The sequence below is a fragment of the Chrysemys picta genome, chromosome 13 (assembly GCF_011386835.1).
Source record: "Chrysemys picta bellii isolate R12L10 chromosome 13, ASM1138683v2, whole genome shotgun sequence".
Classification (NCBI taxonomy): domain Eukaryota; kingdom Metazoa; phylum Chordata; order Testudines; family Emydidae; genus Chrysemys; species Chrysemys picta.
The window spans coordinates 37,842,165-37,914,253 of record NC_088803.1 but is presented as its reverse complement, the minus strand read 5'-3'; the positions used below and the strand labels follow the sequence as shown (position 1 = coordinate 37,914,253).

At 41.9% G+C, this 72,089-nt stretch overlaps 1 long non-coding RNA gene across 1 annotated transcript; it reads right to left on the bottom strand.

Moving 5' to 3' along the window:
- Positions 1-48,526: 48,526 nt before the first annotated feature.
- On the bottom strand, positions 48,527-56,318 carry LOC135975340 (uncharacterized). The gene is made up of 2 exons (XR_010592271.1): positions 55,726-56,318; positions 48,527-49,204 (listed from the first exon to the last, which is right to left on the bottom strand). It is a non-coding gene; the product is annotated as an uncharacterized LOC135975340 (long non-coding RNA).
- Positions 56,319-72,089: the final 15,771 nt, after the last annotated feature.

The following is a 72,089-nucleotide window of genomic DNA, read 5'->3' as shown; positions in this document are numbered from 1 at the left end:
ATGATTCATTACTTTTGCGATAGTCTACAGGCTGGTAAAATAAAGGCAAATGGTGTTTTGGTAGAAAAATACCAACTCCAGGTGGGAGCAAGGCAACAAAATAAAACATCATTTAAGAATCTGAAATCAATGAAAGTTAAAATGACCAATTCCCGTCATATAAAAATAAGCTTTTCTATGTACAGTATGTATTATAACATACTGTACCCGGAGATAGAGAGAGAGCAATAGAGGGCCTGAGTCTGTTTGCTGTCAAAACTCCTATTGACTGAATTGGAAACAAAATCAGGACCAGATGAAGGGCTAATGGAGGTTCTCCCCTAGTTCAACTGATAGGGGCTTGTGCTCTTGGTGCAGAAGAATAAGAATTCGGTCCCTTCTGCCAATGTGAAGGTCAGTCTGTCCCAGGTGACTACAGATTTATTACAACGTGGTTGATAAGATATTTCAATCTGGTTTCCATCTCATAGAAGCACTAGACTGCACCAAACACTAGAAAACACATTGTAGGTAAGAGACTGGGTAATACAATAGGTCTTTGTTAAGGCTCTTTCCCCACTCTTTTTATATTTCTAACATCTATAGGGGTTATCCGTGATCAGAACGGTTCTGTCTCTACTGCACATGGATAAACTATGGCAATGGCAGGTTTCAATGTACATGTAACACTCTGGGTGATAAAGCTGCACTGCTAGGAATCTGCTGCTGCTGAAGAAATTGAGAGGAAAGAACCTGCAAGAGGTTATTTTCTGGTAACCTAGAGTTTAATAGTTCTGACTAGGTCTAGTCGTTTGGGGATGAAACACATTCCAGATGTTGCCAACAAAACAGTTCTTCCAATTCAGCCACTTACCCAGAGCTCATTTCATGAAGGCTGGAGGGGACCATCATGTGCCAAGAGGAAAAGGCACAATGAAATTTCATTTTCTATTTTTCATAGATTCATAGATTCATAGATTCTAGGACTGGAAGGGACCTCGAGAGGTCATCGAGTCCAGTCCCCTGCCCGCATGGCAGGACCAAATACTGTCTAGACCATCCCTGATAGACATTTATCTAACCTACTCTTAAATATCTCTAGAGATGGAGATTCCACAACCTCCCTAGGCAATTTATTCCAGTGTTTAACCACCCTGACAGTTAGGAACTTTTTCCTAATGTCCAGCCTAGACCTCCCTTGCTGCAGTTTAAACCCATTGCTTCTTGTTCTATCCTTAGAGGCTAAGGTGAACAAGTTTTCTCCCTCCTCCTTATGACACCCTTTTAAATACCTGAAAACTGCTATCATGTCCCCTCACAGTCTTCTCTTTTCCAAACTAAACAAACCCAATTCTTTCAGCCTTCCTTCATAGGTCATGTTCTCAAGACCTTTAATCATTCTTGTTGCTCTTCTCTGGACCCTTTCCAATTTCTCCACATCTTTTTTAAAATGCAGTGCCCAGAACTGGACACAATACTCCAGCTGAGGCCTAACCAGAGCAGAGTAGAGCAGAAGAATGACTTCTCGTGTCTTGCTCACAACACACCTGTTAATACATCCCAGAATCATGTTTGCTTTTTTTGCAACAGCATCACACTGTTGACTCATATTTAGCTTGTGGTCCACTATAACCCCTAGATCCCTTTCTGCCGTACTCCTTCCTAGACAGTCTCTTCCCATTCTGTATGTGTGAAACTGATTTTTTCTTCCTAAGTGGAGCACTTTGCATTTGTCTTTGTTAAACTTCATCCTGTTTACCTCAGACCATTTCTCCAATTTGTCCAGATCATTTTGAATTATGACCCTGTCCTCCAAAGCAGTTGCAATCCCTCCCAGTTTGGTATCATCCGCAAACTTAATAAGCGTATTTTCTATGCCAATATCTAAGTCGTTGATGAAGATATTGAACAGAGCTGGTCTCAAAACAGACCCCTGCGGTACCCCACTCGTTATGCCTTTCCAGCAGGATTGGGAACCATTAATAACAACTCTCTGAGTACGGTTATCCAGCCAGTTATGCACCCACCTTATAGTAGCCCCATCTAAATTGTATTTGCCTAGTTTATCGATAAGAATATCATGCAAGACCGTATCAAATGCCTTACTAAAGTCTAGGTATACCACATCCACAGCTTCACCCTTATCCACAAGGCTCGTTATCCTATCAAAGAAAGCTATCAGATTGGTTTGACATGATTTGTTCTTCACAAAGCCATGCTGGCTGTTCCCTATCACCTTACCACCTTCCAAGTGTTTGCAGATGATTTCCTTAATTACTTGCTCCATTATCTTCCCTGGCACAGAAGTTAAACTAACTGGTCTGTAGTTTCCTGGGTTGTTTTTATTTCCCTTTTTATAGATGGGCACTATATTTGCCCTTTTCCAGTCTTCTGGAATCTCTCCCGTCTCCCATGATTTTCCAAAGATTATAGCTATTTGCTGCACTGTTCACAGCCACAGAAGATGGCAGCAAGTGATTAATGATGTAAAGTTTGCTTCAGAAAGAGTTCTTGCTAATGCAAAAATGCAATGGGGCAAGGTAGGAAAAGATTAGTATGGGTTTTTTTTCAGTTCACTTCATAAAGTTGTCCATCTTCTGACATTGCAACCCCAAAAAGGAAGCTGCTGTCCTTAGATCTTTGATAACACTTTAATAAAAAAATAAACTTGCAAAATAACATTTCTTACAGAACAAATCTGGAGATATTGTCAGTACTCCATAAAGTTTCATGGACAACTTTTTTAAAGTTAGGTACACCGAATAAATGCATCCCCATCAAACTCACCTTTCTTGTGCTAAACACAGTCATTCTGATTGGCTGAATCCCCTCCTACCTGACTCTCTATGGAGGTCAGAGATAGAAAAGACTTACTGGATCATCTACTTAAGTGGGCACATCTGCACACATATTTAACATACTTATGTGGTGCAACTTCCCACCTCACCCTTTTGTTTTTCAAATGTGACTTCTACATACTTCTCAATATCAAGGTACTACAAAAATTTAAACACTCCTGCGTGGGAGACCAGACTGTGTAGGTGTCCCTTGTCTCTCCAATTCTACTGCCCCATTACTTGAAATTTCTTAAATCACAAACATATAGGCATTAAGTTCTTTTACGAGTCATGAGTAGCCTTCCCGCAGACTGAAATAAGCAGGAGAGTTGTCTGTTTCAAGGCTGCTATTAATCAGTAATATCAGTGTAGTAGGTGAACCTAGTGACTGGTAGAGGAGTGTAGTGCCTAGATGCATGGTAAAGGTAATAATATTTACATTTATTAGCCCAAACATTTTCCACAGCCTGCAATATATACCTATAATTTCCCAAGATAGACCTGCCATCACACACACTAGCACAGTGGGTGCAGTTATCAGAGAGATTTAGCGGCACATCCATAAAAGACTTGATGAAGAACAAACAAATGCTGCCTTTAGAGAAATTAAAATTTATGTCATTGGCATAGCTGCCATATTTTCACCAAGTCAGTTTGGATTGAGACCAAATGTAAGACATTTTAAAATCAAGTAAAGGCTCACCAAAAGGTCAAAATGGGGAAGGGGACCTAAAGAACTTGTAGGTAGCTTGGTGGCTGAGTAAGATGGGTACATGGTAAGGGACGGAAAGGCAGAAAAATATACTTAAAGATTACCAGCATTATTAAGGCCCCATGTGTTTTGCAAAATATCTTAGGGCATCAGTAGTGCGTATCCCTGACCACAATGATCATTCATAACATCAGCCCTAGAGTAACCCTAAGCAGAGTCAATCTGTCTTGGCATGCAAGATCCTCAAATATTATTTCCCGCCAACCATGCAGGTTTCCACTGTTGATGTATAAATGGCTCACAAAGGACAGGCTGACTTGGTGGCACCGAGTTTGGCCTTTAATTCAGCTGTCTGACAAGCATAGGAGCAAGAACATTATTTTTAGTGGGCTTTCAGGTTGGTCTTTGCAAGCTCATTCTCCAACCAAATGATAAAATAAAATAATATACAGGATACTGCTCCCAATAGGAGCCCATCTACCCAAAAGGAAAGGAGGCGCATCCAGGTGTTCTAATGAACCCATCTACAATACACTCAGAACAATACAACCCTTCAGATTCCGGATCAATGCATTGTGTCCTTCAGTTTTAAATTTCTAATGCCCCTCAAGTTATTTGTGTGCGAAAACACAGACATAGTTTCTACAGCTGGAAAATTGACTTTCATCGGAGCATTTTGTGAAGCAAAACTGGTTGCTTCCCACAGTAGCAGCATAGAATGGGTGCAATTCAACTTAAAAAAATCCCAACTCTCTTCATGGGTATCTGTAAATCCATGTCCTTTAGATCAAAACCTTTGTGTGTCCCAGCTTGCTAAGCCCTACTGATTTAATGCCACACATTTATTTTGAAATACTGTAGCAGAACAGCTTCAAAAGAATTACTGTGGAGTGAATACACACTAAGAAACTATGGTGGTTTGGGGGTCTTCTGGCCTAATTAAATTCCATTTTGTTCAGTCATCCTCAAACGAAACTTCCATTTTCAAAGGGTTTTGTGAGCAGTGCACTAATGAAAGAGAATTTATAGTATTTATGGGGCAACAGTATAAATGGAATTTAATAGCCAAGTGTCAGCAGGGAACTGTCTAATCTTTATCAAGTACTGATTAGTGATCACGGATTTCTGGTGGGATAATGAGCCCCAGACTGGCTCCTTTCCAGTTTTTGACACTGGCACTGATGTACATCTGTTAATTGCTAGAGGAATACATACATTAACTGAACTTCAGTTAATTAGTGGAGATTTAAATGAGTCACTGAAGTTTATGTTTTTGAAATTTACAAAAATATCAAAAGTCAGACGATCTCTGCAGGCACTTAAGGTGCACTGTAGCTTTCCCCATGCAAATAAATGAAGAGCTGTATTGCTGAACCAGATTCAAGAGCAACCCTCAAGAGACTTAGCATAGAAATGTACAGACATTGCACTGACTTTTATGGAGCCAGGCCTAGGAAGGAGAAATGGACCCAAGCAAGAACCTCAGATCTGATCTACCCCAATGTGAATGTCACATCTGAAATTTACAACCACACCCTGCCACTACAGTGTTTCAAGCCAACCACCCCTGAACTATGGAGATTTTAAATCCAGATCCACATTTTTGCCATCTTAGTTAAACACTTTACATGCATAGTTAGGCACCTAAATAAAAGCCCTATTTTCAGAGGCAATGAAAACCCACAGTTCCCAATGAATTCATTTTTGGGTGACCTCCATTTTCAAGCCCTGAAGTGAGTGGAAACTGCTAACATTCAGCACCCCTAAAAAAATTCCACTTAAATATAGGTGCCTACATATGTTTTAGGTCCCTAACTCTAGTTACTCAGGTGTGAAAGTGATCACCCTACAGTCACTGTTTGGGTTTGCCCAAAGCTCTTGAATGAATCCGGCACCCCATATTACATAGCTTTACCATGAAACAGACTGAGATAACCAAAACCCTCTGTGTAAGCTAGTATAGCCCTTCAGAAGTTTCAGGAATTCCTACACCGTTTATGTCTAGGTGTTATTGTAGGAGACATGATTCCTGTAGGGCAACATCCTTATAGTGTCTTTCAAACTCTGTCCCCCTGCAGCACTTTTCATAAAAAGATAAAAGACTTTGAATTTTTTCCTTTATGAAAAAAAAAAGGTACCATATATTTCTGCTGGGAATCGCAGTATTAAAGACTCTCCCAGCTGGTCCTTAATCCGCAAGGAAGGTCCTTGCCTTAATTGTTATTGTTCCCATAACTACTTATCTGTTCCACCCCAGACAGGTCTTCAGTATGAAAGTAGGAAGTGTGTCAGACAGAGACATAGCATGACTTGCAGTAAGTACTTATGTTTATTAAAAGGAGCAGGAAACCTTAGCTGAGAGGAGAGAAATCATTTACAGCTGTCGCTGGTACGAGCATTCACCTGTGTGCAAAAATCAGATGGGATTTTATTTCAGGGATGGTCACAGTTTGGCCCAGAAACTATTTTTCTTGGGGAGCTATACAGTGCAGCCTGCAGCTACTTTCATCCCTCAAATCAGTTTGTGTCCCCTGAAGACTTCAGTGACCAGCATGCAATTCTCCATCTTGTTCCAGTAGCCAGGTCAAATTGCATGATGAGACCTATAGTCTTGATGGACCTCAATGACAAGCCAGACACCATAAAGGAATTAAGTTACTTAGGAGAACTGGGATCTCTTAACTTTAGAGTGGATTGTGGTTTTTTCCTCCGGGGAAAATGGTATTTGAAAATTATTATATCCTTCTATCAACTCCTGGCTGTTCGCAAGATTTCCCCCCATTCTCTTCCTACTTAGATAATAAGGAAAGGCTATAGAAATTAGGAAGGATGTTCCTCTCTGGAAGAATCCTTGGAATTTGGAAGAAGTGAAAACAGGTAGAATAAATGTGTTCAAAGTAACGTGTGTTTAGCATCCTATAATCTGGGCAAAGTAGGAAGATACACATTATGGATCCCTGGTATGCCTATCCTAATATTCTTTGTTTCTAAGACTCTTTTTCTTCAGGTAACCAGGCGCGGTGGCCCATACCATTGTGGAATTGTTAATGGATTAAAGTGGTTTCTATTACTACTTTGTTGCCAAATGGTTTCTTGCTCCCCTGCCCTCCCCCTTCTACTAATTTCAATCCGCTGCTTCCCTTTACAGTCCATGTACATATGCAACAATCTGTCTGTTTTCTCTTTGAAATGCAACAGTCACATCTGTGCTATTGTAGAGACCGCTGGGAGATCCAAAACCATCCTGGGAAGGAGAGATTGACAGACAGCACCTTTTTAGTTTCAGCAGGCATGTCACTCATTGAGAGGAAAAACGTATCTATTATGTTCTTCTACTCCAAGCACATACACAATTGCAGTATCCTGCATGTCAGCTGCTCTGCAGAGGATTGCTTTGGGAATCATTTGATGTTAGCTAGAAATGGCCAATTATTTATGATGTCCAGAAATAATTTATTTCCCTGGCTCACACTGGAATTTCTCTCATAAATGCAGATTCCTGAAACCTAGTTCATGCCTGGAGAGTTCAGAAGATGTCCACATAAGTCTTTTCCTTTTTATAATTCAGTAATGTACAATACAAATTCTATGCTTGTGTGAATATTCATTGGTAGCACTGTGCATCTCTTGCAAACTGTTTTTAATTAATCAAGCCATGTATAGGTATGGCTAGGAACAGAAGGTAACAATAACAGGTTGCTTCATTGGGTTTGGAGTTTGTTTTTGATTATCTGATCATTGTGTCTCTAGTGAGAAAGCATTTCTGGGGAGAAAGCATGAAAAGGGACATACATGTGAGACACTCTGCTGTGCAACCTTTGATCCTTGCATGAAAGCAGAAAGCTGGAATAGATCTTGATTGCACAAAGAACTGGAAAGTCCCTATTACCATCATACTGCTCCTGTTCAGACCCTGAGTGGTATTTTCTTTCAGATTCTGTTTGGCAGATTCAAACATTAACATAATGCCACTGCTATGTTCAATCTGTAATCCCAGGCATGTTAAACATGACTGGAAAAGCATTACATTTAAAAAAGTTTTCTAATAAAATAAATTTAATTTAGCATAATATAAGGGCTAGAATCTGACTCAGAACACCCTTACACCTTTGTGTGATCTACCCTGACCATGGGTCCAGCCGTTCGGTAGTAAATCAGCAATCCAGGGCCGCTAGTCTGCACCTTGCCCAGAACAGCGGGAGTGGTCAGGCAGGACAGGGAGTGGGTAGAGCTTTTTCTTCTGCAACTTGCAAGCCAGCACAGCTGAGTCAGCATGGGTGGTGTCACATATGATATAGGCCAGCTACATCTTACGGCCACCAGAGCAAAAGGGAAACAGGGAGGGAACTGTGACTCAGTTTTCCCAGCAGCTCGGCCACCACCTCTTGCTCACAGTTGTGCTTCAATGCACATTTGAGCCTGAACAGAATATGGACCTGATTTTACTCTCACTTACATCAGAGTAAATTAGAATTAAATTTACTAAAATTAATGAAATTGCAATAGAGTAAAGCTGGTATTTTGGGAAGAAGAGTCAGGAGATGTCTTGACTGTAAGGCCTAGATTTTTACATTGCAAACAAAATTACGATTATTGCATATACAACTTATATATGAAAATGCATGGAGTTTTGTGCCCAAATTCCTTAAAATCATGGTTTAGAATTAAAATAGTAATAATTGTATTTTCATTAGACACACACATTTAATTAATTGCACAAAATTAGAGGTGGGTCCCAACAAGTTCTGAACTTTTCTCTACTTTGGGGCCATTTGGAACTGGGATTCTGGTTTAACCTACTTTGGAGATAGAGATCTTCCAAAGTTTAATATAGAAACTTTCTCAAAGTCCATGGATGTATGGATCCACAGTTTTGAGTTAGACCCCTGCCTTTTCTGAACAGGACATTTGAAAACCATTTCCTCCTACAGTTAGCTGTTACAGTTACAGAATTGAGTTAAGGGACTGTGGTTTCCGCTGCAAAAAACTGATATTGTAAACACATCACACAAGTTGAAGAAGTGCAGGAAAGGGCTCTTTTTCATGTGCTTCGGGGCCTTCTTATTATTAATAAGCTAGCTGATAAATCAGAGCTTTTGCCTGATTGTTAGAAACCTATGGAAAACATATACCAATACCAATGAGGAAAGCACAGATGATCATATAATACTATCTGCTGCCAATAGACATTTTTTGTAAAATACTCCCAGAGACTGAAAGCAACAGAGCCCATAACTGATGAAAAGCATAACACACCACGGCCATCTCAGCATGCAAAACGATTCAAGACAAGGAGACCCCAAACATACAATCACTGGAGCCTAATTTTGACTTTGCTTAGCTTAATAAATAACTTGATTATACTTCTAAACTGCAGAGTGTGCAGACCCATTAGGTGCCTGAAACAGTTGGCCTGCAATGAAATACACCCTTTGGCACCTAACATTGGCACCAACAGTTGTTGGTCACAAGCCACAGCCTGCCTATGCTTTACTCTGAAAGCAGATGAAGGCTATTCCTGGCTTGAATCACACATTGGGGTATATTGCATTGCACCTAATTAAGACAACCTGAAACCTCATGACTAGATTGCTTTTCATCAGTGCTGTGTGACATACATGTGCCAGAGATGTGGGAAAATGTGCAGGGTCATTTTAAGGTGAACTTGGGGGTAATGAACCTGGGGGACGTAGCTGTGTCCTTAAGAGCCACTCAGTGCCACCTGACAGAGGGCCCAACATATTGTAACTCATATTAGGCTTGACACACTCATTAGCCTCAACACACTGTTGTCATAATACGTATCTTAAAGGTGTCCTGTAAGGTATCATATGTCAACTGGCAATACACTGGTCCCAAAAAATCATTAATGTATGTATAGGTTGAGTACAACAAGTTATATATGTGGGCTGGAAATATGTTAAATGTGCTTGCAAGGCCATGCATAAACCCAGCCTGCCCTAGGCAAAGGAATATGTATTTACCTGTCTAACCAGCTTGATTATTGGCAGAGGACAAGGAAAGTACATTTACACATATGGTAAATAAAGCTATCAAGTTAAGAAGCAGCAGTTTAGCAAGCACACTGGGGGTCAGAGTCTGGAGGTCAGGAATCCTTCCAGGGTCTTGAGACAGACACAATGGACTTCGAGTAATATAAGGGGAGCAGAGAGAGATTATTTTTATCCATCACTTAGCAAACAAAGGGCCCAGCACCCTTTAATTCTGTAAACATTGGGTCTCCTGGATTAGAGATGCTGGTAACGATGTACAAAAACTGCTTGGGCAAAGACTGTAACTTGCTAAGATTAAGTTTTAGAAAGCATGTTTTATTTTGTTTGTAACCATAACACTCTCTTTTTCTCTTGCTTAGTATCACTTAACTCTCTGTTCTTTGTTAATAAACTTATTCGTCCATTACAAAACCATTTCAGTACTGTGTAGTTTTCAGTATGAGTTTTCAGCTAACCTAACAGGCTTATGTGCCTTTTGTGAATTTGGAGGCAGCAAACCTCATAATTTCTCTTGGTGTCCAGTAAGAGGGACTGGACACTGCAAGAAGATATCTCTGGGGAACTCAGGAACTGGGGTTCACTGGTTGTTATCTGCAAGGCAAAGTTTAGACTGGCAGAGTCTTAGCAAGGCAGACAGGCTGGAGTGTCAGAGAACATTCGCTCTCACTCTTGTTAAGGCAGAGCGGTAACAGAGCGTCTCCTGGTTCTGAGCGGGATGTCACACCATCGGTGGGGGAAATGCATTATCTTCAGAATTAGGACTTTTAGACTTTTGCTCTGGCACCTCATTTTCCAAACTAGTTGGAGACTGCCACAAAGTCAGGTGTGATATGAAAGAAAGAAAAACGATTGCAGTATTGAGAATGTACAGGGTGGACATAATAGGGTCTGTAGGCTTTGCTGGAGCTCTAGGCATGGCTAAAGAGTATGAACCAAAGGCTGTGTATTAGGGTAGGCCTTGTTAGAAAAGTAATGCTGGATGTCAGCTAACCAAGTAAGCACATTCCTGACCTGAGAGGATGGTGCAGAGATACACAGAGCTCTCAGATAACTACGTAAACACATTCTCAAGAGATGATATAAGAACACACTGACCCCTCGTAATGATAAAGAGAGGAATGACAGGATAATGGATGAGGATGTTTTGTTCAAACTACCAGGCACAAGGATAAGGGTGGTAACTAACAACATCTGGAATGTAATACATAATTTGTTTGTATTCATATAAAAGGAGAAATCATGGGCCGGGCACCTTTGTACTAGTCTGGGTGCAGCATCCTAGTATGCTGAACTAACTGGTACCTTGTTGCAGGAATACATGTGTTAGTGTACCTGCAGCTCCTATGGGGCAATACTACAGTGCTATGTCAACAATAAACCTGGCCGAGCGCCTTTGCCACTGAATCAAGCCTGGGGCCTTTCTTTATGATTAACATTGAGGTCTGTTGAATCAACATGCTGCACTCACTGCTAGTGCAGCTAACACTGGAGCGCCAAGAAAAACTGCACTAGCAACATAAACAACTATGAAGCACTAGCAACACCCTGCAGGGTCTGCTATAGTCAGATCAGTGTATAGAAGCTTCTTAAAATATAATTTGGGGGATTTGGAATGTGTGCACCATACACAAGCTAAAACTCTTCTTAGATTACTGGGTTTTGAAAGCTGTGTTATATGGCATTAAATGAGTGTCTCCCACTTAATTGCAACAGCGTTTCAGATTTTGCATATAGGAACCCAGTGTCATAATCAATTGACCATTCTGAGGTCATCCTGCAATGTTCCCAAACTATTAGAAGCTGATTGGTATATATGCTAAAAAGATGATTTCCTTAAGATTTGCCATATAGTCTCAGCTTCAGCCTCTCAGCTCAATGACACAACAATCTGGATAGTCTAAACATACCCTCTTATGTAATGGATCCACCTATATCAGAGTATAAATCTTATAGCTGAGATCATAGTTAATCAGTGTGGAATGAATGGGCCAGCCTTGCACACCAAATTTATTTCTTACTGTGAGTTTGGGTCAGCAATCCTCAGATGCTCATCTGGGTCACACTTAAAAAGTTGGTTCTGTCTTTAGAGATATTTCTGGTTTCAACACATTCCCTGTGTTAAGTATAGGACATGTTACTCAAATGTGTAGAATCTTTCTAAACTTTTTCAGTGTGATGTTTGTAAATAGATTTGGTTCCCTTCTGACAAATTAGTTTTATAAGATGCAGAGTATGTAATTTTGAAAAGATGACATTTATATATACAAATACTCAAATGTGTGATATCATGTACGCTGACAGGAATTCTTGAAAATGACCCAGGTGCCTCTTTGGAGACCCTTTGGAAATGTATTCCTTTATAGTAAGAAGGCCATCTTGCCCAGATAGTTGTTGAGAAAACAAACAACAAATGTAATCCAGAAGTATAGAATTCACTATAAAAACAGAACAAATGAATATAACTCTATTCTATTCTCCTTCTTATACCATGCCCATCTCCATGGTATCTAAGCACTTTCCAAAAATGCATTAAGCAATGTGACTAGCATTTCTCACATCTGATTCTCTCTTTCTATCTTCTTTTCTCTAGAGGGAAAATTATGTGAGAATTTTTGTAATGTTTATTTATTTTAGGAAAGGTGGAAGAAATTAATCTGGCACTTCGATGGACAGAAAAAGGGGTATCCAATGAAAATGAGAGGTGACAAATTCAGTGATGAGAGCAACTACCTTTTTACATTATGTGTAATTAGACAGTGGAACTCATTGGCACAGGATATTGCTGAGGCCAAGAACTTAGCAAGATTCAAGATTCTATATACATATGGAAAACTAGAATATGCAGCATTATAAATAGTTAATGCTAAAATTTTTAGAAGGGATATAAAACCTCATGTTTCTAAGTTTATGCTAATTTCTAATTATTAGGGATCCGGATGACCTTTCGGGGCAGATTATCCCACATCTGATTGTTCCACAGTTTCTTGCACTGTCCCCTGTAGCTGGCAACCGTTGGAGACAGGATACTGGACTAAACGGACTATGAGTCTGATCCAGTCTGGTAATTGCTATGGTTTCATGTTCCTATGTTTGAGGTTGTAATAAGATGGTAATGAGGACTTGAAACGTTAACTGCAAGACATAAAAACATAGAAACACATCAAAACACATCAAAAAAATGAAAACTGGGATTCAGATGATATTAAAGAAACAGGTAGTTTTTGGAGATTGGGTTGTGACTTTTGTTTATTCCATTATTTTAACTCCATGTTACTCGTTAGTCAAAAATCACCTCCTGTTTTCATTGCAAAAATACGAGGAAGGCACAGTTTAAGATGATGTATACTGGCCCAGTTTAGCTTTGAAGAACTGTGTTGTTGTCTCTATGGTTTTCTTTGTAGTGTATGTTCATCAATTGCTTTCCCCCAGTCCTTTCTGCAGCCTCTATTGAGAGCAATGACATTACGAGCTCTACTCTCACAACATCAATATTCTTTTTATACCCTTTCCTATTCTTGTTAAATCTTTGCCATCAAAATGGAGAAACTGTCAAAACAATGGATTTCTCTGCAGTGTTTTTTGTTTTTGTTATAATGCATTTTTATAACACTGATTATTTCATGAGTGCGTAATCACAGGTATCGTCTTGTTCCCAAAGTATATTATTATGACAACAGCAGAAAAATAGCATCAATAACATTCTGTTTCACTGGCATACTGAAAACTATACAGGAACAGAAAATGGAACAAACTGAACACAGACTGTTTTAAAAGTTGGCTGTCACAACCCTCCAGAGATGGCGTAGCCTTTTATCCTTTGCCATAAGTTCCAACTTTCACGGCTGGTTGGACAAATGCTTTTTTAAAAGTGGAAAATAAATTTGCTCTTAGTGGTGCTGTTCAGTCTTTCAGAGGCTCTCCATTTATTCACCTCCTGCTCTTTCTTTCATTTCTTTTTCATGGTGGGGTGTAATATGTATCAACTGGGCCAAGTTGACACAGGATGGAATGTCCAAACTGCTCCTAAATCACGTAGGTGCTTTGAAAATCCCACCCAGACCCCTTCAAATTATGATTTTATTAATTGATTATGACTTGGGTCTCCTACATATTCATCTTAATTCCACACTTGAAATTTACCAATATCTTCTGAATTCAGTGGTTAAAAAGTTACTAGGTTTTTGGACCTTAACTACACTGTTTTATTTTTAAGCAGCAGGCTTGTATTGCTCCAGTCCAAACTATTTTGGTTACCTGTAGTTCAGGCACCTCATTCAAAGTTATTTATAGCTGACAATTTCCCGCATCATTAAATGTCGTCATCTGAAAGAAGACTGACAAGGCTCAGTTGGTCTCTCACATGTACATGCAGCACATATATAAACAATGAAATCTCATAATTGGGCCAGGGTATACATGCTTTAGAGTTGTAATTTTGTTACCTCTATCAACGTTTATCTCACAATACATTTTGTATTTTGTTTTAGTGGCTTGCTTGGCTTCCTTACATTTGCCTGGAAGCCCTGGGCAAAATCCATAATAGCTACTAGTGGGCAAACCTCAAATGTTTGACTATGCCCCTTAAAAATGAGGATGTTTATTGGACCTCTTCTTTTCTGGACTTCTCATTCTTTCAATTCCCCTCTCCAGTTACAGGGATCTGATTTTGAAAATGTTACAAACGCAGGGCTGCACACAATTACGGCAATGGCATACCCAAATAGGGTGTTGATTTGTGCGCACTAAGTGGCCAATTGAATGTCCAGTTGCATGTGTAACTGCCCAGTTTGCTCATATGGGTGCAGTAACTGTGTTTGCAAATTAAGCACACAATTGCATGCAGCCATTGGCATGTGATGTGATGAAAATCAAGGCCTTTGATTTTAAATTCAAGTTTCTATCTGAGCTCTTTGCTGTGGTTTATTCCCTCTGACAAAGTATCTTTGGCCAGAAAAGCATATTATGTATTATATTTTTAGTAGGTCTAGAATGTAATACAGGGAACCCATTTTTCTTGTGTTGTTAATTTAAAAACTAATAAGTCATTGCTCTTTCAAATAAGCCACTGGTTTCTCATAGTCTGTACCCATATATCATTTGTTCAGCAGTAATTTATTATTTCTATAGAGCCATCCATGTTCATAGCAACTTACTATCACCAATTATATGACAGAAGAAAGATTTCAGTCAATCACAGCCCAGAACAAAAATGCCATTGCGCCAACAAAAGTGGATATATTTATTAGCATTGGGCTGAATTTGTTCCTGGCATAACTACTGTCACACTATCTAGAGTGGTTCATGACCGTGAGTGCCAACCTCAGAACAGACTGTCAAAAAGCAGGGCAGACACACCAAACTGGTTGTACGTTCTATCATTAGATTTCACCAACCCAGTAACAAAGTACTACAATAGTCTTATAATGGCATCACAAACAGTCCTCTTGGACATTCTAGTCTATCTTGCTACCCAGGCAAGCTGGACTTAGTCATAAATGGTCATTTACACCAAAAATCACAAAATATTGAGATTGCTCCCAGTCCCAAGAGACTAGTTGCTTACCCCAGATCAATTCGTACCTTAGATCTCGCACCAAAGACAACACTGGTAGCCAACCCTACAGTAAACTAATTAAGAATTTAATAACTAGGTAATATAAATGAAAGAGGTATTTACAGGTTAAAGCAGGCAACATATATACCACACAATACCTCATTTGCCTTCAGTGGGCCAGCTTGAGTACTTTACCTTAACTAATGCTTCTTTTTCTATTTGGTGAGTTACACAATTACAGAGGTTTACGATGCAAACACTCAATATAACTTTATATTTTGGGCTAGAGAGATTATAAGTGAGATCAATACCTATAGCATTCTACAAGCATTTTGTCCAGACTAAACACATTCTTATTAACTTAGCATTATCAAAGTAGATATTGGATGTTAACACACAGGCAAGCAAGACTAATTTCCAGCTATACATCTGTAAGTGTTCAGTGAGGCCTGCGGCCTTGGTGTGGGCTGGCACCTGGTCTACCAGCATCATAACTACATTGATTTCAATGGCTTTACAACAGGGATGAATTATGTGCCCAAATACCACCATTCCTTTTTCCACACAGACCACTTTCTCAAAGAATTATTCACTGTTCATTTCTGCCCTTTCACAATTAGCCATCAAAACTTCATGGCCAATGCCATGAGAAGAAGGATGGTACAGCACTTAGGATAGACTCAGAGACTTCAAGGCCAGAAGGAACCATCATGATTATCTGCTAGTCTGACCTCCTGCACATTGCAGGCCCCCGAACTTCACCACCCCCTCTTGTAATAGACCCCTGACCTTTGGCTGAGTTACCGAAATCCTCAAATCATGATTTAAATACTTCAAGTTCCACGGAATCCACCATTTATACTAGTTTAAACCTGCAAGTGACCCGTGCCCCATGCTGAAGAGGAAAGCAACAAAAACAAACAAACAAACAACAACCCCAGGGTCTCTGCCAATCTGACCCAGGGGAAAATTCCTTCTCAACCCAAAACATGGACCCTGAGCATTTTGGCAAGACCCAACAACCAGACACTGGGAAAGAATTCTTACTAGTAACTCAGAGCCTCCCTCTCCTCCATCTAGTGCCCAAGCACTGGGGATATTTGCTACTAGCAGTCGCAGATTGGCTACATGCCATTGTAGGCAGTCTCATCATACCAACCCCTACATAAACTTATTAAGCTCAGCCTTGAAGCCAGTTAGGTTTTAGCCCCCACTACTTCCCTTGGAAACTGTTCCAGAACTTCTCTCCTCTGATGGTTAGAAACTTTCATCTAATTTCAAGCCTAAATGCTAGCCTGGTAATTGGAAGACATTGGTTCAATTCTATGATCTGGCACAGACTTCCTATGTGAGTTTAGGCAAATCACTTAGAATATGTCTTTACTGCACAGACTCTGTTGCAAACTAGCAGCCCAAGTTCCCTAGTGAGCTTGTACTGGGACAGTGAGCCCGCACTGAAGCCTGTGTCTCTCAGCCTTCACTACTATTATTACCCCTGTAACTAGATTAAAGTTAGCTTGGATATGCCTACCTGCACTACAATTACACCTTAATTTGTGGTATAGATGTACCATTAGTCTCACTGTGCCTCATCCCATCTTAGAATGGGGATAATAGCACAGTATGACAGCTATTGTGGAGTAGAGCTATAGTTTTATTTTGGTGTTTAACCAAGTACAAAAGCTATTAATTTCCCATTATACTCCCCTACTATAATTACTATCTATTAAGTAAGTGAACCCCAAAATCAGTACAGCGCACAGAAATCTACTGGACAATGCTGTTCCTTTGGACTGGTCATCTAATGGGTTGTCCTTATATTAAATCTAGCACTGTGGAAAAAAATGATTTCTTTTCAATACTATTTTCCTGCTAATTGCTATTTATATTTGGAATTCCTTCCCTATTAAACTTTGCTTTGCTGATAAATTGTTTATAGAATCACTCTGGGTCAGTGAAAGGAAGCGTCAGCACTCCTATATTCTGCTTTTGAAACAAAGGAGCATTACAGTATATTCCAGCTGGAGGTTTTCGTCCATCTAAAGAGGTCTACAATGCATAAAAGGGCATGCTTGTCCAGCCTGCTTCTTTAGCAATGAGATATCCAGCATCTTGTCTTGTACAGTGAAGTTCATCACTATCTGTCTTACTTTGATTAATGTAAATGATTTACCTGCAGCAATCAGACTGTTTGCCAGGGTAGTCATTATACAGTGACAGAGATTAGTCTAGTACTTAATCAAAAAGAGCAGTGATTGATACTCTGTCAAGTTTGGTCTTTAATCAGTGAAGCTTTCCTCCAATCATCAGCCATTAAAGACTCTCATTCATCTGATTACTTTAGGGGCATTGGACTTTTTAAAAAAAGAAAAATAAGCTACAGAATTTTTGTCACCATATACAAAAATATGACTGCTGTTGTTTTTCAGCTTTTTGTGACTCCACAAGAATTTATATGGGAATGGATGACTCTGGAGTTGGGAATGGGACACAGAGCCTTTTACTTCTACTGTAGACCACTGATTGAACTTAGCCTCAGGTTAATAGTGACCAAAAGTCAGAATCATCTGATGGTTCTTTGGAGACGTATTTGAAATGAGATGGTGGTCTCAGCCCAGTTCCCAGAGGACAGCAGTGTTTCCAATAATTTTGTCACCTTTTTACTCATGTTCCCAACATCTTTATGGACGCAAAAACCAACACACCAGCAGAATAACCCCAGGGATGAGCTTGACGCAAAGACTATACGTCATGTAAAATGGCAAGGTTAAAAAAACCCTTAATGAAAGGAAGTACCTGTAATAAATTAAGTATATAAATGTATGTGGCAGTGTACACATTCACTGCTTGCTGAGTCCTCCTGCCTTTGATCCTCTGGGTCTCCTTCCCTTGCAACAACAGAAGGACTCTCTAGTTTCTTCTTCTTCTGAACTTCTAATACTGTTGAACTTTGGCTACATAGTCACCCCAATCCAAATCTCCTCCATGTCTAATTCCTCTGTCAGGAATTGGAAGATCCAGCTCCACCCTTCTTTGACCTCCAATATCACATAAACCTATCACTATAAATCTACCTACTATCACCTCATGACCATCATCCATCTCAGTCAACCTCCTTCTGAAATGTTTGCTTGGGCTTTCATTTCCTCTCATACGGGCTATTGTAAGTTTAGGCATGGGTGAACCAGCTGGGTAAGATAACTTTTCTATTTCTTTAAGAAGGAGATTTATAATTTAATGCGTGGCACGTAGCAAGTAAGCCAGCACACAAGTTATTTCCAATGTCAGCTTGCTCTGCTTACCATGAGTTTTCCTATTCAACAGGAAAATGGTGGCGGTCTCCCATACTATATGCCATGAAACCATACAAATTCCCAGCAAATCTTCAAGAGCTTCAAGTGTCCCCAGCACTGATGAATTACAGTATCAGTTGAGCCTAAATTGGACTGTCAAGTAGTGTAGAATAATTACAGAGAAGCGCCCACAAAGGGGGAATACAAGTGCAGTTGCCATGAACAGTGACATATAGTTCAGTAAAGCTAGACTTCTATTCAGAACCAATATTGTATCAGTAGCATACATTTTAATTAGTTCTTTGCTCTTGGAAGCATTTACATGAAACAGAAAAATGTTATAGGCCTGAATTGTGCTTTTGTGCACGGAATCATGCTGGGGATGGGTGAACACCCAATGGTCCCCAGCAGCATGGAGAATGGCACTATGACTATGGAGGTCCCACTTTAAATGGGAAATGCCTCTAAGGATCCCAGGGGGAGCACAGTGTTCAGTGGTACCTTCTATTTCTCTCGGGGCTGAGTCTCCTTTCACTTACATCAGTGCAAATCAGGAGTAACTCCACCACAGTCAATGGAGTTGCATTGGTGCAAAACCAGAGTGAGTGTGAAGAGAGCTTGTATTCATCACCAGCTCAAATTCCACTAGACTTACATTGTGAGGGCACTCGGGACTGGATTAGCAGGGGATGCTGCTGGCTAAGTGTGAGGTACATTAACATTGGTGCAGGGTTCGACCCCCAAGAATGGAACAGCATTGTGTGCTCTAGCTTGGGTTTGAATGCAATGATGGAGCTAAGCAGGATTGCCACACTGGAAGAGGTGGGGCTCCCGCAGATCAGGAGTGTGGTGGAGTTGACTGAAATGTTTGGACAAGTGTAGACTGTCCTCACCCCTGGTGCTTGGCAGTGTGTTGGGGGGAGGGCGGCAAGGCCATGGCCATACGCATTGCAGATACACCCTCTTTCTAATGCTGCCAGCTATGTTAGCCTGCCTTATAGACCTTCAGTGCAGCCAGCGAAAGTATTACGGCTGCTTTCCCCTGCCCCCTCCACAGGTGTATTGGGAGGAAGGGTGCCTTGTACTCTCCCTATTCTAGGACACTCATGCAAGTCCATCAATAATTTGGCTCAGAGAGTACACTGATATATATAGCAAACAGGCATTTCCCTAGCAGATCCAGCTGTAAGATTGGAGCTGATCATTTTGAGAGTTGATATATGGCAGATAGAATTTATTCACAACAACCGTATTCCCACTGCTGGGATAAAAAGGTGATTATGTTTAGAAAGGAAAGCATGATTTTTCTATCATTGTAATTGCCCAAAACAATGAATATAAATTGATTTGAAGGAACCTGCAATATTTCTGTAGCCCAGAAAATAATATAAGAGATGTGCAGGTCCCCTAGGTGCTGTCATTTGGAATTAAGAATGGGCAGGATGAAAACTGAGTAAGTAGCTCTGCTGAATGGTTAAGGGATAGCAAACTCATTCAGTGCTAGCTGGCTGGTTGAACCCAGACCTAGATAGCAGTAACGGAACATCATTTCCTCGTGATACTTGCTTGAGGACCTCTGTGAAATGAATCTGGTGAGACTCAGTCCAGCTGCTAGTGAGCAGGGGTCTGATTCTATGCTCCCTTACATAGGTGTGGATCAGAAGCAACTCCACTGAAGTTAGTGGACTTATGCTGCAATAAAACTGGTACGGAATCAGAATCATCAGCTGGAAAATGCTGAAGTCAATGGAGCTAGGCTGATTTATACCAGCTGATGATCTGCCCCCCACTCCTACCTATAAAAATTAAAACCCACTACAAACTATTATTATTATTTATTTGTATTGCAGTAACATCTAGAAACCGCAAGCAAGGACCAGGGCCCTTGCGCTAGGTGCTGTACAAACAGAGCAAAAAGACAGTCCCTGCCCCAAAGTGTTCATACTTTAAATACAAGACAAGAGGCAACAGATGGATACAAACTAGTGGGTGATAGTAAAGTCCTAGTATTTTTCTGTCTCTAACATCCCTAGAAGTATTGCATCCATGTGAAGATAAGAAGCAGATATTCAGGTAATGCATGGGGCACTTACGTTATGGTTGCCAGCACTGTATTACTGTGTAGATGTATAGAAGACTTTAGTCTCTAGGTTTGTCAGGCTAGTCCAGACATAGCACCATGCATACAGTCCATGTTCCAGTTCTACAAACTCGGTGAGGTATTTTTCTCCAAGGTTCTCTACTACCTATTAGCCATCAAATTGTTACTGCTTCCCACTTCTCATTCAGCCAAGGCCAAAACATAGGATGTATGACAATATTCAAAATGAGGGACACAAAATAATTATGCAGGAAACCTAAAATGCTGTGGGAATCCTCTCTTTCTTGTAAATAAACACTTTCTATAATCTCAGTCTTATGATTCTTTATTATTAATAATACCTTTGCTCTTTGATAGCACTTTACAAAGGAGGTTAGCATCATTATATAGCTGGTTGAAAATTTTCCAACTGAAAGTTTTTCTTTCAGGGTGGGGTTGCAAGTGCTTTGGAGGATAGGATTAAAATTCAAAATGATCTGGACAAACTGGAGAAATGGCCTGAAGTAAATAGCATGAAATTCAATAAGGACAAGTGCAAAGTACTCCACTTAGGAAGGGCCAATCAGTTGCACACACACAAAATAGGAAATGACTGACTAGGAAGGAGTACTGCGGAAAGTGGTCTGGGGGTCATAGTGGATCACAAGCTACATATGAATCAACAGTGTAATACTATTGCAAAAAAAGCGAACATCATTCTGGGATGTATTAGCAGGAGTGCTGTAAGCAGGCAGGAGCGCCGCCAGCTTTTTTGCCGCCTAGGCGGCGGAAGGGCCCGCCCCCGAAATGCCGCCCCCGACAGAGGCGACGGAAGGTCCCACCCCTGAAATATGGACGACGATGACGACTAGGGCGGCCGAAGAGCCGGCCGCCGCAGTCGCTGCCCCCCAAATGTTAGCGCCCTAGGCGACCGCCTAGGTCGCCTAATGGGTTGCGCCGGCCCTGTAAGCAGGACATGAGAAGTAATACTTCCATTTTATTCCACGGTGATTAGGCCTGAACTGGAGTATTATGTCCAGTTCTGGGCACCACATGAGTGCAGGGGACTGGACTAGATGACCTCTCAAGGTTCTTTTCAGCCCTATGATTCTCTGATTTATTGAAATTTCATGTGGGAAGTGTTGATTTTGTGCAAAAAAAAATTTTTTTTTAACTAAAATTGATAAAAACATTTCACTAATTGTGACAAAGTTCCTTCTCTATCTTGGTGGGTCCTGCGCTTATTGGAGGATTTTCTTGCCTCAGAGATTCACCATGTGGGTTGGGGAACAGTCCAGAGACCTTCCCCTCTGGAAGAACCCACAGTCCAGCTCAATTGGGAGGTTTGAGGGGAATCCGGGCCCGCCCTCTACTCCAGGTTCCAGCCCAGGGCCCTGTGGACTACAGCTGTCTAGAGTGCCTCCTGTAACAGCCACATGACAGCTACAATTCCCTGGGCTACTTCCCCATGGCCTCCTCCAAACACCTTCCCTATTCTCACCACAGGACCTTCCTCCTGGTGTCTGATAACGCTTGTGCTCCTCAGTCCTCCAGGAGCACACCCTCTCACTCTCAGCTCCTTGCACCTCTTGCTCCCAGGTCCTCACACTCACACCACAAACTGAAGTGAGCTCCTTCTTTAAAAACCAGGTGCCCTGATTAGCCTGCCTTAATTGATTCTAGCAGCTTCTTCTTAATTGGCTCCAGGTGTCCTAATTAGCCTGCCTGCCTTAACTGGTTCTAGCAGGTTCCTGTTTACTCTAGTGCAGCCCCTGCTCTGGTCACTCAGGGAACAGAAAACTACTCATCCAGTAACCAGTATATTTGCCCTCTACCAGACTCCTGTACTGTTCCGGACCGCGCCAAGGAAATATCTATATGCGCTCGTGCTCCATGTTCTTCATGTCCTCACCCTCGCGTCCCGCTCCAATACGAAGTGGCGGGACCTCCTGCCACCTCTGGAGGGTGAGGAGCCCCGGTGGGCCAGCCTTTATTCTACTCTGATCCCGAAGCCCACCGGGGACATCAGTTGGCGGCTCCTTCACGGAGCCGTGAGCACGGGCGTGTACTTGGCACGGTTTACCCCAACCCCAGACACCTGCCCCTTTTGTGGCGTGAGGGAAACCCTGGCGCATATTTATCTAGAGTGCGCCAGGCTGCAGCCCCTATTCCGGCTCCTCAAGGATATTTTGTTACGATTTTGGTTGCACTTTTCCCCTCAACTTTTTATTTATGCACTCCCTATCCGTCGCCCCACAAAGTCATGGGACCTCCTGGTCAACCTCCTCCTGGCCCTAGTAAAACTGGCCATCTATAAAACCAGGGAGAGGAGGTTGGCCGATGGAGTCTCCTGTGACTGTGGGGCCTATTTCCGGTCCTCCGTTCGTTCACGTATCCGGGCAGAGTTCCTCTGGGCGGCGTCCACTGGCTCCCTTGATGCCTTCGAGGAGCAGTCGGCACTGTCCGGGGTTCTCTGCTCGGTGTCCCCGTCTGGTTCCCTTCTTTTGACCCTTTGACCTCACTCCTGTCCCTGTTCTTTTATTAGTTGTCCCCCGTAATTTTTTGGTCTCCAGGCCCTGTGGACCCCCCTTAAGCTGGGGGGGGATTCCAATAGGACCAGACTCCTGTACCCCACTGGTCGGGTCTGTCACATGATGTTGAAATGTTCTGTTTTTATATTTTTGGAATGGAATATTTTGATTTTTTTGTTTTGTTTAGAATTTTCTTTTATATTATTAAAAAGATTTAAAATACCAAAACTGAAACATGATATTTCAGTGTTATTGAAACAACACATTTCAATTGACTCAAAACTTGGGTTTTTTTTTTCCAGATATTTCATTTGGTAGGAAATTTTGAAATTCTTCATTTTCCTTCTGTTTCAGGACAAAACACATTCTGAAATAATGGAATTTCCAGTTAAATGGAACACACAGCTCTAATTTCTAAAGTAAATAATTGTAGAAGTCAAGTGAGGGGACATCAAGTTTGTGTGGAAGGTAAATATCTTTGGCACTAAAATGAGCACAGTCTTAATGTGAGGGACAACTGAGAGATATAGATTACTTGAGAAACATGAATGATAGCAAAACATTTAGGCACAGATTTTTCATATGTGTGCACCTGAGTGCACAGTACTTTAGAGTATGATATCCCTGATACACATGTGTAAGCCCAGGGCTGCATGCACACGTACTTGCATTGCATGTCATGATACAAGCCCAATTTGCATGTGCACAGTAGCCCAATTTGCATGTCTAAACTCATAATCTGTTACGGTGACCAGATGCCCCGATTTTATAGGGACAGTCCCGATTTTTGGATCTTTTTCTTTTATAGGCTCCTATTACCCCCCACCTCCGTCCCCATTTTTCACACTTGCTCTCTGGTCACCCTATAATCTGTAAAAGTGCACACACACTTACGGTGCACTAACAAGGCCTTGTGCCTTAGGGGCACATGCATGTGTGCATCACAGTGTACCCTTAAAACGGAGAGCTTTAGTCACAGGGCACATGACTAGGAGCACGCATGTGACCTACAGTAAGCCAAATCTCTCTCAGACAGGGGGAGCAGATTGAAGAGACCCAGTGTGAGGGAAACTCCGTAGTAGCCAGGAAGGCAATAGTAATCCATTCTACCCTATGTGATGGCAGGATTCATTTTGTTATCCCTCTCTAGATCTAATCCTTAAAAATATCCCCAGTGATGGTGGTGTCACAACTGTCCCTTTCATCTTATTCCATTGCCACAATTTAGTTATAACGTTTTCCATACTATTTAAACTTAATTTATCCCTGGTGCGTCTCAAGCCCATTATTTCTCATATCATTGTCTGTATCAGCCTATCTCCCATGTTATACTTAATATGCAGATAAAGAAATGGAATAAATTCAGAGTTGTGTTCTCCAGTATTACACTAATTTTGACACCAAACACTTTATGAAGAAAAGCAATTTTAAATAGGTTGCTAGAGCCGGTAAGAAGAGAGTTTATTTTCCTTTAGGAGCTGTTGTAATATGCATGGTTAAAAATAGCATTAGCAAATTTTTCCTTCAACCCTCCAAACATTTTGGCATTTATTGCTATTGGCACCAAATCTGGGCTTATTTTCTTTATGGCTGTCACTTACATTTATGAAGTTTTAGTAAAATGCCCCTGAAAAAGTAAAGGCTTCATAGCATTCCAACACACTTGTTAGTAACTAGTTGAGCAGGGTGAACAATTTGCAGTGGGGCCCTGATCTCAGCTAGGCCCTCTTGGCACTAATCTAATAAAAATAAACAACAATAATAAATGGGCCCAGTTCAGCAAAGCACTTAAGCATGTGCTTAAATCCCTGCCTATTAAGCAAAGCCACCAGGGTGAGATATTCAATAATATTCAGCACTGGCTTAACTGCTTCCATCAAAATCAATGGTAAAACTCCCATCGACTTCCATGGATGAGAGTTAGGTCAGTGCTGAGTGCTTCTGAAAAGCACATAACTTTAAGTGCTTTTCTGAATCTGGGACAATACTAGTACTGCAGGCTACAATTAACTCAGTGTTGGGTGGTTGTATCAGGAAATACCAAATCGGTAATTTGTCTTGCTGCAAATAGAATATGCTGAAATTTGAAAGGAATGGGAGGGACAAACTTCATAAATGTCAAAGCCACCTAGACTTCCTGGTATAAAAAAAATCACAAAAGAAACCAACTTTTTGAAATTTCTCTCCTGTTTTGTGGTCCTTCAAATGCCACCTTTGTACATGAACAAGCTGATAAACATCTTTGTAAGCAGACATGCATTATGTATGACTGCATCAGTGACACTCCTACCATAGTCAAGGGTAATATAATTAACTAGTTTGCTAACCTGATGGAAAGGAATGTTTGTGGCTTTTAGATAAGAGTGTCACTGAAAAGAGAAACTGAGTGATTTCAGCACTTGATTTGCAAATGAGATAGTACTCCAATTTTATTACTTCTTCCTACCAAGCAGTGAGTTACAAAACTACGCAGAAGAGTTATGGAAATCATTTCAGTTTAAAATATGGGGCCAAATTTCAACCCGGGGTAAAGTGATATAGCTCTCTGATGTCAGTGGAATTTCACCCACTTACAACCAGGTCTGAATTCAGTTCAATAAGATTTTTGCTCTTTAAAAAAAAAAAAAATCAAAAAATAAGGTGGGGAGATTAAAAGAAGTCTTCACACCTCAGTATAAAGACTAGTCTGAGCATATTTTATCAGACAAATGTAAGGAACCTTAGGACAAGCTAAGTTTCTTGGAATTGCTGAGAAGATGATAGATTATGATACAGTGGAGCATCTACGAATATACAATCACAAATGTTCTTTTAAACTGAATAGATAAATATGGTATCTACTGTGCATCCTGGGACTGGTTTTCTAACTTACGTGGTTCTAGCAGAGAAGGAGTAAAATGCATTAACAATTTCCCCTAAAAACCAGTAACTCATGGGCATCATAGAAATTGCATTATTAAATCCTGTCATTCTAGACAGAGGCGCCTGTTCTTCGTACCCTGATGGATTCCCAATAAAACGGAGGTGAGAGACTTTTCCACAGCTCCATCCTAAAGCACAGCAGGTTAGTAAATTATTGCTTTTAAGTGCAATGCTATGTGACATAGTTTGGACTGGAATTGTTGGATCCTGCACAGTAGCAGGCATACCAATGATGCAGACAATCTTCTGAGTTTGAGTGGAGCTTTTCAGGGCAAACTCAGGATTTTCATTGTGGCCTGAGGAAAAAAAAGTACAAACTGAAATCTCTGAGCACCACAAAATATCGTTGCATGTCACTGACACCATAAAGCACTAGTTCCACCGAGGAAATAACCGAGGTTACTGCACAGTTGGACCGTTAGTTTTATTGATTGGTTTTCTGCATGCATTCTAAATGCAAAGGAGATTTTTTTTGTTGAAAAATTACGGGGGAAAAATTCAGGATAACATGTTTACAACTTTTAAAATATATACATAAAAGAAAAATGACCCTTTATTGTTATTACTACTCATCATTTTTTAAATGTAGTAGTCATTAAGATGCACACAAGAACAAAAAAACATGAGCGGTATATAAAGGAAATGTTTCAGCTTGATTTCAGATCAGTGAAACTTGGGGAACAATTGTGTTAGTACAAATAAAGAGTCAGAGGAGCAGGCTGCTCATTGCGGAGATGCGGGGAGGTGGCGGGCATGCTGTGGAGTAAAATCTTATGCATTCTAACAAGTCAAGCATTTTTGTGAGTGACACTGTCATTGTTTTTCTAAAAGATATTGCCAGCATAAATAAGCTATAAGCTAGATACCCAGACACCACAGACACAGGAAGAGTGTCCACAGACAGAGCCCAAACTACTAGCACAGTTTAATAAAATGAGTCAGCACCAAATAAAAGAGAGAACACCAAGGACATTTAAAAGCAGAGTTTCAAACACATACAAAAGATTGACGAGGCCATATTTCCATAGTCAACTTCAAACATGTTTTATGAATGTATGTTTTATTAATGTTATTTCTAGGGTTACCATATTTCAATACTGAAAAAAGAGGACACTTCACGAGGCCCTGCCCCAACTCCGCCCCTTCCCAGCCCCCGCCCCAACTCCCCCCCTCTCCTGAGCACTCCACATCCCCCCTCCTCCCTCCCGCCCCCCAGGCTCCGGCTGCTGCTGCGCTGGGGAAGTTGCTTCGGCCTCGGCGCGCGGTGGAGAGCGGCGGGAGCCAGGAAAGTTGGAGCCCAGGGAGGAGGCGGCCCCCTTACCATGCCTCCCTATTTTCCTGGACATGTTCGGCTTTTTGGAAATTCCTCCCGGATGGGGATTTGAGGACCAAAAAGCCAGACATGTCCAGGAAAATCCGGACGTATGGTAACCCTGGTTATTTCAGTTCTGGATGAGATCCTTACTCCCCCCTCTTTATGCCAAGTGAAAAGGACCGGGCGGTGAACACAGGATCTAAAATCTCTGGATCCAGCTGGAGAAGGATTTCCCCAGTGCAAGAACTGAGGAAGAGAGCCAGAAGGCTGTTTTTTGAGGATCCCCTCATAAGCCCTGGCATATGAAGCAGGGGGGAGAATTGGGAGCAGATCCACAGTGCATAGCACTCAAGAGATTCCAGGCATTGGTGGAGTCCATAGGCAACCAAGGACAGGCTGCTGTAATTATCACAGCCACCTTCCCCCCACGGCAGTCTAAATTACATTAGGGGCCACAAAGCAGTACAGAATCATAAAGGGACAAAGATGGCTTAAAGCCACCTTAGCCTCCTCCTCTCCACCTGGACTGCTACTTCTGTGCTTCACCTCTTAGAGAATCTCACCCTAAGAATTTAGCCCGCTAACACAACTGAGATGAATGCACAAATGCAGTCTTTGTATGCACAACTACTTGTGAACTTAACGCTTGAAAGCACAATTTTGGAAGTTCTGTGCCCTTAAATTTTGACAATTTTAAAGGAAATGGATGGTGTGTATTTTGGTAAATCATGAAGATGCGTTTTTCTGTGAACTGAGCTCCAGCTGATGCTAATTTTGCCGTTTTCTGCACTTTGACACATTTGTATTACTAGTGTAGAACATTTGAGGATTGAACCTGCTAATACTGAAGTCAGTGGGAGTTTGGCCATTGCCTTTACTAGAGCAAACTCAGGCATTTAAGATACAAAAGGGTTTGGAGAGTCAAGAGAAATCTGCTTTCATGGTAGCACCTAAACTGGGACTAGAGTTCAACTGGACTATAATTGATGTTGGTTTCATGAGCACAATACACATGTATGTATGTCAGGTGTGATGAAGGAGGGATAGCTCAGTGGTTTGAACATTAGCCTGCTAAATCCAGGGTTGTGAATTCAGTCCTTGAGGGGGCCCCTTAGGGATCTGGGGCAAAATCAAAATTGGTCCCGCTAGTGAAGGCACGGGGCTGGACTCGATAACCTTTCAAGGTCCCTTCCAGTTCTAGGAGATGGGATATCTCAATTAATTTATGAAGTCATTGTCTTTGGACAGGTTGAGTATATAAATTAGATGAGGATACTGATTTGTCAGACAGGATGGTTCTTAGGAAGTTGCATCAGAAAGGGTGCCTATGCTTCTTTAGCAGTGTGAAAGATTCAAATGCCTACAGCACTTAACATCCAGGTCAATGGAAGTTTCAGAGTTTATACATTTAGAGAAGTGATTGTATTACCAAGAGCAGGAGGCTCTGGAGTGTATGACTTGGAACTTGGAAACTAAGTTACAACTGACAGAGGAAAGAAGACAAAGAAAGATATAGTAATGCTGGAAGAATGGAAAAGAGGTTCTGAGTTTTCATTGGCTAGTGACATTATGACTATCATTGCCTTCTTCTGGATCATGACTAAAAATATATGTATTCATTTACCCTGATTCTAATTAGTATCTAGATACTTACAGTAAATGGTCCCCATAACAATAGTATCTGAGCACCTCCCAAACATCAATGATTTTAATGTTTTGTGGGAAGTGCCATTATCTCTGTTTTACAGATAGGGAACTGAGAATTTCAGTGATTGTCCAAGGTCACACAAGAAGCCTGAGGCAAAGCCAAGGATAGAACCCAGATCTCCTAAAGCCCACCCCAGTCTCAAACCACAAGACCATCCTTTCAGTTACACCACTTAAACTAGTGGAAATGGAGCAGCAGTCAAGGAGACTGTAAAGAAACCAGAAAAAAAATCCAGGAAGAAACATACAGAACAAGAAGAAATGGCTAGACAGGGAGGACCTAATTAATGAACAACTAGCCAAAAAGTAAACATTAAAGAAAATTCAGAAATAGCTGAGATTAGAGATCCTGGAAGACCTAAGCAATTGATATAATTATAGCTCAAACCTACAGGGATATGAAGAGAGTAAATAGACAGCAGAATTTCGTACATACCATCTGAGCAGAAGGATTTTAACACTGAGATGGTAAACTGAATCCCAAAAGGTTTAAAAACTTATCAGTGCAAATAGGAAGATTTCAGCTAGCTAGATACAACCTGAGATTGACTGGGCCAGATTCTCATCTATGGATAAATTTACATTGCAGCTAGGAATGTGCTTCTTAGCTTGGGTAGGCAGACTCACATTAGCTCTGCTGGAGTTAGCACATGGAAAACAGCAGTGTGGCAGGGGTAGCACAGGCAGAAGCTCAGCTACAAACCCACCTGGACCCCGGGTACATACTCGGGTGGTTAGCCTGAGCTGCCACTTGTGTTACTCATGCTGCACTGCTATTTTTAGCACACTAGCTTGAGCACAGCTAGTGCATGTCTGAACTGCAGTGTAGAGAATGTGGTAGGTCTACACTTACCTCCGGGTCCGGCGGTAAGCAATCGATCTTCTGGGATCGATTGATCGTGTCTTGTCTAGATGCGATAAATCGATCCCGGATCGATCCCGGAAGTGCTCGCCATCGACGCCGGTATTCCAGCTCGGCGAGAGGAGTACGCGGCATCGACGGGGGAGCCTGCCTGCCGCATCTGGACCCGCGGTAAGTTCGAACTAGGTACTTCGAATTCAGCTACGTTATTAACGTAGCTGAATTTGCGTACCTTAGTTTGAAATGGGGGGTTAGTGTGGACCAGGTCTGAGTCCTCATTACAACGCTCTGGCAATACAAAGAGACTACAAAGTGATTGGAAATATAAGGCTTCTGTACAATGCCAGAAAATGATAAAGGGGATTTAGTGTAACTGAAAATCATGTCCATTAAGCGGTAAGAACCTCATGCTGCAAAATAAGTATGTGGCTGTACCATAGGATTCATTACTTAGGATGTACCCAAATACAGGGGTTGAAGAGTTCATTTTGAATATAAGAGATTCTGACTGAGCAGCTAAAGAATTAACTGGGTAGAAATTAAACCTAGAGAGAGAAACCAACACAAATCCCAAAGAGCAAATTTTTCTAAAGAGCAAATTTTGGTAAGATGTGGGAAATGGTGAAATGAAATGAACAAAGCAGTAGAAGTGAAAAGAAAGTGTGTGAAGATAAATTAAGGACTGCCGTAGCCTTATGTATCCCACAACCAATATTTCTGAACAACAATGTGCAAAGAGTAATCAAGATTATGAAAAAGGCTTTAGGGAGGTATAAAACATAAGATAGCAAGAACTGGAGAGGTGACAGAGTATAAATGGAACCCAGAGTATAAATATGATAAGAAAGGCTCAGGTGGAGAAAGAAAGGAAGATTGCACATGCATTTAAGATAAATAGTAGGCCATTTGTCAAGCACATGAAGAATGAGATGTCAGTGAAAAGGGGAATAAAATCCTTGAGACATCTAGTGTAATTTATCAACAGCACAAGATAATACTGTTAAAATATAATTACTTAATTATTTGGGTCCATGTTCACAAAGGAGGATTTGTGGAGAATTATCAGACAGACATATCACCATGGGAATAAAACAAAACTCTGAAGGAGGTCATCTGTAAAACCAAAACATATGGGCCTCAATCCTCAGCTCTGGCTGCACTGCCGACAGCACAGGAGCTTATGCAGGGGGCAAAGGTAGCTATAACCATGTTTGCCCTCCTCCAAAGTCCCGGGCTGTTGGGAGCTGATTTGGCCTCCAGTGTAAATTAGAGCTATCTCAGGGCTGCTGTAACTTAAGGCAGACTGCAGCAGATCTCAAGGGGATGTTGAGAGAACCAGGTATCAGAGTGCACATCCCGTCCCACCTCCTATTCCATTAAGAATAGGATAGAGTGGTAGAGAATCTGAGTCAGATATACCATCTTTACCTCATCCAGGATTCCCTTATGCCAGGGGAATCCCCAGCTAGCCAGACACTTAGGCCAGTTGAAGCAGTGCAATGCAGCCTCATTGAATCCCCAAATCTGGTCCATTAAGAGACAAAATTCCATGTTCAAGACAGAATTCTAGAGGAAGTCACCAAAAAGCAACAAGAACCTTTAAGAATCTACATGCTATTCCTCTTTGGGATCAGAAAAAGTACCAAATAGTGTGGTGAAGTCTGGTGTTAACATCTTAATTTCACACACATCTGGAAGGAGACTGAACTGTGATAACATGAATTTCCAGTGTTACCAATGGAGTCAACACTTCCTCACTGCAAAATAACATGTTATTTTGTTGTGAGTGTATAAGTTACAGACACAAGTAAATAATTTGCAAAAAAATAATTTATCAAATTATGATTACAGAATGTCCACAAACAGATTGTTTTAGTTGCATTCTTATTTGACAGAATTGTGTATAATTTTCATTCCCTCTATGGCAGTGGTGGGCAACGTGTGGCCTGCATGCGGCTCATCGGGGTAATCTGCTGGCTGGCCGCAAGACAGTTTGTTTACATTGCTCGTCTGCAGGCACGGCCGCCTGCAGCTCCCAGTGCCTGCAGTTTGTCGTTCCCGGCCAAGGGGAGCTAGGGTGACCAGATGTCCAGATTTTATAGGGACAGTCCCGATTTTGGGGTCTTTTTCTTATATAGGCTCCTATTACCCCTCCCGTCCCGATTATTCACACTTGTTGTCTGGTCACCCTAAGGGGAACTGTGGAAAGCGGCGGCCAGCACATCCCTGTGGCCCGCACGACTTCCTGCAGCTCCCCTTGGCCAGGAACGGCGAACCGCAGCCACTGGGAACTGCGGGCGGTTGTGCCTGCAGACGGTCAATATAAACAAACTGTCTCGCAGCCCGCCAGTGGATTACCCTGATGGGCCGTGTGCTGCCTGCAGGCAGCAGGTTGCCCACCACTGGCTTAAGTGCTTTGCTGAATAGAGATGGACTGCTGTAGTGGGGCCTTCAGCTCTTAAGGACTCCAAAGATATTATGCCAAATAAAGGGGGGACAGGGATTGGGGAAGGAGGCAGGAGATTCAAAATGTTTTCACAAATGAAGCAAATAACATTTAAAAATAGACATTTAAAATAAATGAGTCTATTCAGATGTTTATATTAACAATAAAATGTATTAATCATTCAAAATGTCACCGTAAGAAGATAAAAATTACAAAAGAAGAAGAAACAAGTAAGTAAAATTATACCACTCTAGGTATTTCAAAGAGTAATTGGATATATATTTTTATAATATTTGAAGAGGGCGCAGGTAAAGCATTCTATCATGAATCAGAATGACAGGCTTTTATATTTAGCTGAGGGTCCGCCCCCCCACCCCCGACAGAAACAATCCCTGCCACTTTGAGTTCTTAGGGTACAAAACAGATCACTGTTACTGTGACAGTCACAGTTGCTTAAGGACTTGCTCTCTTCATTATTTTGCAGGATGCTAATAAGCCCCACCATTTCCTGCTGCTTTCTACCCCCCTGTTGACTGCTGATTTTTAAAGCTTCCTTCTTCCCCCCTACCAAAAAATCTACATATGATGCCTGGAAAGTGGGGCACATCTCTGACTTATTAGATAACTGCACATGAGGAGGGTGAATAAGCCAGCAGTGAAGAAGTGTATTGAAAGGAATAAGGGGAAAAACATCCCCTTTGGCAAGAAAAGTGTCTCAAATGCAACACAGCAATAAAGAAGCAACTTTCTCCCTCATCCATCCAGTGCTGATCTTATTGGTGTACTAGGGACAGAGGGTGGTGATTGTTTGAAGAGACCACAATTAAAGTGAGATGTTGCACAGGTTGTCTTTGTATTAATGTATCTTCCTACTTAGTTGGGAGCCCAGTCATATGAACACACTGGTGCCCTGCGCATACAGGAGAGAAACAACAGAATTTGGGTCTTTGGTAATTGCAAAATAGAGTATGCAGGTTTTTAATGCCCAGTCACATTTTTATTTCCTCCTGTGCCTTAGGGAATTTACCTATCCTTATTCATAATAGTACTTACCTACCTCCCCGGGGTGTTTAGAGCAGTGGTGGGCAACCTGCAGCCTATGCCACTGCCCGCAGCTCCCATTGGCCAGGAACAGTGAACTGCAGCCACTGGGAGCTGCGGGCGGCCATGCCTGTGGACGGTCAATGTAAACAGGGGTGAAAGTAACTTAAAGGACTTATCTGGAGTCCTGAGCTGGGGGGCGTGACCTCAACCGGAAGAGGCGTGACCTCAACAGGAAGCGGCGGGGCCTTTAAATCCCCAGGCCCTTTAAACCAAGATTTAAAGGGCCCGGGGCTCCAGCTGCGGTAGCGGTGGCTGGGAGCCCTGGGCCCTCTATATCACTGCTGGAGCTATCAGCTGCAGAGGCGGTTGGGAGCCCCGGGGCTCAGAAGCAATTTAAAGGGCCAGGGACTCTGTCTGCTGCTACCGCAGCGGAGCCCTGGGCCCTTTAAATCGCCCCGGGGGCTCCTGGCTGCCACCGCTACCCCAGGCCCCGGGGCTCTGGCAGAGATTTAAAGGGCCCAGGGCTCCACTGCGGTAGTGGTGCCTGGAGCCCCAAGCCCTTTAAATCTCCGCCGGAGCCCTGCCGCCGCTACCCCAAGGCTCCGGCACTGAGGCTCAGGCGGCAATTTAAATCGCCGGCCTGGGGAAGCCGGTACGGTACAGCACACCGACTTTTGCCGGTACGCCATACCGGACCGGACCGGCTTACTTTCACCTCTGAATGTAAACAAACTGTCTCGCAGCCCGCCAGCGGATTACCCTGACAGGCTGTGTGCATCCCGCAGGTTGCCCACCACTAAAGGATCAATTAATGTTTCTAAGGCACTTTGAAGAACTAAAGTGCTATCGAGTATGAGTACTAATTATTGTTAGTATTGCAGTACCTAGGTCTTATGAAACAACAGATCCACCATACAGGGAATTACACATTTTTTAAAACATAAGCAGGGCCGCCCGGGGGGAGGTGAGGGGGGACAAGTGGGGCAATTTGCCCCAGGCCCCGGGCCCCACAGGGGCCCCCACGAGAATATAGTATTCTATAGTATTGCAACTTTTTTTTTATGGAAGGGGCCCCTGAAATTGCTTTGCCCCAGGCTCCCTGAAGCCTCCGGGCAGCCCTGAACATAAGCGGTGTTAGATCTCTAGTTTTTCCCATGTTAATAGCTTAGAGTGTACATGTAAGAAAGCTGTCAGGGCTATGCAGTAGAGAGAGATAATTGACTAATTCAGGTATAGTTTCTGCACCTGATTTACATTTCTGTTCATTTAACGAGCATAAATAATTCACCCATAAAAACATAACAAGTGCATCCATTCTGGTATATCGAGCTCCTCCTTTTCTATTAAGTGACTCCCAAGCTGTAAGGCTGGGATGATCTGTGATAATAGTTTCAGGCTAGGCGGGGTGCAGTATGTCTTCACACCGTACAGAAATGAAGACCTGAGGCAGTCTGTAAATCTGACATGGTCTCGGGTTATGAGGAAAAATTGAAAAGGGTAGAGCAGTGTCAATTATTTAGTGCCCACTGCAACGCTCTGGGTATAAGTGTAGATGATACATGGCAGCTTTGGCAGGAGATGGATTATCAAACAGTTCAGTGGTCACACTTGTCCTGATGAGGGTTCAAATATGGTCCATAATCTCTCATTTGCATTATAGATTTAACAGGAGGATGTCCAAAGGGAAATCTGCACCCAAGACAAGTTTAGCAAAGTTCCTCCTCCTCTCAACCACAGGATGTTCCTTTTTGGTTCTCCAGGCGGGGCTGGCTACTACAGACCTCAGGGGTCCCACTTTGAATCTCAGCTGTGGCAATGTGTAGGACAAACAAAGTGGACCAGATACTCTTCCCACACCATTTGTATGCCAGGACCATAATAAACGAACTCCCTCCAGTGGAATAATTCCTGATTTACACTGCCATAGCAGAATGGAAAATCAGGCCTCAGAGCCTGGCCATGAGACTCTGCAATAGGTTAAAGGCCACTCAGGAGTCTGGTCATCATGTGGCACACTGAAGTTTTAAGAATTTTTAAGTCTGAGAGGCTTCATTTTAATACAACGACACTCTCCTTGTGAATTTCAAATAGCATTTTTCATGCTTAATTTTGTTTGCATTCCCAGGCAGGCAGACATTTGGTTGCACAGCTTTTCCCTGTAAGCCACAGTTCCTCAGGCAATGGAAAACTCACTGATGTATGTGCATATCCCAGAATCTGATTTAGCAGTACTTTCAATGGGAGTTTTCTTGAGTAAGAACTTCAGGATTGGACCCTGCAAAGGAAAAGAGTCTTCATTTGAAACATAAAACACAACTTCTACTGTACAGCTCAAAGGATGCTTTGGGGTTGCAGTTTCTAAAAAGGACTCTCGCTACAGATGTATTCAGAGTTCTCTTGAGTAAAAGAGACTGGTCACAGTGCTTCCCCTATCTTCCTGTGCTTGTTTGAGCCCTTCCCACAAAACAGAAAAATCCCAGCTTCTCCACAGTTCTTGTGCCTTTTGCACTAGGATTTTCCCACATAACAACACAATAGACTTCCCCATTCACCAGGCTGAAATTAGAGTGCTGTCTTTATGAGGAGCTAATAGTCAGCTATAGAACAGGCTCCTATTGTAGACTGGTCAGAGAAACAGACTTCTAATTTTACCCTTACTTTTTTGAGTCATTGGCTGTAGGTCACAAAAGGTTATTGTTCTTTATTACGACTGTCATCAAGACCTCAGGTAAATAACATTCTGTCTGATACCCTCAAATTCTAGGGGAATTTGGGATTGGTCTTGGGTAGAAATTCTGCATTTCTGAAGCAGGTCTAAGCCTGCCTTCTTATTGGAGTCTTTCCCACACAGAAGCTTATGATGCACATTGCAGCTTTATTTCTGTCTGAGGCTGCTGCTTCTTCAGCTGGCATTTGGATGTTAGGCAATTGAAGTCAATTTCACAGCAGCATGAGAAATAGGGCCTAATCCAAAGCCTAATGAAGTCAGTAGAAAGACTTTCATTGACTTCAATGGGCTTTGAATAGGGTTGCCAACCCTCCAAGATTGTCCTGGAGTCCCCAGGAATTAAAGATTAGTCTTCATGTCGGGATGAAATCTCCAGGAATTCCTCCAGCCAAAGTTGGCAACTCTGGATCAGGCCCATACTGAAGAATTAGGGAAAGAAATAATATGCAATGAAAAAACAGTTGAAAATATTTGGCAGAGTGCAGAGCAAATGGATGTGCATTCATTCCTGTTGTCTCTCTCATTAATAGACACATAGCTAGTTACATTTAATGTGCTATTGCTCCTACATTTCTTTGCCAGCTTTATTACTATTGGGTCAGATCTTTAACTGGCATACACTGAATAGCTCCATTGATTTAAATAGGGCTATACCAATTTACACAGGCTGGGAATCTGGACTATTATTTCTAAAACAGATTAAGGCCCAGATCTTAAAAAGTATTTTGGCATTGCTGCATCAATATTGCAACGCCTTACTGATTTAGGATCCTAAATCCTATCAACTGTCAATGTGTTTCAATCACTTTTGAAAAAGAGTTTTAGGCTTCTAAATTATTTAGGGTTTGCAACACTTCATGCAGCAACACTTAATTACATTTAAAAATCTGGGCCTAAGAGCCTTCCTCTCAAGTAAAATATTACCTCCCATCGCAGCTACTTATACACAAGAGAGAAATAGGAATGCCTGTCCTTGTTTTAAATATCTCCACTGGTCTGATCAAGTTATGTCAGCTGTGAAACCGATCTTTGGAGCCTTGAGTCAAGCCAGGAGACCCTCCACCCGGTCAAGGCTTCTAGGCCTCCGCAGCTCATAAAGCATCTGGCAGTAAGAAATTTCCCCTGTGTTTATGTCAAGTATGTTGTTTATTATTCTTGTTTCTCAAATTCTAATAATCACATGTGTATTTTGATGTCAAAAATGCGATTTTTAACAGCTCAAATGGGACTCTGGCACTGCGGAAAAAAACTAACAACTTGGTCAAAGTCATTTCTCACTTTTATTTCCATTCCTTGGGGCAGGATCTGCCAGCTTTTGGGGCCCTAAGGCTTTCTTCATAGTAGTTTTTCAATGCCGGAGAGAAAGCGCAGGCCGTAAAACTCAGCCATCAATGTCAGGGAGTTACCTGTCTCCTAGGACTTTGGGGGAAGGCAGGGACAGCAGCACCACCAGCAAGTCTTTTTCAGAACTTGTAATCAATAGGAGCATGGTCACTGAGATTCATTCTCACACAGTCTTTTCCTTTGTAGTTTGAAGCTTGTATAACGGTACTGGACTACAAGGACTTTCTCCTGTGACTGTCCCCAACAAACTCGTTCACAATGCATATAATGAGTACGAGGCTGGAGACTGTATTTCTAAGTTCTAGCTTTAGCTCTGTCACTAGCATTCTGGCAGCAATGTTCCCTCTAATTTTTTATGTCCATGTGCGGAATGAATTTTGTTATGTGCACCAACATGGAGATGACACATCACCATCATATTGGTACACATAACAAAATTCATGTGGGGCCGAGGGGTTCAGAGTGTGGGAGAAGGCTCAAGGCTGGGGCAGAGGGTTGGGGTTGGAGAGGGGGTGCGGGCTCTGGCTGGCTGGGGGTGCGGGCTCTGGGGTAGGGCCAGGATGAGGGATTTGGGATGCGGGAGGGGGCTCAGGGCTGGGGCAAAGGGTTGGGGTGGAGGGGGATGAGGGCTCCAGCTAGAGGTGAGAGCTCTAGGGTGGGCCAGAGATGAGGGGTTTGGGGTATGGGAGGGGGCTCAGGGCTGGAGCAGAGGGTTGGGGTGCAGGGGCTCTGGGGTGGGGCCAGGGATGAGGAGTTTGGGGTGCAGGCTGCCCCGGGGCTGCAGTGGGGAGAGAGGACTCCCGCCAGCCCTCTCCCACAGCAGCTCAGGGCCAGGGGAGATGCGCCTCTACCTGACCACAGCTGCTCTACCAGGGCGGGGCTAGGCCAGGCCGAGGGAGGGGCTCCTCTCCCCGGCAGCTCCAGCAGGCCTGAGCCCGGGCAGAGCGGGGAGGGGCTCCTCTCCCCTGGCTGCGGCAAGTCTGGGGCAGGTCCGTGCTGGGGCAAGCAGGGAGGGACACCTCGCCCCACTGCGGCAGTTCCGTACTGGGGGAGAGACATCTCACCTTGAGCACCTGCACAGGGCTTAGTAGGCAGCTGCATGGCCACACAGCTTAGAGGGAACTTAGATGCCGTGTGAACTTGAGGAAGTCAGTTTGCTGCTCTGTACCTCAGTTTCCCCATCTGCCACAGGAGGACTAGTAAAGGAGGGGAGAGGGGACCGGAGCGGCAGCCCAGGCTGAGCCAAACTCGTGTCATTCACGCTAATTTCCGTTTCGCGTCGGTGCCAGTGGTTATAGGGCTAAAATGACAGGACAAAAACGAAAACGACTTTCCGGTGCTGCCTCCTGCAAAAAAGAGAGACACGGCAAAAAGAATTAGAAAAACTATCTCGTACTTCAAAAAAGTATTTTAAAAAAGTCGACAATCAACGAGAAAGCTCTAAGTAATGTATTGAAGGTGATTATTCATCAACTGATGAAGACCAAAGATTACCTTTATCAACTGATAAAGATGAACAACAATCTGACCAAAGATTATCTTTATTCGTCTTTATCAGTTAGCGATCACAATCCATCCAAAGATTTACTACTTCAGCTGAAGTGTCCAGAAACAGAACTGTTATCCAAATCTAAAACTGAAGAACAATTATTGGAAGGCGGAGAGACTGACATAGGATCGGATCCAAGTACATGGCCGACAATAATTACTGATGCAAGGCAAATGATTATTGTGAAAAAAGGTCCTTCAAAACTAGATCCTACATTTGAATATCCATTTAATGAGTTGAATTGTTGATTTATGCCATCCAGTATGAAGAAAAAATGAAAAATGGGGAACAAATTAAAAGATTGTGGTTAGTATATTCACAGACCAAAGATGTAGTTTTTTGGTTTTGCTGCAAACTGTTCTGTAACTCGGACATTCTTCTGGCAACTGCAGGTTTTAATGACTGGCGAAATTTGCATCTGTATTTGAAAGAACATGAAACATCAAAAAATCATTTACGCTCATTGACAAATTGGACTGAGCTGTCAAACAGATTACGTTCCGGTACAACAATTGATGCGGTACAGCAACGTCAACTAAATTCAGAAATTCTACGTTGGCAAGTGGTGTTGGAACGTTTACTGACAATCATTAATTTCCTAGCCAAACAGTGCCTCGCATTCCGTGGCTCCTCGGATATTTTATATGAGAATAACAATGAATATTTCTTTAAATTGGTTGAGTTATTGGCAAAATTTGATAATGTTATGGCTGAGCATGTACGAAGAATGAAAGATGGAGAGATTCACACCCATTATTTGGGTAAAAATACACAAAATGAGATAATAGAATTAATTTCTAATGGAGTGCGTAATGAAATTTTATCAAATTTGAAACATGCCAAATATTACTCAATTATAGTTGATTGTACTCAAGACCTGAGCAAAACCAAGCAAATGTCAATAGTTTTACGATTTCTGAAAATTGATGAAAATGCAGAAGTGAAAATTTGTGAACACTTTCTAGAATTTATACCAGTGAACAAAACTACTGGGAAATCCCTCACAGATGTAATTCTACAGAGATTGGAACACGGTGGAATACCTTTAGAAAATATGCGCAGCCAAGGGTACAATAATGGCTCAAACATGCGAGTACAACATGCAGGTATACAGCAAAGAATACTGAATTTAAACAATCAAGCTTTTTTCATTCCTTGCCATGCGCATTCGCTCAATCTGGTTGTCAGTGATGCCGCCAAATCATCTAAAGATGCCGTTTCATATTTTATAGGGTTACCATACGTCTGGATTTTCCCAGACATGTCCGGCTTTTTGGGCCTCAAATCCCCGTCCAGGAGGAAATCCCAAAAAGCCGGACATGTCCGGAAAAATAGGGAGAGAGGGGTCGTGGGGCTTGGGTCCCGGCCAGAGCCGCTGGGGCCAGTGGTGCTCGACCGGGGCTGCTGGGGCCGGCAGTGCTCAGCCAGGGGCCGGGGCCGCTGGGGCCGCCGGGGCCAGTGCGGGCCAGAGCCGAGCCAGGCGGGAGACGCCGGGGCCAGAGCCCCTTGGCCTGGGCCGGCCGGCCACTGGAGGGAGCCGCTCGGCTGCGGGGCTGGACTGGGCTGCGCCGCGCTGTGCCCAGCCCTAGCCCCAGCTTACCTGCTGCCTCCATCTTTCAGGTTTCCTGCGAACATTTCATTCGCCGGAAGCAGGGGAGGGGGAGGAGCAGGGGGCGGAGCGTTCAGGGATGGGGGCAGAGTTGGGGCGGGGACTTTGGGGAAGGGGCAGGAGAGGGGTGGAGTTGGGCAGGGCTGGGGGCAGGGAAGGGGAGGAGTTGGGGCAGGGAAGGGGCCCCGGGGAGTGTCCTCCTTTTTTTAAATTAAAATATGGTAATCCTATATTTTACCACAGAGGAAGCAATTTACAACTTTTTCAGTGCTTCCACACACCATTGGGCAGTCTTGAAGAAGCATCTTGAACAAAAACTAACATTTAAACCTCTAAGTCAAACTAGATGGGAAAGCAGGATAGACGCTATTAGACCACTCCGATATTCATCAGGAGAGATTTATGATACGACAAGTCCTGGCTTATTTCGAATAGTGTATGAGCCTTCATTTCGACATGAAGCTGAAACATTGGCTCAGAAAATGATGCAGTTTCAATTTTCATGTTGCATGGTTATTTGGCATAATATTCTAAATCAAATTAATTTGACCAGCAAAGTTATGCAGAACATAACCATAGACATATCCGAGGCAAAGACGATTTTGAATAAAACGCTGGAATATTTAAAAAAATACCGTTCAGATGAAGGATTTGAAGAAACTGTCAAAGAAGCAACAACAATAGCAGAGGATCTTGATTTTGAACCGACGTTTGCACCTCAACAATTCATTCGTCCTCGGAAAAAAAACAAGACAGTTTTGTTATGAGGCTCATGATGATCCTATTCTCGATCCAAACGAAAGGTTTAAAGTTGAATGTTTCTATTGTATTTTGGATGTAGCTATAACTTCCATTGAAGAAAGATTTTGTCAGTTGCATGGCCATTTTGAAACTTTTGAATTTTTATACGATATTGGAAATATTAAAAATCAGTTTTCCAAAGAAGACCTACATTTAGCGCTCAGTACTGATAATGCTGCTGACATTGATGCAGTAGAATGGTATGATGAATTAATAGCTTTATCTGAGCTAATAAGTCCTAAAATTTCTCCTCTAAAAGTATTAGAATTTATAGCAAGAAATGATTTTTTCACTCCAAACACTGCTATAGCATTACGCATACTTTTAACATTACCAGTATCAGTTGCTTCTGGTGAGCGCAGTTTCTCAAAACTGCAATCACTAAAAAATTATTTGAGGTCCACCATGTCTCAAAATCGTTTGTCAGGACTTGCATTAATTTCAATTGAAAGTACTACTGCAAAAAATTGAGATTTCACTGACTTATTAAAAGACTACGCAAATATAAAAACCAGAAAAATTCAGTTCATATAAATTCTTTTAATTTATAAGAAACTGGAAGACACTAACATTTTTCATTACAGTGTATTAGTTGAACTCAAATTGTTTGTAATTGTGTTTTTGTTAAAATTAATAGTGAAAATTACACTAGTAGGAAATTGTTTTATTTCACTAACTACAAATTCTGTTTTCATTTTTTTTAATTTTAAACAGTCAAAACAAAACTGCAAAGTGCAAACATGTGTAAAAGCCAAAAAAAAGTGTGTGTGGGGGCAGCAAAAAACCTAGAGCCAGCCCTGCTTCTCCTTGTCCCCTGACAGCCCCCTGCCGCCCCATCCAACCCCTCCTCTCATATCTGACTGCCCCCCCACCCCGGGAACCCTGCCCCATCCAATCACCCCTTCTCCCTGATGGACCTCGGAACTCCTGCCCCTGACTGCCCCCACTGTCCCATCCAACCCCCCCCCTCCTTCCTGACTGCCCCCCAGGATCCCTGCGGGGGAGGGGGCAGAGGCTAGCCTCCCGGGGCAGGAGCTTAGGGGTTGGGCAGGAGGGTCCCGCGGGCTGGACGTGGCCTGCAGGCCGTAGTTTGCCCACCTCTGCTCGAGCCTCCCCTAGAACCATGAGAGAAAATAACTGAGACAGCTCCAACTCCAATGGGGATTTGAAGGTTTTTCCTTAAGTACCACCCAGGGCTGCTTTTCCCCCTACAGTCTCTCTCCTTTTGTTGGGTTCTCCATGTTATGAGGGCAGTCCACAGGTGTGTCACTTGAACTTGTTATGGAGAGATATATAGTTACTGTTTATTTGTATTGTAGTTGCACCCACAGTGCACAATACTCACATGTATATATATCAAGCCACATTCCCTGATTTATTAAAGTATCAAGGCCAGGGAATTTCATTGCCCTTGATGACGTCTGCACTTCTGGAAGGTAAATTCCATGGAAAACAAATGTAATGGGTGCATAAAATCAGTGTTGTTGGCTCTGGCCTATAGCTAAAAAAAGACCATAGATTTCATTGAAGCCTAATTTGGTTTTGGTTCTTTTTATAGCTTTTAAAACTTGTCTTAAGCATCTGAGTCATAGTCTAGTGTTAGATAATGAATACACTATAGAGCTATATATTTGCAAATGGCTCCGTTTATGTCGATATACAGTATATACTAAAAGGTATCATATACGGATTTTCCTTGGGATGCAGTATTTTAAACCTGGAGATTAGGGTCCAGGAAAAGCCTGTAATAAATCAATGGAGTGTAATGAAAAAGTCTCCTTTTGCCTATGTTTTGCTCTGTACCATAATAAAACTAACTTATTAGACTTAATTGAATGTTAGAATATTTTTTTAAGACTTGACATATACAGCCTATACTGCACTCTGGAGACTGAACTTTCATTACTTGCTCTCCCACTCAGTTTGAACATTGAGACTGAAAGAGTAGCCGTGGGTTTATGAAATCTTAGGCAATGAGGTAACTCCTTTTTTTATGCACCTTGGGGAAATCCAGTGGGATTTTAAAAATCGACCATATATTTATTGAGATGGGAGTCATAAACTCTGGAATGGGATCTGACATTGGCAGTACTAGGGTGTGGGGAAGTCTTGTAACACTCCAAAGCCATATAGCCATCTCTGGAAGAGGGGATGCAAGATGAGAAAGCAACAAAGTCAAATTCATTCCTGAAACTTCACTGGAGTTACAGGCCCCATTACATTAAAAAAAAAAAAAAAAGATATTCTTGGAAGACTTGTAATGATTCAGTGAAGGGAAGTTGGTGCTACATAATAAATTTACCTTTTTAGTTTTGAAATGTAATATTGTGCCATGCATGTAAAAATAACATCCTAATAAGGTAATAATTTCAGTCACCTCTGCACAATTAATCGTAGCTTATTTATGAATGGAAAGAAGCTTTCATAAAAGCAATCTGTCTTTTTGGAAGTCCAAGCTGAATAAATGTCATATATTATCGGATGGGATCTTACTGTTTTCCAGATCTTTAGTGTTCCCCAGATTGATAACCAAAGGGGACAAACCAGCTGTCATGCTTTCAATAGTGTTTTGGAATATGCTGAAATCATGAGGAAGTTTGTTAGTGTAGCACTATATCCTATTCATTATCTGCCAGCTGAGGTATTGCAAAGTTTGCATTTGTTGTCATGAAGATAGATGGTTACTAGAAAGAATCTATTACAACTTTACACCATTCCAGTCTGCACTGTTCCTCCTGTCAGCTAACTCCGGAGCTATTTCCACAACAACTGCCAAAGAATTTATTTGTATCCTTTCTGAATACACAAGCTCATTATTTCTGAAGCCAAAACAACCTTTTTCTGAAGATCCCTCTAGCTGATAAATTATTACACATTCAAGAAAGGCAGTTTAGAATCTAGACGGCAACAGTTCTAAGTATTTTCCCTTTTATTTCTAACCTGTACGTATTGCTAGCTGATGGGGCCGGGGGTGGAGGGGAGGAAAGGGAGGATATTTTTGCTTATAAAATCTTTGGTGTTACTATTTCACTCATATTTACAGTCTCATTTTGCGCACTTACTGAAGTTGTGCATTTCAACCTGGTAACTTCACATGCAGTCAGCTAATTAGTTACATTTGCAGTCACGTATTCAGTTGCACATATAATAATGAAAACGGCACGTACAAATTACACACAAACGTGTGCATTTTTGCATGCCTTTGTGTACGCCCGGTTCTAAAATCTTGAATCCAATGTTATTTTCTTAACATATTAAAATTCATAAACATGAAGGTTTTGCTATATATTTTTTTGAAGTTATTGTACTAGAAACTGAGATTTGAGTCTAGCAAAGAGCGTACCCTGGCAGGCAGCGACCAAGCTTCCCCACATAGCTCTGCCAATGCACCCCACTGCTGATTTGCAGCTCCCCCCCTTTCTATTGGCCTTATGTCTCTGTAATCCCATCAGAGCTCTTCTGCTCAAAGCCAGTTTACTTTGTGTAAGATAATTTGGCTGTATGGGAAGAATTTTGGAGCAAAACCAGAATACTGCACACCAGACCACAGAGGGTATGCTGGTGCCCAAATCACCATGGAGGCTGAGCTACGCTCTTCTCTCTCTGTCTGAAAGAAAACTCAGACTGCACTATGCACAGAAGTAATCTAACTGTGATATGAGGCAAAGTAGGAATTAATGTGCTGCCTGGTAGCAGTGGAGTTAGGGGTTTTAATGTACTTTTAATCTTTGATGTTCATGGAAATGTTTTCCAACCCCAGGGAACCTAAACACGCCCTGAACAGAAGATTAAAACAACATTAAACTAATAATATCAATGTTACTGAGCACATTGAATTCTGTTCTACCTGCAAAGGACAATTTGATCAGAATAGCTTTTGAACATTGCAATTTCCTTCTCCACTCAGATGTAGAAGATAAGGAGGTACCACTACTCAGGCAACAGACAGGCATACGTATCCTTGGGGTTAACAAAGAGGATGGCATTACACAGCTGAAGCCCTGGCATCCAGGGCACAGACTCCTTTCCTAACAGCAGAACCCCTCATAGCCTTGATTTGACTCTGGCCAGTAGATGTAACTTCTCCAGTTAAACCATTCTAGCCTTGAACTTAAATATTTAGTCACCCACAGCTGCTGCTGATTTGTCACTTTATCCCGTTTGTCAGGTCCAAATGTGACTTTTAGGGTCAAATTCAGCCCTGGTGTAAAATGACCTAATTGCATGTCTAAACAGCCACTGAAATCAACAAGGGTGAGGTAATACCTTTTATTGGACCAACTTCTGTGGTAAGAGAGACAAGTTTTGGAGCTACACAGAGCTCTTCTTCAGGTCTGGGAAACAACTCTGCATATTGAAATCAATGTCAGTCGAATATACAAATGTTATAAACAGCATAATAATGTATGAAAGGAGCCAGCCAGAGACTCCAGCCAGTAGGACCAGAAGCAGCCAGAACAGGACCCTTTGGACATTCAAAGAACTTTCTACTGTTTTGACTGGATTTTCTGTCATGTTTGCACCACCCTCCGCTTCCCTCACAGTCACTGTTACAGATCTGGTCAAGCTCCCTTTCCTGGATGCTCACAGACTGTTATGGGATTCAAACGTTGAATATCTGTGGGCTTTAAGCTTCTGGAGTCTGTTCAGAGTCCATACACTACCCATAGCTTAGGGTGTGTAGGCCCACCTTTGGGGTGCACATCCTCTGTCTAGGCCAGGGGTCGTCAACCTCTGGCACGTGGCTCACCAGGGTAAGCACCCTGGTGGGCTGGGTCAGTTTGTTACCTGTCGCATCCACAGGTTCGGCCGATCGCTGGCTGCGGTTCGCCGCTCCAAGCCAATGGGTGCAGTGAGAAGCCGCGGCCAGCACATCCCTCAGCCCGCGCCACTTCCCGCACCCCACATTTCCCTGGTCTAGAGAGACCTCTTGAGAGCTGAGACCTCCACAGTCCGACTGCCTGGCCCCTGGGACTAATCCTGACAACCCCAGTCTCCTCCATAGCTTAAACACACCCTTTTCCAGAACTCCAGCTGTGTGGGTGTTCTGGGCCCACAGATAAATCTTCAATGGCCAACAACAGGTGCAGCATGACACACACAGAGACTTTGCATGGAATTCCAACACTCTATTTCTCCTTACAGATGAACTAGAGCACAAGAGAGTACCGCTCATATACAAAACAACAAACCCCCTGAATTCAATGCCCCTCACTCTAGCTCATCCTTTGTCTGTGTTCAGGAATGCAGGATTGCCCCTGCCTCATCAGGCTCCTGACACAACTTCCCTCTGCTTGAGGTGGTGACAATCGCTGAAGACCCTAAATAGATCTGCTCCTGGTCTTCTATAATCTTCCAGCCCCTCTGTCAGGTGATCTCCTGATAGGTTGCCAGGTGACCGGTTTTTGACTGTAACGCTCAGTCAAAAAGGGACCCTGGCAGCTCCGGCTATTAAAAATCTGGTCAGTGGCGCAGCGGGGCTAAGGCAGGCTCCCTGCCTGCCCTGGCTCCGCGTGGCTCCTGGAAGTGACCGGCATGTCCCTACGGCCCCTAGGTGTAGGGGCAGCCACGGGACTCCACGTGCTGCCCCTGCCCCGAGCACCGGCTCTGCAGCTCCCATTGGCCAGGAACCAGAATTCATAAATTATACAGATTCCCTTGTATCCCATATACCTCCTGGGTGTGGTGTTCTTCCTTCTAATGGCACAGAGACCACTTAGAGATTAATGAGTCTTCTACAGCCTTAGCTAAGAGCCATGTGGCATTCATGCATTTAGCTCCAGAGGTCCCAGGTTTGATCCTGCCTACCGGGGTCTGTTGGTGCTACACCCTAAATCAGGGCAGTCTTCTCCACAGCTGCCAATCTTACCCTTTCTGCCCTGCCATGTCCATCTCACATCCCTTTTCTTTCCATTTAGCTTATCTCCTCTCCAAAGTAAACCCAACCCCCCAAAAATCATGGAACTAGCATGACAGCTGCTACAATCACATTGTTCACTCTGCCTCATGCATGCAGTTGTGGTGACTATGCATGCAACTTTGGCATGCCTCTGGCATGGAAGTAGCATTTGAAAGCTCTCTTGAAAAGTGCTCAACTGCCTATGGGTTTCCAAAGAATGGCAAGGTCGATGGTACCCAAGAACTGCTTTATTATTAATTATTATTATTCTGCTATTGAGAAATATTGTTTTAACCCCTGGGCTATATAAAGTTACTGGCCATCATTAATTATACAAAACAAAGAGCAGGATGAAATACTAAATGAACTGACCCCACTGAAATCAGTGGCAAAACTCTCCTTGTCTTCAGTGGTGCAGGATATCACCCATATCCTGACTCAGTGAGCTAAAGCACTCCTCTCCCTTTGGGCCCCCATGGCAAGCAAGGTTAGCAGGATGCTCCAGCGCATGTTGGTGCAACTGGCAGCATATACTCAGTGGAGAGCCCTCACTTCTATCACTTCTCCTACTGGTGTGACAAGTGAGCTAATCTAGAGGGAATGATGCAAGAATCAGCCTATTTCCCATAGGGTTTAGGAAGTTTAAGCAGGATGATGCCTGCTTCATTAGGCAAATGTCTTTTTTCATTTGTACTTTGTGATTATGATGATGATGATAATGACGATGACAACGATGTAATACCTGGCACTTATATTGCATGTTTCATCCATGAATCTCACAACACTTTTGTAAACTAGCAACCTTACTCACCAGCCTGGGGAATTATCAGCAACTTCCAAATAAGTCTTTACCCTTTCCCTCTAGGTTCCATTTATTATCCAAAGCATCCACAAACTCTGAACAGGAAAACAAAACTTCCAGCTTCAGCTTTCTACTCAATCACAATTCCCAGCGCTTCCCATATAGCATCACTCTTCCTCAGGAACTACTGCACAAGATTGACCAACTGACTCTCTCCTGAAGCTTCATGCAGCTCTTTTACAAGGACTAGCTATCTCCTTCTCTTCTAGGTCTGATTATTGAACAGGGTCCCAGGCCTCTGGCCCTTAAAGCAGGTTGCCCTGTTACAACTGTATAAAGGAAAGTAAGTATCATTATCCCCATTTTACAGATGATGAAATCAAGGGCTGAGAGATGAAGACACTTGTCCAAGGTCACACAGGAAAATAAAGGCAAAGCTGGAAATAAAATCTCCATCTCCTGAATCATCAGTCCATTGCCCTAGTCACTGGGCCATGCTCCCTCAAATAACATTCACTTTATTAAATAATGCACATGTACCCTCTGATGAATTATTGACACATTTTAGAAATCTAATCTAAAAAAAACAAACCAAAAATCTTTTATGGAGTAACAAATGGCCATAAAATAGAGGGCTGTCCACCTTGCCACTAGAATCCATATTGTTCAAAGGTCTAATTAAGCCCATAAAATATGCTTTGTTTATTTATTTGTATTTTTACTACTGCAACACCCTAGGTACCCCCTGGCAATCTTATAAAATTGTAATAAAATGATAATACCTACACTTCTTTCTATAGTACTTTCCATGAGTAGATCTCAAAGTGCTTTACAAGCAAGGTGTCTCATTATAGTCTTTAGTCATAACCAGTCAAATTCATGTCTGTATCTATATAACTATGTTTGGCATGTCACTGCTTTCCACTAGTCATGTATTTCAAAATTATTACCTAAAATAATGTTTAAATAATTAAAAAATATATGCACTCTGTACTTTGGTATGTTCCTCATGTTTGGTTTGCTGAAGTCTGGATGAACTGATGAAAAAATGTCTGTATGCTTCAGGGCTGCCAAGAGATATGCTGAAGCTTCTGCATTATGGGATGGTTATGGAAGTCAGGTGCCATTCAGATGTCCATCCATCTTGTGCCAGGTGAGAAAGCAATGTTGGTCTCCCTTGAGATAATAAAAATGAAGTTAAACCTCTTTAGTGGTTTAAGATTCCAGCATTTTATAGTTTATCAAACCAATTTCTCTATCCAGAGATCCTGCGGATAAAATTTATGCATCAAATAACAGAACTGTGATTACTACACAGTAACATTTTTTTGAAACATGACCAAGCTGGCTTCATGTGAAATAAACATAATCTTCAAACAGGACAAGATGTTCAGCAGTTGTCAAATTGCATTACAATTTTAATGAGAAAATCAAACACATTTTGAGTTCTCTTTTATTTTTATCCTACTGGTAAGTTTTGCTTGTTGCACTTGTGTTTATTCATGACTTGAAGCAGGCTACTAGGGATAGGCGAGGAGTACTGAATTCAGTCCTGCTATGCTGGCAGGGGATGGACTGGATAATCCAATACAGATCTTACCCAAATGATCACTTGTGTTTTATATTTGAAAATATTAACATGTGGTAACTTTGCTGGGATTCTAAACAGCATCTTTGCAAAGCCATTTAGCATATGTTTGCTTCTATGTATTGCTGTAAATTATTTTCCTTTATGGAAGGCGCTGTGCAAAACACTTCCAGATTAATTTTATTTACACCAGAATATTAAATATTTTATGTTGCCATTTCTCAAGTTAAAATGGATAACAAAATTAGTGACAGGTGCAGTTTTACGGGCTGGTCACAGGACTGGGAGCCAGGCTCCCCTGAGTTCGAATCTTGACTATGATAATTGCTCCATCTGTGATCTTAGACAGATCACTCGATTTCCCTGCCTCAATTTCCCCATCTGTAAAATGTATGTATTCTTATTGATCTCATAGGGTTGTTGCAAGTGTTTAGTCACGTTCATAAAGTGTTTTGAAGATGAAAATCATTTTGGCTCCAGTTTCTGTTCACATTCAAGTCAATTATAACTTTGATCCTTGAATGAAAACCCCAAAGAACGGTCAACATTGCTAACAAAATGGAGGAAAACTGAATACCACAAAATAATAAACAAATAAAATCTATTTTGGAAAGCTAAATAAAATTTCAGGGTATGCATGTGAAGCATAGACACCTGTAGTAAAGGTCACCAATCCATAGGTCCTGAAAATATAAGCAAGCATTTAAAATAATGAAAGAAAATCTTTCTAAATTATTACTATTCCCTTGTGAAAGGCACTGTAAATCTCCGTACACAATGAGCAAAGCAGCTTAAACCAAACCAATAGAGTAGAAATCCTTCAGAAGAAGGGTTTTACTTATCTGCTGAATTAGTTTTAAAGAATCCAGCTACTTTAGGATTCACACCATCTCAACTAGAATACATGTTCTTGGAAATCAGAGAATGTGTGTGTCAGCATTGGGTATGCTAGACTAAGGATGGCTGCATCAGGCTTCAGCAGTGCTAGAAGCTAAAGGACAGGCCTGTCACATTGCATCAGAGCGAGCCATAAAAAGTGCTAGACTGCAGGGACAAACATTCAAAAGTAGATCTTGCAAAGTTTATAGGATCAGTTCAGAGTAGGGCTATGTGGATAATTGATTTTTCAGTTCTCTAGCAATTCAAAAAAAAAAATGGGGAGTGGTCAACCTGAAAATGATGTTTTTATTTTACATTTTCAGCTAATCGAAAAGTGGGGGGAAATGGTTCCTTTTAATTTTGAGTCTTCCTTTTTATTTTTATTTTTTAAATTAAAGGTAATTTCTAAACAAAAAGTTGTTTCAAATAGAAGAGTCAAAACATTTTGTTCAGAAAATGTTCAAATGAAATGTTTTTGACTTTTTTGGAATTTCTTTAGATTATTTGCAACTGAAACAATCCCCCAAAATCCACATGAATTTACAAAATCTTTCAGTTGGCCCAAATCTGTATCTCACCAAAAAATGTTTGTTTGAAAAATTTCACCCAGCTCTAGTGTCTAGTTCAGGGCTTGAAGTGTGCATTTAAATAAAGCCATTTAATACCTATGGGGAAAAGAGAAAGGGAAGTCTCCAGGTTAAATATTTACCGGAGATGAGACCAGACCAAAATCCTGGATTCAAAGATGCCCACTTTGATGGGTGGGGAAGTTCAGAGTGTGTCTGTAATGGAACTGAACTTTACAACAAACCATGAGCCTCATGTTTTTTCCCCAATGTGTGAGACCTAGGAACCAGACTTGGTCCCACTTGTACTTATCTCCACTCCTTCTTTCACCTTCAACTCTGTCCTCCACTGTGAGCAGGAGCTGCTTTGAGATGAGCAGTGCTGCTTGGTGCAGAGTGATATATACCATGCACCTGGGATTCAGTTCTGCCACTAAGGGTATGCCTACACTGCAATCAAAAATCCAGAGCACCAAGTCTCCAAACCCAGGTCAGTTGACTCAGGCTCCCAGGGCTCAGGGGCTAAAAACAGAAGTGTATACATGTAGGCTTAGACTGGAGCCCAGACTCTGAGACCCTCCTCCTTGTGGGGTCTCAGAGCCTAGGCTCCAGCCTGAGCCTGAACATCCACACTGCAAGTTTTAGCCCCATAGCCCTAGCTCTGCCAGCCTGAGTCAGCTGACCCAGGGCCAGCTGCACTACAGGTCTTTTATTGTAGTAAAGGATGCTGTCAGTCCCCTGAAGGAAACTTTAGAGGGGCCACAATTTAGCGTCTTGTTGCTGGGCTTTTCCCTTGTGCTGCTCTCACACACCTCTCGGTTGGAAAAATATATATCATTTGGGATATTCAGTCAAGCACAAGAAGTTGAATCAACGTTATTGCTCCACGAGGAGCAGTGCTTAATGTGGAGGGTGGGGGGGTCACAAGGGTTTTCACACCAGGCCAAAAATATTTCCATTTGAGCCAGGTTGCTGAGAGGTGCACTCTCTTACCAAAGCTGCCACTCCCAAGTTAGGATAGAACCCCACACGTTCTTTTTTCAGACCACTTTAAGCACAGACAAGAATCGTATTTTCTTAATAATATGGTGTTTTCAAGGGATTACACTGGCAAACGGTCTCCTTGCTTAGGGCCTAATCCTGCAAAATGTTGATGCAAATGGGACTTGGGCACATGCAGCACTTCACAGGAGCTGCCTAGAGCTTTAGAGGCTGGGGCTTTCATCTGAACCACTGCTCCACATCTTCCACTACGCCACATGATGGCTGCAGATGCTGCTACTGAGCAAGCCAGTCATGCACAGCTATGCAGAGAAGCAATCACATCTTGAAAACATTTCATTATAGAGCTTTGAATGCATATTATTACAAATGGACCTTTCTGCTTGGTTTAAAGAAAAAATGGTTATGACATGAGTAGTAATGGAGCACATGAAATAAATGGACCCCAAAAACAAACACTGTACATGTTTTTATGTTGGATGCCAGTATAAGATCACAATAATCAGCGAGTAGAATTAAAAAAGGAAAACATACAGAAATAAATTATCCCCCAACTGGTGCCGTGAATAGCTGGAGTAAAGCTGAAAGTGGCAGACCTGCTGTGCTGTCAAGAGCCTGCTCCTCCTGCTCTCAGCGAAGTTAGTGGGAGATTTGCCATTAACTTCAATGGGATCAGGATCAGACATTGAAAGAAAAAAGGTCATGCTAGCAGTAATGACCAGTGACATGTAAAATGACTCATCAGAGCAGTAAGTATCCTTTAGTTTCTGGAGCATGATGATTCAAAGAAAACTTAATCTAGATATGACAGAAATAGAGATATGTTAAAACAAGAGCAGTTTATCTGATTACCCTCTTTTCCTTCGCTTCAAAACTTTGGGTCGTTCAAATAAAATGAATCTGGACTAAGCCACCTTTTATTTGTGGTTTGCAAAATAAAACTACAATTAACCAAGATTTGCAAACAAACAAACCAAAATGGAAAAAAACCAAAGCACCCTCCTATTTTTGCCCATCTCTCCAGTTTCTAGTTATATGGACATATGCCTAAAACATTCTTTGTTTTGGAGTCATTTGGCAATGTAGTATCACATTTTCAGGGACACCACATTAAAACATGTTAACAAAATATTTGTAAGTACACTCCCTTCTTGCCTAGCAATTATGAGAGATCAGATGTAACTATTTGGGTTTAAGGACAAAATATGCTGGATCCATTTTTTAACTATGGCCTCCAATAATGCAGGTGCATTTTTGTATTTGCATAGAATGGTGCTTGGCAATTTTGTTCCCACGGTTCATAGCACTTGGACATCAACTTTCAGATACTTGATATGCAGCAGCAAACAGACAGTTAGCTCTTAGTGTTACCATTTGTGCCTGCAAAACTATTGGGTATATGTTATTTCAGGTGCAAAACTCCACTCACAAGGAGCTGAGGCATGTGAGGCCTAAAGATCAGACACTTTAAGTCCAGTGGAGAACAAACTGTCATGAAAGTGATAGAGGAAACAGTTTAATAAATGAGTAAAGGATTTCAGAGTATGGACAGATATGCAGAGGCACATGCAGAGATCTGAGAAGAAAATGTTGCTCTATGTAAGTAATATCCAATCAGTATGGTGAAACAGACACTTTTCTATATAGGATTTTCCTATTGGAGGAGGCCTGGGATCTATGGTACATGGGACAGAAAGAGTTAATAGGAAAAGTTTCTTTTTGTGATGCATTAAAAAACATCTTCTTTCAGTATAAGGATATGAGCATGTACCTTTAGGCAATACAAAGGGTGCATGACAGAAATCCCAGGGGATCCCAGAACAGCATACAAATAGGGATAATGTCTTGCTTTATCAACTCAACTATTCACTGGCAAGAAAACTTTACAAAAAAGAAATAATTTACAATAGACTGGAATTAACTGGCTGTTAATTTAAACTGCAGAGAAGAAAAATGTGGGCCTGTAATGGGCAGAAATCCTTCCCAACAAATCCTCATCTAAAGTTCAAAAATGTGCAGCAGATATTGATTTTCTTCTTGTAATGTTTGGAAGCCAAAGACTTCCATGATTAATGAACAGCCCTGTTAATAAAATAGAGGAGTCAATTCATTGCTATTAGGCCCATAAGGAAAAATATAGAATTAAAACCATCCTAAATTTGTCCCCTTGCCAATTTTGGATCATGCTTTTGGAGCAGTCTTGATCTCAGAATTGGTTTAATCTCTCAGGTTTTTTCCTCTGAAATTTGAGCTTTGCTTTCCCTCCTAAATTTTGTTGCTAGGACAATCAATTGATTCAACTGTGCAGTGTTGTAAGATCTCACATGGATCCCTTTATTTTATTTTCTATTCGGGTACTTATCTTGTGCTTATCACCTGTAGTACTGGAGCACCTGTTATCTGACACTGTTCAGGGAAACTCATCAGGAGTGTACACTGGATCTGATCAAACAATGTAAAAAGACTTCATGACTCAGTTAATGTAAGAGAATTTTGATGTGGCCATGTTTGCAATCCTTCCATGTTCATGCCTCTACATAGCGCTGAGCAAAACCACTGGATCAGGAGCCATGTAAACAGTTCATCCAGAGCTCATCACTAGCACATAAAGCTGGCTAGAGATATTACTCATTCACTCCTCCCCCACCACCATAGGGATTGAGGGTTTTATTCTCTGAAGCTTTCCCAATTCCTGCTGGCCCAGGAGCAAGGGACCAAAGTTCAACTCCTAAATTTACCACTAGATAAACCTATTACCGATACAACTTCATTATAACACAAACACACACAACCCAGCAATTTTTTGAATACATTATGTGGTGGGGTTTTTTACCAGCATAACACAGCATTTCTGCCAAAACCACAAATAAGTGAAAATCAGCTGATTTAACAGCATATGCCAAGTCTAGAATTTGCATCGGCACATGCTACTGGGAGTTTTGGGTGGTAACTTGCCACCAAGGTGAAAATCAAAAGCTCTTTACTCTTAGCCATAGCAGCCAGCCATCACTATTGCATGTGACCTGCAAATAGGGTGACCGGATGTCCTGATTTTATAGGGACAGTCCCACTATTTGGGGCTTTTTTTTATATAGGCACCTATTAACCCCCACCTCCTGTCCTGATTTTTCACACTTTCTATATGACAGGTTTCAGAGTAACAGCCGTGTTAGTCTGTATCCGCAAAAAGAAGAACAGGAGTACTTGTGGCACCTTAGAGACTAACAAATTTATTAGAGCATAAGCTTTCGTGGACTACAGCCCACTTCTATATGCATCCGAAGAAGTGGGCTGTAGTCCACGAAAGCTTATGCTCTAATAAATTTGTTAGTCTCTAAGGTGCCACAAGTACTCCTGTTCTACTTTCTATATGATCACTCTACCTGCAAAGGATAGCTTAAGAATAGCCTATTTTGTTTCTTTATAGCAGATAAAGAAGATTTGAATGGATTATAAAAGTGGGAGAAGTAGCCAAAACTCAGATATTTTCCATAAACTATTTACATACCCAGAGAGATATTATATACACACAAACTTTATATATTTATATATAAACAAACCAGATTCATATCAACATAAATACTACTACAAACCAGAGATTTTTTAAATAAACTGTTGAACTGATTTGGGCTGGTCAAGGATCAGTTTGAGCAACTAATTACCATGCATCTTTGCTGGAAGTTGAACTGGGCACATGTTTCCACAGTAAGTTTTTTCTCCTGACCCCCATCAAATTGCTGTTGCAATAGAGTATGAGAAGCCTCCTGCCAGCTCTTTAAGTTGGAGATGTCCTTTCCATGCTATGCTTTACTCTAGGCTGTAAATATATTTGCATTAGAGTAAAATGTTTCTCAGATTTAGATGCAGAAAACCATTGGGTGGGGTGGTAGAATTATCAGGGTAATTTCCTCCATTCAGTCCTCCAATACAGCTCAGGATGGTCTTGCTCTGATAGAACTTTTGTTTCTACATAGCAGCAAAAGTCTTTAGCTAAAAGAGCCAGTGGTATCCCTTTTCCCAATATACTTGACTGCCTATTCTAAAATGGATTTAATAGTTAATCATTCTCTATATCATTTCTATGTACTTACTGAAAACATACTAATGTACCAGCTAACCTATGGGTTTAGGATTCTAACACCCTTTGTAAAGAAAGTTACAAAGACAGCAATGTAGACCAGAGAAGTTCAACTTGTTTTTGTTCTAGCACCTACACTCTCAGTATTCCCACTGTTAGCTCCCCTCATTCCACCTTCAACACCCCTGTGTACTCCATTTATATTCACCTGCTACCCAATTAACTCTCTATCAGCAATGCATACACCTGTAGTGGATTTAACTTCAGTTCAGGACCCCTTAGCCATTAATCCTCCACATTACAACCTTGGTTGGAAGTTCTAGTTCTGTGGTTAGGCTACTAATTGGCCACATTCATGAACTCTCAACATGTGTATATGTTTAAAGTGGCTTCATTAACATGCAGTTCTTTTATCACAGAGAGAGGGCTTTTGTCATAAGAATGCCTATAAGATGTCTATATGCATGGGGTGAAATTCATTCCAATGCAGAGGGCCTGTTGTGTAAGCCCCTTTGCCCTGTTTAGGGCCTGATTCAAAGCTCACTGAAGTTAATATGAAGACTTTAATGAGACTCAAGAATGTGCTTAAATGCTTTGCTGAATCAGGGCCTTTGTCAAGCTCTTATATTCTATGACCTGGGCAGCTTTGCACAAGCTCTCTGCACTTGCATAACATTTTTACAAAGAACCATCAGCTATGGATTCTTGAAAGCTAGGATTCATCCAGAAAAGTATCTGATTGTAATGTGATCACAAGCATGTAAGCTCAGCAACCAAATCTGAAAATCTACATGGCTTACTCCCCACACTTATCAAAGGCAGATGCACATTGAGAAGAGGAAGGAAGGAAGGAATCTACACTAAGAACCAACATCCTGAAAACACTACTTGGTTTTGATGCATTTTTTCCCCATTAGAAGTGTCAAAGAAGTATAAAGAGGAGGAGAAGGAAAGCATGGAATGCTCAATGTAATACTTCACAGACTCAACAGCCACAATCTCAACACTATATTTCATGAGTCAAGTTATGCTAGAAAAGTAAAGCTGCCTCTAATTATTGTGCAGCAGAGAAAATCTGGCAAATTGTCTTTTTCCTGGATGCAGGGAAACATGAACATTCCTTCCTTTTGGAAGAAAGAGTCTGCATTGTTCTTTCCCCTCTAACCCTTGTGAAGCATTAAGACCTCTCAAGAATTCCAGCCTGCTATGACTTTATTGTTGCCATTATACAATACACTTCCTGATATAATGGCATGATAAGGCTCACCAGAAAGTCAACTCTTTCAAATTAATCCTGAATTGAAGGAACATATAAATAATGCTTCAGGAATGAAAGAGTTACTGGAAAAACTGACTCAGGGCTTATATGTTTCTGTAACTTTAAAAATAAAGTACTTATCAATAGAAGGAATTTCACTTTAGCTATCTGGCATGCTGCCATTTAATTTTTTAATAAATAATTCAAAACAGTGCTTTATACTGAAGTTGCCACAAAGGTAACTTCTGCATAACAAATTGCTTTGATATTCAATTGATGATGAAAGGAGAGATGTATAACAGGATCAAGGAGACTCTTGCTTACCTGTGGCAATTTCATCTCATTTCCTGTAAATGGAAAGATGAAGTCATGCTCGTTAAAAAAAACTGACGTGATTGAGAAGTATCAGAATTTAATGCGAGGCTCTTGCAAACAGCAATCCTGACCAAGAGGGGAAGAAAATCCTAACATCTTTTTTCTGAGAAAGATGGGAAAGGTTCTAAAAGCAAAAAAGGTTGCAGAATAAACAGCATATTATAACTTTATTTATGGGTACTAGAGATATGATTATAAATCTAAATTGAAAGTAATACTGTAATATGTCTGTGCAACTGTGTCTAGTGGTTGTATAATTTCCATTAAGCTAAACGTTTTCACAATTTTAAATCTTTTTCTTAATGGTTTTGAAACAACAATTGCATTTTATTTGCATTAAATGGCTCTAGATTCAAGGCCAGCTTCAACACTGCTGTAATGGAATATGTGGAGCTCTCAAAGGGTGCTTAAATGAAAAACACTCTAAGTTCAATGTGATGTGCATATTTCTTAGTGATGATAAAAATCTCACAAAAGTACAGTGAACACAATGATCCCGTTAGTGTTTCAGTAACTAATGTGTCACTGCCAAGACATTAATCCTAATTCCATGGTGACTCACTGTCAGCAGAGTTTTGATAATACAATGTGCAGAAACAAACAAAAAACCAGATGAGAAGACGCCAAAAGGAACATGAGCCAGATTTCCAAAAGCGTGCATGCAAATACACATTCATGCACGCACACTTTTGAAACTTGTCTCTGAAAAATTAAAATTACATTTACAAATAATCTGCAGTGCCACAGTACTAGGCGTAGGTCTATGATAAGGCCTTGTATCACATAATTAGACAATGGGTCTGGGAGTCAGAATTCATGGAGTTCAATCTCTGCTCCTGAATCTGTGAGTACTTGTGCAAGCCGTTAAGGCAAAGACGGTCAAACATGGTAGTCTAAAGTGATGCACCTAAACATGTGGCCTTCTTTTCCATGAGGCGAGCAACCAACAGTTTCACTAAAATCAGTGAGAGCTGCTGGGGGCACAGCCCTTTTGAAAATCAGTCCAATTATTGAGCCACCTAAATATGGACATAGGCCCATAATTAGGGCCCTACCAAATTCACGGTCCATTTTAGTTAATTTCATGGTCATAGGATTTTTAAAATAGCAAATTTCATGATTCCAGCTCTTTAAATCTGAAATTTCACAGTGTTGTAATTGGAGGGGTCCTGATTCCTACAATTGTAGGGGGGTTGCGGTATTGCTACCCTTACTTCTGCACTGCTGCTGCTGATGGCGGCACTGCCATCAGATCTGGGCAGCTGGAGAGCGGCGGCTGAAGTAAGGATGGCATGGTATGGTATGGTATGGTATTGCCACCCTACCTTCTGTGCTGCTGCTGGCGGGGCGCTGCCTTCAGAGCTGGGTGCCCGGTGAACATCTGCTGCTCTCCGGCAGCACCTTTGAAGGCAGTGCAGAAATACCGTGATCCCCCTAAAATAAACTTGCGACCCCTCTGCTACTTCCTTTTGGGTCAGGACCCTCAATTTGAGGAATGCTGGTCTCCCCCGTGAAATCTGTATAGTATAGCGTAAAAGCACATAAAAGACCAGATTTCACAGGAGGAGACTAGATTTCATGGTCTGTGACACGTTTTTCATGGCCATGAATTTGTAGGGCTCTACCCATAATGTTACTCAGTTTTGAAAATTTTGATCCTCACCGTTCAGAGCTTCAGTTTATCAGCCTGTGAAAGGGAGGGAATAATAATTTATTTCTTCAAATGTATTTCCAGTTGTGCCTCTCAGTTAGAGCTCTGTAGGTGCTGGACACAGTTAAAATCAAAATAATCAAAAGTATCTATTAAAAAAATGGAAAAGGCAAGCCTCCTGAAAGGTCCTTTCAAGCCCCAGAGACAAGGACCATTTACCATATTGCTCATTAAGTACCAAACTGCCTGCCATAAAATGCAACACAGCTGAGGTAACATTTCCGTCTTAACCTTAACTTTCATATTTTCTAGCTTCTTGTGGATTTTAACTGAACAATGGCACCAGTGTTTCATTAACACATTTTTTGACATTTGGATTTGATTTACAAAGATGGCCTCTAACTGTAGCAGTGTAATTTTATGTCAACAGAAAATAGCACCTGTATCTTGGCACCGCAACAAATTGCAGGTGGAAATTATAAAATGTAGTCATCTAACTACTTGACTGTACTGGCAATGTGGTGCCTAGATACTACATATTATTGACTATAGGGACAGTCAAACGGATTGACAGAGCCTGTCATTTGCAGGCATAATTAATGGAAGGCAGAAAAGTGAACCTGTGAAAAGGCAAGACTGAGTTGGAGCCCATTAAACAAGTTAGCCCAATATGTCCAAGGTTCTTAGGCCCAGCCCATTGTTCAAAAATACTTTGTTTTATAAAACAGCAGGTCTCTGCGACTCTCAGTCAATCACTGCTGATAATATGGAGTCCATGCAAACCATGTTCAATGGATGTAGAAAACACCTTCATATAAATCAAGCATATTCAATGTTCAGAATGAGCTGCGGGGGAGGGGAACACGCGGCGAGAGAGAGAAAGGCTTTCTAGAAATCAGGGATCCCAGAAGTCAACATATTACTATTTTTGTAAAGACTGGTATTTAATTCAGCTTGAGGCAGGAATAATTGCCTTTTGCAGCTGTAGGCTGAGAGCCATTTTTGTTCACTGACTGCCTAGCACAGGAAAATATAGATTCTCTAATAAAATAAAAGCAGAAATTTTGAGCACTGATTCAGGCCATTATGTTAATATTTATTATGTTGATTTCTTTAAGATTTTCAATTGATATATGTCAAGCAATTTGCTACCAAGTACCTTTAGGGAAATCTAGCCCAGGAAATGAGATCAGAGGTCTTCCTAAAGTCACAGCTAGTGAGCGTCTTGTATAGATCCAACGTGTTTGTTGAAGTTTCATAGAATCATAGAATATCAGGGTTGGAAGGGACCTCAGGAGGTCATCTAGTCCAACCCCCTGCTCAAAGCAGGACCAATTCCCAGCTAAATCATCCCAGCCAGGGCTTTGTCAAGCCTGACCTTAAAAACCTCTAAGGAAGGAGATTCCACCACCTCCCTAGGTAAAGAGAGAAAATAATGCAGGCAAATGCTGTTACAAAACCATGTCTGCATATAATAGAGAAAGCATCCCTGGTGGGACAGTGGGATAATACAGAGTTTTGGAGAGAAGTCTTTGGAACTTCACTGTAAAAGAAAAGGCAACATTGCATCTGGCTTGTGGCCACTAAGATCAGCGATACAGATAATGCAGTGTGGGTTCTTGGAAGTAGCCCCTGTGATTTCAAGTGTGTGCCTAATACGTGGATATAATATTCCTAAAAAGTCAGTGTACGTTATTCCAATGTCACTGCGCAGACATGTGTATTGCTATGAGAGAGCTGAAACTTGGCTACAGGTTGAATTAAAACCTCATTCAAACTGATGTGTGAATCTGCCCTCCATTTAAGATAGCGTAAGAGACAGTTAAGGGACCACACCTAAAAGAAGGCCTAATAAAGTCTGCCCAGAAACAAGCACCACACAGGTGCGGGGTTCCACTGGTATATGTGTGAGAGAACACACAGAATCTGAGAGCAGACAAGAACAGAGAGAGAGAGAGAGAGGCAGAGGAGAAAAGCAAGAAAGCCAAGCAGTAGTTTATGAGCACAGTGTGATCTGACCAGGGCCGGCTCCAGACACCAGCATAGCAAGCAGGTGCTTGGGGCTGCCAATGGAAAGGGGCGGCATGTCTGACTCTTCGGTGGCAATTCGGTGACGGGTCCCTCAGTCCCTCTCAGAGGGAAGGACCTGCCGCCGAATTGCCGCCGAAGATTGAAGCGGCAGCGGTAGAGCTGCCACCGAAGTGCCGCCGATCGTGGCTTTTTTTTTTTTTTTTTTTTTTTTGACACTTGGGGCGGCGAAAACGCTGGAGTCGGCCCTGGATCTGACCCTGGGAAAAGCTAGCTAGCTAAAAGAGAGCTTTTAGGTGTGTTGGCTAAAGAGGCCTGACTCTCTTTCTCTCTTTCCCCTCGAGTTGGGGGAAGCTCCTGTCCTATGTGTTACCCCAGAAGGGGTATTGGTGGCTGGTGACATGCCATGGGTCAGGGAGTGGTTAGTCATAGAGTTTATTGCAAAAAGGACCACCAGATCATTCAGTCTGACCTCCCGCATATCACAGGCTACCAACACTATCCAGCACCTGCACACTAAACCCAACAACCAAAATTAAGCCAAAGTCAGGAGACTAGACTATTATGTGTCACGGGAAGAGAATAGGAGGGACCAATGTGCACCAATGCCTGAGGCCTCCACAATGGAAGGGAAATGATAACATATACCCAGATAAACTTGGCAAGTGACCTGCACTCATATACTGCACAAGAAGGCGAAAAACGCCCAATGTCACTGCCAATCTGACCTGGGGGAAAATTCCTTCCCTATCCCACATATGGCAATCAGTTAGACCCTGAGCATGTCAGCAAGAACGCATCTGAGGGAGAGAATGCTCTGTACCACCTCAGAGTCCTGGCTCTCCCCGTCCAATGTCCCATCTCCAGCTGTGGCCATCTCTGAAGCTTTAGAGGAAGGAGATCAAAAAACCCTTGGGTGTTGAGTCCTGCCCTCTACCGTCACAAGCAACCGCATCATACAATAGCACTCATAAATTTGTCCATCTGTCTCTTAAAACTAATTGTTTGCCCCCACAACTCATTGGGAGGCTGTTCCAGAACCTCACCCTTCTGATGGTGAGAAACCTTCTTCTAATTTGCAGCCTGATTTTTTTCATGGCCAGTTTTATATCCATTTGTTCTTGTGTCAACATTGACTTTTAGTTTAAATAGCTCTTCACCCTCGCTGGTATTTACCCTCCCCCCCATATGTACTTATAGAGAGCAACCATATCACCTCTCACCCTTCTTTTTGCTAGACTGAACAAGTCAAAGTCTTCCAGTCTACTCTCATAAGACAGGCCAACCATTCCCAGATCATCCTAGTAGCTCTTCTCTGCACCAGTTCTAGTTTAAATTCATCTGTCTTGAACACGGGTGACCAGAATTGTACATAGAATTCCAAATGAGTCTTATCAGTGCCTGTACAATGGCATTAAGACTTCTCTATCTATACTGGAAATGCCTCGCCTGATACATCCTAGGGTTGCATTTGCCTTTTTCACAGCAACATCACATAGGTGGCTCATAGTCATCCTGTGATCGACCCTCACACCCAGGCCCCTTTCCTCCTCTGTCGCTTTCAACTGATGAGTCCCCAGCTTGTAGCAGAAATTCTTATCAATAAGACCCTAAGCACTATTACTATTGAATTTTATCCCACCTGTATCACTTCAGTCTTCAATGTCCCAAGATCAATCCTTGAGGAACTCCACTAGTAACATCCCTCTTGTCTGATAATTTACCTTTCAGCACAACCTGTTGCCTTCTCCCCTTTAGCCAGTTCTTTATCCACCTCACTGGTTTTGTACTGATCTTCCCTAATTTAACTAATAATTTCCCATGTGGTACCATGTCAAATGCTTTACTGAAGTCCAAGGATATTAGATCTACTACACTTTCCTTAGTTAAAAATATCAGTTATTTCCTCAAAGAAGGAAAGAAGGTTATGGGGCTTCTCAAAGAATCCTTTATAATGCAAAGCATTAAGCAGTCTAAATATAGCTATTTTCTCCCCCTATAACAATAGTTTACATAAATAGTCTAACTGATCTATTGTGCCCACATTTTCAGAAATTTGCTCATATTTGTTTGTCTAATTTGCCTACTCAGTTACTGCAATTGCACATGTAGTCCCAGAAAATACAGCAATAAATGCATCTAGTTAACTATTTGGAAATATTCTTATCTGATTTGCTTGCACACTTACAGTAATTGCACATGAAAATCTGAGCCTTAAATTTTTAAGGAGTGTGCATGGAGGTGAGATAACAAGTGTGCAGAAATCTCAGCAATGTGGTTTTTCAGGACACAACCCTGTGAGGCAGGGCCGGCTTTATGAAGGGCGGGGGCCGATTTGAATACCCAGCGTCGGTCTGGGGCTTCGGCAGCACTTCAGTGGCGGGGGGTTGGCTCTGGGTTTTCCGCAGCACCGAAGGACCCCCCGCTGCCGAAATGCCGCTGAAGCCCCGGAGTGGACACCCCTCCCCGCCAATGAAATGCCACCGAAGTCCCAGGGTGGACCCTCCCCCGCCGCCGAAATGCCGCTGAAGCCGTGGAGCAGAACCTCCCCCCCCCCCCCCCCCGCCACCGCCGGGTGAGTAAAAAATAAAATAAAAATAAAAAGACGCCTAAGGCGCGGAGCCCTCTTAGGCGCAGGGCCCGATTCCGGGGAATCAGCTTAAAGCCGGCCCTGCTGTGAGGCATATGAATCGAGCAGTTTCACAGGTGATATAGTATTTGAGATTATTACTCTGCTTCTTGAAACTTGTTTCATTTGGGCTGAAAGTACAGAAGTGTCTTGCAGGCATAAAGTAGTAACTCAAGGATCCAAGGATTGACATTCAGATCAATAATGCTGTCTAGGACTGAATCTTACTGGTAATGCTAAACATTTCCTAGAACAGGGATCTTTAAAACACGTGTTAGCATTAATTAGACACAGTGGCACAATTTTATTCTTGGCTTGTAGCAATACTCTATTGATTGTATTTAAACACCCCCATGGAGCTAGTGAAAATATTCTGATAAATAAAGATCCAAAGTAGCTTCAATACGATATGAATTATTCAGAGCTTTCACACCCTAAACATAAACCAAATTGTTTCTGTCTTTCATGGTGCTTTCACAGATAGTCCCTTCAGTGTCATTTACCCACTTAACCAAGGAAGTCTAAGTGTCGATAGCCAGGTAATGTATCTAAGTATCTGCTGCCCTTGGGAGTTCATTATAGTTAGGGCTTGTCATATCATATTACATTACTTTCAGATGGTTACCATACGAGTAGCTTAGTTGTACTGCAGTAGCTCAGAAGCTTTTTGAGGTAGAATAGTAGATGAACCAGGACACTTTTCATGGTTGAGCCAAGTGATGTTTTGGTTTGTCAAAGACAAATGACATTGTTTCACCACACAACCTGAATTTTACATGTATTTTAGGTCACTAGTATAAAATCCAGGAGATGCATTTTCAACTCTATTTACTGAAAAATGCTTGGATAAGGTTTTCCACAAGATACAATTTAGATAATATTTTTACCAAAGAAAACCCCTCTGTATTCTAATAAAATAATAGATTCATAGAATAATAAATTATAGGGCCAAAAGGGACAATTGTGATCATCTAGTTTGTAAAACACAAGCCACAGCCTTCCCTGAATTAATTTCTCTTTTCCTGTTAGAAGAACATTCTATCTTGTTTTTAAAATTTCCAGTGATTGAGAATCCACCATATTACCAGGGGGTAATAACTTTCACTGTTAAAAAATTCCACCTTATTTCTCGTATGAATTATCTAGCTTCTACTTCAAGCGACTGGATCTTGTTATATGTTTGTTTGCTAGATGAAGAGCTCTCTATTATCAAATTTTTGTTCTCTAAGTAAATACATATAGACTGTAATCAAGTCACCCCTTAATCTTTTCTTTGTTAAATTAAACAGATTGAGCTCCCTGAGTCTTTCACTATAAGGCATGTTTTCCAATCCTTTAATTATTCTTATGGTTCTTCTCTGAACCCTCTCCAATGTATCAACATCCTTCTAAATTTTGGACACCAGAACGGGACACAGTAGTCCAGCAGTGGTCACGTCAGTGCCAAATACAGAGGTAATATAACTCTCTACTCCTACTTGATACTTCCCTAATTATACACCCAAGAATTACATTAGCTCTTTTGACCACAGCGTCACACTGGACCTCATGTTCAACGGATTATCTCCCATGAATCACAAGTCCTTTTCAGAGTCACTACTTCCCAGCATAGACTCCCCCATCCTGTAAGTATGACCTACATTCTTTGTTCTTACATGCAGAACGTACACTTGACTATATTAAAATGCATATTGTTTGTTTGCGCCCAGGTTACCAGGCGACTCAGATTGTTCTGTATCAGTAACCTCTCCTTATCGCTATTTTGACAATATCCCCAATCTTTATGTCATATACAAATTTTACCAGTAATGTTTTTTACAGGTAATTGATAAAAATGTTAAATGGCCGCACAAGATCCTGTAGGACCCCACTAGAGAGACACCCACTCAATTATGATACCCATTTACGATTACATTTTGAGACCTATCAGATAGCCAGGTTTTAATCCATTTAATGTATGTCATGTTGATTTTGTGTTGTTCTAATTTCTTAATCAAAATGTTGTGCAGCACAGTCAAAACCACCTTATAGAAGTCTAAGTGTATGACATCATTATATTACACTTATCAACCAAACTTGTAATAATAAAAAAAAAAGATATTGTGTTAATTTGACAAGATCTATTTTCCATAAACTCATGTTGAATGGCTTGCGTCTATTGCCTTTCTTTAATTCTGTATTAAAGAGTCACCAAAACAAAATTAATCAGGGCTCAAGGCCAGATGACACTGGTATATAATTTGGTGAACTCGAAGATTAGGAAAATAAAGGATTAATGGCATTAGCTATGCCAGGCTATGCACCAGGCCTATGTTAACCAATTTTCATAAGGTCCATGCATGCAAATGTCTAATTTGCATATATAATCACAATTCTATACACAAATCACAGTGACCCCATGCCTGAAATCTGGCCCACCTGGCAGGTGGGGCCAATGTACCTGATTGCTGAGCTGCAGTAACTGTCTCTACCCTTACCCCCACTCCTCCACACACTCAGTTCCAAATCTCCTCTGCTAAGCAGAAACAATACATTTTCTTTTCTCCCTTATTAGATCTGGAAGGGATGAGAAGAGCACAGTTAGGAGATGTAACTTAATAAACCTACATTTTCCTTTATGTAACTGAGTCCCAATCAGATATGAGTGCTATTCTCATATGAAACCAGCATGAAGGACACTGCACCTTAAGGCCTATAGGACCATCAGAAAAGAGTCTACACAGTTCTGTAAAGCTTTGGGCACCTGCCTACTCAAGTATTCGGGACTGTACTGTAAAATGCCTACTGAACCAATGCTTGGTGCACCTTGGCATGATGGTTCGTGAAGGAGGTAGGTATCCACTAAGTATCCAAGTTACAATGCAGGTAAAGTCAATATAATCAGCTGTAAAAGGAGCACAGAAGACTTCTGATTCTGCCTTTATACCATTTTATCATCAGCCAAATGTACTTCACTGGAACACTAAGCTGTTAGAAGAGATTCTAGTGGCCACTGTGTGATTACTTAGTACAGTGTTTGGGTAAAATAAGTGTGTCCTAAGGCCTACAGCTCTTTCTGCACGCATGTGCAACTACTCAGCTGAGTTTCATGCTATATCTGTAAGAGAATCAGATACAAATACAGCTCAACTCCAGCATGAAAATTACAGGATGAAAGCTGCATTATGCATGCTATGCCTAGGGTCCATTTTTCTGAACCGTGTAGTCTGTCTATATGGCCGTAGAAAACCATTAACTATTTGGAAGCTGCAAATATAAGTATCTACACCCCCTCAGAAAGCTAGCAGTTTGCAATATGCCAGAATATTAAGGGCTAACCCCACGTGGCGTTTAAGTAATTGCCAAGTGCTTATTAAATCTCCTTTTTTATCTGTTGTTGCTCCTGCATACAGGTAGAGCTACTAAATATCCGTAGCAGTATTATTATTATTGCTTCTGGGGATTTTTTGTGCTGGGCATTTGAAGTCCCATCCTCCTTGAGACAATATGCTGATCAGCAATTATCTTGGCTGATACTTTTTCAGAGAGGTTCAGTGTCTGTAGGCAGAGGGTGGAGTATTTTTTTAATACTGCTGCCTTTGATCTGGTTTGCTTTGTTATGTAACCGCATTGATCTTCACCTTCGGTAAAGGGTGGAGAATTGTGGTGGGATAATATGACTAACAAACATGTTATTTGCACTGAGGTCGAATGTTTTGCAGTATCCACTCTCTTGCAGTACATATGTCTTTGAATTATCCAGAAGGAATCTGAGAGCTTCTCTCATTTGGAAGAAGTGTTTTTAATTAAAGAAAAGGAATTTGGTTTTTCCACTCTATCTCATTATTTTTGAGCTCTCATTTATTTAAAAGGTAATGTGAGAGAAGATGAAACAAGTGCTGCAGAAACTAAGATGTCTTATTGCAGCGGCACTAGCAATTCTCAGAGGGGGGAAAAGCTCAACCTGTCAGTCACTGCTGATACATTTTGACAGGAAAGTTTTTAACTAGGATTGATACCATGGGACACAAACATACTCCTTGCATTAATTAAAAAATGTCATTAGAGAGCTGCTTCCCAGCCTAGACAATCTCAGCTAAACTCCTAGCATCTCAGGGTTTTCTAGCTCACTCATCTAACAGAAGAGAGTTTGACCATTGGTGCCTATGGACCACAAGAGTTTTGATGTTTATATCAACTGCAAAAATGTGTCGGGCATACACAGACACACAGCAAATTAAGCTATGTGATGGGACAAGTGCACTTGAGTATTTGGCCACCAGTTATATCTGGTAGCCACTTAGGCAAGGATTGAAACATCATTTTTGTCTCTGAGACCTGACACTGAAAGGCAGAAAATGTATTCAATGAAAAACAAGGGTAAAAAGGGATGTATTTTAAAAATTGCAATGCAAGGGAGAGTGGAAGATGGCCAGAGAGGTAATATAGATAGCTCCGCTAACGATATGTTATCTGATATGACATTTTCTCACTGGTAGATCTGTGAGTGACTGCTGCTGTGGAGCTCGCTGGCCAGCTCTCTCACACACAAGTCTATGTTGCAGTAATTAGGACTTCTGCTTTAGCTTAGTCTCCTGTTTTACATAAAATTACAGGCAGAGAAAACATATCTCAGACATGATTTCCCTTTCTTTCCAGGCTTAGGAGACTATCACAAGAACACGGAACATCAAATCTCCTTTTGCGAAGTTCTTGTTGAAATTGGTGTACTGACTGGGGCACTCAGCTATGGAGGGCTTTACTGCTGATCTTTCAAGTCTTGCAAAATCACTGGAAAGGTCTCCTGTACATTTATGGGTTGGTCATCTATAGCAATGATGGAATCACATCTCTTTCAAATGGCTTCTTTAGGGGAGGATCACACAAGTAGGTGGAATTCACAAGCCTGCAATTCAAAACCATTTCCCTCCTCCCCCAACCCAAGTGATTTAATTTAAAAACCATTCATTCACTCTGCAGAGTACTAAATTAACTGTAACCACTGAGGGAAAAGACCTGGGGGTCACTGTGGACAGCTCCATGAAAACTTCTCTTCAACATGCATACATAGTAAAAACAAAACAAACAAACAAAAAATTTGAATGTGTCACATTAGGAATAGGCTAAATAATAAGCTTGAAAATATTATAAGACCATTGTATTAGAGGTAACCCTCATCTGAAATACTGTGTTCAGATCTGGTTGCACTATCTCAAAAAAAGATACAGCAGAAAAGAAAAGTTCAGAGATGGGGGAATGACAGTGTTTAGAACAGTGGTGGGCAAACTATAGCCCAAGGGGCCACATCTGGCACTCCAGACATTTTAATCCGCCCCTGGTGCTCCAGCTGGGGAGCGGGGTAGGGGTCTTGCCCCACACCGCACGGCTCCCGGGAGCAGGGGCATGTCTCTGCTCCTACCGCTATGCAGAGGGGCAGCCAGAGGGCTCCAGACGCTGCCTCCGCCCCAAGCATTGCCCCTGCAGCTCCCATTGGCCAGGAACTACAGCCAATGAGAGTTGCAGGGGCAGCACCCGCAGACTGGGCAGCGCGCAGAGCCACCTGGCCGCACCTCCGTGTAGGAGCCAGAAGGGGGACATGGTGCTGTTTCTGGGAGCTGCTTGGAGGTAAGCTGTTTCTGGGAGCTCTGGGAGGTAAGCGCCACCTGGAGCCTGCCCCTCCGTGCAGGCACCCCTCCTGTGCCCCAGCCCTGATCCCTCTCCCACCCTCTGAACCCCTTGGTCCCAGCCCAGAGCACCCTCAACCCCTCATCCCCAGCCCCATTCCAGAGCCCACATACCCATCCGGAGCCCACCCACCCTCCAACCCCCAATTACGTGAGCATTCATGGCTGGCCATACAATTTCCATACCCATATGTGGCCCTCAGGCCAAAAAGTTTGCTCACCCCTGGTTTAGAAGCCTGGTGAGATTTATGTATGAGGCGAAACTTAAAAGATTGGGACTGTTTAGCTTAGGAAGGAAAAGAAAAAGAGGGAATGCAGCAGAAACCTGCAAGGTGCTGAGCACCTACTTGGAAGTCCTGAGAGTCCTTAACGTTCAATGAGTATTGTCATGTAGGTCTGTATAGTAGGTCTGTGGGAATCGAGCGCACTCAGCACTTCCCAAAACTGAGACTGCAGATTCACAGTCCATCTTTGCTCTGTGCTCATTGAATGTGCTCTACCCTTTGTTTATTTCCACTGCTCTTTCTAACTCTCTTTCCTTTTCAGCATCTTTATTGCAGCTTTTATTTGTCAGAGTTGATTTTTTTTTTTGTTTTTGTCTTCACAGCACTATCCATCTGCTCAGCTTCAACTTTAGTGACTGAAACCACAAATCCATCTTAAAAAAGCCCAAAACACATCCTTTTGGGGAAGAGGAGTGTGTGTTTGTGTATTATTTCCTAAAGCAAACACATTAGGCCTTTCAAATGCAGTTCATCAGCAAGACTGAAAGGCTCAAGAAACAGAAGTTCCTAAGTGAAGGAGCATGGGATCTTCCATGGGGATAGCTATATTCTAAGGCAGGCCTGCACAACATGCAGCCCGGGGGCCGCATGCGGCCCGTGTGGGCTCTTTGTGTGGCCCGCGGGGGGTGAGTAGGTGGGCTCACTGTGTGGCCCGCGGGGGAAGGAGGGTTTGTTTCTGTGGGGCGGGCGGCGCTGGGGGGAGTGTTTCAGTGGCTCTGGGGGGGTTGTTTCTGTGGGGCGGGCGGTGTTGTGTTTTGGGGGGCTGCGCGGTGCTGGGGGGGGTTCAGTGGGGCTGGGGGGTTTCAGCTCTCAGCTGTTTTCTTTGGAGTAATATGGCCCTTGCCGCTTTATGAGTTGTGCAGACCTGTTCTAAGGACATTTAAAGGGCCATATTATCAGCTGGTGTAAATCAGCACAATTCAATTTACTTTGACTGAGCTATGCTGATTCACACCAGCACTGAATCTGGTCTTCCATTTTCAGGATGACAGTAAGAGAGATTTTTCTCTGCCGTACATGTGAAAAATGCATCCAGAAACCCATTCAAACGGGGACAGGATCATACATGTGCATGTAATCCCACAATCAGTTTTACTCCTAACAATTGCTAGACCCTGTCCAATAATGTTAATCTCATCCAGCACAAGAGAGGTTAACACAATTAGAGAACTCATGTTTTAAAAACAGCTATGATGCACTAAATTGTCTTCAGTGTACAGTAAGGGAAACTTGTCCAGTGTGTGGTGGTTCTGGTAATAATTCTATTAATAAATAGAATTTATCACCCCTAATTACAGAAAGAGAAGGGAACAATTTGCTATATACAGCAATGGCAACCTGAAGAGAGAAAATGGCATTACAAGTTTCACAAAGTAATTAAGTTTCCTCCTGTGAGTTTATTCCTTCACGGCAATGGCATTTGCATGAGCAGAGCCTGAATGTTGCCATTATCTCCACTATATTCCTTGACCTGACTACATTTATTCTGATATGAGATTATTTTTTTTTCCTTTTCTTGTTTCCCAGATCCTGCAGGGAACCTGTTATGCAGTCACTCCCCTGCTCCTCTGAAGTCTGATATTTGGTCTAGTAATTACATCAGACTGTAACTGACATCCTTTCAGAAAAAATTAGAATGAGAAGAAACCAGAAGCCAATAGGCGGAATACATTTAAATATTAATTTTCAAATCAAAGTTTTGGTGACTAATTAAATTACTTTCTAATTGCGAACACCACATTTTCAGACTTATTTTGAAAATGAAAAGAAATGAAAAGGTTGGACGGATGCCAAGCATGAAATTTTCCATTTAGTTTCTATTACATTTTAATCAATATGTGCTGGGTTGCTAGGGCTTCTTAATTAACATTCCATTGCTTTCTCATGTATGAATGCAGTACATACTTTTAAGTTACCCTGTACAGAACTTGCCAGTGACATTTCCCTGCAGATGTTTTTGTTGGTTTCACATCATTTGCACAGCTGTGCTGCTTCCTATACAACGAGCTCTGTAAAATAAAAGGGATCCCAAAATGAAATGCTGAAGAATGAGAAATGTA